The 72,089-nt window shown below is 40.8% G+C and overlaps 5 protein-coding genes across 6 annotated transcripts in view; 3 read left to right on the top strand and 2 right to left on the bottom strand.

Moving 5' to 3' along the window:
* Positions 1–448: 448 nt before the first annotated feature.
* Positions 449–5,420, bottom strand: LOC139916951 (ADP-ribosylation factor-like protein 3). 2 transcript variants are annotated; one of them, XM_071905956.2, is made up of 6 exons: positions 5,264–5,420; positions 3,977–4,120; positions 3,620–3,736; positions 3,439–3,489; positions 2,794–2,979; positions 449–721 (listed from the first exon to the last, which is right to left on the bottom strand). In XM_071905956.2, exons 1-6 carry the CDS (start codon positions 5,264–5,266, stop codon positions 674–676), a joined length of 549 nt encoding a protein of 182 aa, XP_071762057.2. In that variant the 5' UTR covers positions 5,267–5,420; the 3' UTR covers positions 449–673. The 2 variants fall into 2 exon arrangements, with proteins under 2 accessions (XP_071762057.2, XP_071762058.2); XM_071905957.2 differs by lacking the exon at positions 3,977–4,120.
* A 1,022-nt stretch (positions 5,421–6,442) lies between these two features.
* On the top strand, positions 6,443–16,815 carry wbp1 (WW domain binding protein 1). Its single transcript, XM_071905972.2, has 4 exons — positions 6,443–6,770; positions 7,565–7,667; positions 9,508–9,675; positions 13,693–16,815. The coding sequence occupies exons 1-4, from the start codon at positions 6,708–6,710 to the stop codon at positions 14,235–14,237; spliced, it is 879 nt and encodes a 292-aa protein (XP_071762073.1). The 5' UTR covers positions 6,443–6,707; the 3' UTR covers positions 14,238–16,815.
* A 6,685-nt stretch (positions 16,816–23,500) lies between these two features.
* Positions 23,501–29,148, bottom strand: lman2la (lectin, mannose-binding 2-like a). Its single transcript, XM_071905969.2, has 9 exons — positions 28,945–29,148; positions 28,348–28,466; positions 27,804–27,921; positions 27,641–27,723; positions 26,786–26,818; positions 25,639–25,800; positions 25,349–25,463; positions 23,974–24,099; positions 23,501–23,677 (listed from the first exon to the last, which is right to left on the bottom strand). The coding sequence occupies exons 1-9, from the start codon at positions 29,144–29,146 to the stop codon at positions 23,535–23,537; spliced, it is 1,101 nt and encodes a 366-aa protein (XP_071762070.1). The 5' UTR covers positions 29,147–29,148; the 3' UTR covers positions 23,501–23,534.
* A 4,864-nt stretch (positions 29,149–34,012) lies between these two features.
* Positions 34,013–44,635, top strand: mtfp1 (mitochondrial fission process 1). The gene is made up of 4 exons (XM_071905979.1): positions 34,013–34,132; positions 38,934–39,061; positions 42,822–43,054; positions 44,394–44,635. The coding sequence occupies exons 1-4, from the start codon at positions 34,063–34,065 to the stop codon at positions 44,458–44,460; spliced, it is 498 nt and encodes a 165-aa protein (XP_071762080.1). The 5' UTR covers positions 34,013–34,062; the 3' UTR covers positions 44,461–44,635.
* A 20,808-nt stretch (positions 44,636–65,443) lies between these two features.
* The window catches only part of LOC139916950 (mediator of RNA polymerase II transcription subunit 13-like), a 91,053-nt gene continuing 84,407 nt past the window's right edge, over positions 65,444–72,089 (top strand). Inside the window, exon 1 of the mRNA XM_078288498.1 lies at positions 65,444–65,589. Coding sequence (XP_078144624.1) covers positions 65,518–65,589 — 72 coding nt within the window. The 5' untranslated portion in view covers positions 65,444–65,517. The remainder of the gene's footprint in view (positions 65,590–72,089) is intronic.

A 72,089-nucleotide genomic window follows, 5' to 3' on the forward strand; every position in this document is an offset into this window, starting at 1 on the left:
GATGAGGTAAACGAAGGGTCACTGAATGAATTAGTGCCAATTAGTGCCCACCTTGTTTATGGCCTTGAATAGATGCATTAAAGATCCCATGTAAGAAAATAGATTTACTGGTTGGCAATAGAGTTGCATATAGTATAGAGCAAAGGTCAATTTACTGATGATGAAATCAACACATGAAATATAGCAGAGGAAACCACATGCTTCCTAGTGAGTAGGGGATATACTGTATTTGGGGAGGCATCAGGCTGTGAGGGGAGGAGATAATAGAGCAAGGACGCCCTCTAGCTTCCACTGGAGAGAAGCACAGACACCTACCAGTCATGATTCAACCACACAAAATACAGGATCTATTTGGTTGTTTATTCAGACAGTCAGAGTCTCAAGTACCACATTACAAAAATATTTTGTGTAGAAATGGCAGGTGAATAAAACAGCCTAATATATACAGTATATACAATTATGTGTAAAATCACTCTATTCTTTTGCATGTAGCTCGTGACAAATTACGTTAATAAAAACGATGATCATACTACTGCTAAAAATAGTATGATAGTGAGTCACAATTTCATAAAAAATACACAATCTATCATCTCCTTGTCCTGGACATATGATGACTGCTTGGTTAAAGTGTAATGTGCAACTGGAATTCGTCAGCGGTCTTGTGCTTCCTGAATTATTTCTTCCGAATCGTTATATTCTTGCAAACCCATGTCATGCCATCCTGGAAAAAAAGACAATCTGATTGCACTACAACAGCGTTTGCATGTAGGTGCAGTATGAGTATATGGATAGTGTGATTAAAATAAAAGAGTTGCAATCATAATACATTTGATATATCTGTGGGTAGTCGTGTGTATGTGTGTATGTTTGTGTGCTTGTGTGTGTGTGTGTGTCACACACACTAGTGTTTCTGGGATTGTTTGGATGAAGGATGATCAGTGTATGAAAGATATGTATTTCAATGTATATCAAAGTCAAAGCCTTTTTACTTTATATATTTAGCTTTTTTAGACAGAGAAGCTGCCAGATAGAAAGTTATTATATATATGTAAGTTATATTATTGTAGCCTAATCCAATCTGAAAAGTACAGATGGTAAAATACAATTTAAAACATAAATAAACTTTTTCATATTTAAAATATCTATCTATGCAAACACTAATTCAATATTAGTATTTGTTAATGGCGTCACGCTATAATTGGAAATTCCATTTCCATCCACAAGATGCATTTTTCTACCAGTAACAGTGAATGCACAACAACGCTATCTTTGAGGTGGACCGGCCCTTTAAGGCTTCTTGATGAAAACTGCAGTCCGCTTATTGCAAATAAAAGAAAAATAAAAGTGGAGATTGTATGGTAATCACTTTTGTGACTGATTAGCATGTTACGTGAAATTATGGCCTATATTCTAGCCCAAAGTAAGCCTACAGTTAAGTACTGTGAAAATTAGGGAGGTGAAATATTTGTGGGCCTGGGGATAGAAGCATGTTTACAGGCTATAATTTATTGTTGATTTTCCATGCAATATGATACACGCCTTTGGCAGCGTATTGAGAGATGGTTTTTACTGCACACATTTAAGAGAGGCAGGAGGCATTTGTCTCATGACTTATATGGAATGAGTGGCTGGTAAAAGTCTTGTGCCCTCTGATTAAATACTCACTGCTAACCAATGAAAATTAGGCAGGAAAAGAATTAAGGCACATGCTGCTCTATAAATCAGGTTACCACACCAACACATCTCTAAAGTGCTAGTGGGTATACTCTGTGAGATCCTTTTCAGAACAGACATTGTTATCTATAATTATACAAAGCTACATCTAGAATCATATCACACATATTTGATGATGTATAATAATTTGACTGGGATTTGTTGTGTTTAAAACATTTTTTAGCGTGGCGAGTGATGACCTTCCCATCAAGGCCCGCAGCAGTGGAATACATACAGTGGAAACATGGCAGCAAAGCTTCTTTAAGCTTTAGAGGGATGATAACATGCTAATCTGGGCACGCTTATAAATAGTGTGTATAGTTTGAGCAGGGAGACTTAGTGTTAAGAGGCATCAATAGAGCATAATTCTGAAAACTGTTTTTAAAAAAAAAAAAAAAAAAAAAAAACAGCTTTAATTTACAGTCAGAATTAGCTGAACAGAAAGGGAATTGTCTGCAGCGATCCTGTTGTCTTGTTAGTGAACATTAATACAGTTAGCTACCTGGTTTGCTTATCAGTACATATTAGCCTAAAGCTAACCAGTAAGTTAATGTTACATGTACAGAAGCAAAGTTAACAGTGTGTTGTTGGTACAGTTGCCGTGTTGTTGAACATCCTAAGAGTATCTTCCAAAGTGGATTAGTTTGATTAGCTTACCAGTTACTGCTGCCTTTAAAGTTATAAACTGTGTGGCTGCATGTTAGAGGCCTCAGTACACGAAAGGCCTTTTGATGTGAGGCAGTATATAGTAAGTGTTTAGTTAAATTGAATCATGTGTGTTTAGTTAAATTATCATTATTTCCCAAGTGGGTTCGTAGCCCATATGGCAGAAAGGATAAAGGCCTACCCTTCAGCACCCTTATATTCACCATGTCTGTTAAAAAGCGTGCCTTAGGTAAAACAGGAGCATTCGTCCATTTGAGGTGATGTCACTGGGTCAATCTGAGTTAAGCAGCCAATGACGGACAATAAAATTTGGTGAGCTCCCAGGCTTCTCAAATAGATTGCAGGGGTGGCTCCATCCTTCTCCAACCTTGCATGTGCACGCATGATGAGTGTATGCAGGCTGTGCGTATGTACCTGCACTCCCTCAGCAGTGACTGCTGAGCAGGCCTGGATCTGCCACATGCGGTCCCGGATAGTGTGCAGATTGAGACTTTCCGCCAGATCAGAGGCTGGGGCGGCTGTCATTAGGTCCTGCTTGTTGGCAAAGATTAGCAGTGGCACAGCAGCAAGCTTTTCCTCCTCCAGTAACTCAGCCAGCTCCTGGGAAGAACAGACAGACAGGTCTAGTCAGTAACATAATCAATTGGATTGGTCTTAATTTTTGTTACATTTGGCTTTAATTGCCTCCAAAATCCATAGAACATACAGTTAAAAGGAGCATTTATTGTATTTATAGACTGTAATTGGAATGTTGTCATCTTCAGTACCTGTAACATGAGTAACTTATTTTACATTGTGTAACATGTGGCTATAATCTCACAATGAAAATGCTTGTTTAACCTTCAAACATGTTTCCTAGTAATCTGACAAGTAATCACATATAAAAAGTGTTATTTTATTATTATATGTTTTCAAGTATCTGTAACGGATTACACTTAGTCACTGAGTTTTTGCACTGAGTTTTTGAATTACTGTAACGCCATTACATTTTATTACTCTCCAAAAACACAGACTTGCTCACAGATAAGTAGAAGATGAAACAAGTAAATGACATCTTACCAGGCTCGTCTCTTCAAACCGTTTCCTGTCTGAGCTGTCAACCACATAGATCTGCAAACAAGACAGTCATAGATATTAACAACATATGGAAATTATTATATCGCAAAGACTATTAGATATCAGATTCATTTACTAGTGCCAATCGCAACGAGGAGTATAAGTACTCCCCAACAGGACGTACCACCACATCTGTGTTCTCAAAATAATTCCTCCAGTAGGGACGGATCTTGCGTTGGCCTCCGATGTCCCAAACGTTCAACTTGAAGCCAGCGGATTGAACGCTCTTTATATTGAAGCCCTGTGGAGGGAAGAGATGGATGCTCAGTTACATAATAACTGACCTGTAGGTAGGGATGAATTACACTATGCCATACTGTTGCCTCATGCTTTGAAAAGTTGGTGTGAAATGGAAATCACACTTGCTTGTGGAAATAGGTTTGTTTGTTTGGATAATGAGGACAGGTTGATATATTTGTAAAGACTAGGCCTTCACACTGTGTGACCAACCGAGTGTGTGTGTGTGTGTGTGTGTGTGTACTTGTGTGGGGGTGATGTGGCTGACATCCTCGGCGGCCAGCTGTTTCAGCAGGGTGGTCTTGCCAGCATTGTCCAACCCTAGCAGCAGTAACCGCACCTCCTGTTCTGGAGAGTGCTTCAGCCTCCGAAGAATAGCCAGCAAGCCCTGCCAGCGGGACAATGCATGAAGGCAGGCACGCACATGCACACGCACACATACACACACACACACACACACATTAGAGGTAATAGGCCTCAACAGGAAAACAGGTTCCCAGATGACATATCATAGGGCAAATTCTTCCAAGAGTTGCTCTCCAAATTTAGACTACTTTCAAAAATAAAAACCGAGGTCAGATCCACCTCAGAAGACCTGCAAGCATTTAGTCACTATGTTGTAACAGAGCCAAGGCTTAAGCTGTATCAGTTAAGGCTTGAATAACCAGCTGGCCAGGACCGTGGGCAGCCTCCACCAATCATCAGAGGTCAGCCTGGTGCTAGGGATTGGCAGATTGATCTATAGGAGGAACCAGAGGCTAAACACTCACCCCACAGCAAGAATCACTTAGAGCACAGATTTAGCTGTTAGCCTCTTGCAATGGCTTACATATATAGAGGGCCAAAAGCTCTCGGTCAGCCAAGCTCAGGCATGTGCACAGTGAGTGGCTTGTGTCCAGAGTGCTGTGAGGAACGCTTTGGCTCAAGCCATTTAGCCTGCAGGGCTGTCTGCTAAGATGAGAATGCTGTCACTGCACTCTGAGAGCCAACACGCTCCCTGTATCAGTAACATTGTCTTTCTCTGATACTGAATGTCCTTGAGATTCCATTGATTAATGCCCAAAGTAGACAAATCAGTAGATAAAGGTTTTCTGAATTATTGAGAGTGAATCATTTGACTAATCATATAATCATCAATAAGAGCAAAGCTGTTTAAATTAAAACGTGTGACTGCTTGCCAGACCAATCATTCAGGCATCACACTGAAAAATGAAGACAGACAATATGAAGACTCCCAGGCAGAACATTAATTGTTTTCAATGACAGCCATTATATTATGATTGTCAGCCACAGCATTAGCTCATTGTTGCCATTATCAGGCTTAGTTAAAGTTGTTGTGTTTTTTTTGACAGTGACTAGTTAGAAAACATTAACAGCTGGGTAACGTTAGTCTCACTTAACTAAATTTAACGGTTTCTGGTATCACACACATAGACACCCACACCCACAAACAGCAACTACCATTCAGTGTAAAATTCAATGTAAAATGTCCTTATCTAACTCCGAACCTGATACGGTCGTGATCACTCACCATGTTTCCCTTCCTTGGTTGATGTTGTGGTCCCTGCTCAGGCCGCTCAGGCTGAATGGATTAGCATCTTTCTCTACCCATGCTTCTCTGGAGAACAGCTGTCAAGTTCTGTTGCTATGGCAGCCGTGACGTCAACGTAAACAACGTGACCAGCTGGGCGTTTTTTGGCACTAGACCTAAAAAAGGCCAAAAAAAAGAAAAAAAAAGAAATGCATCATGCACTCACAAAAAAAGCATAATGAGCATAATGAAAGCAATACGTTGTCATTTACAGTTTATGAGATTAATTTTTTGTTTCGTCTTAATAATGGTTGTATTTCATCAGGGAGGGAATTTGTGACGTTTAAGTTACCAAAGGTTTTCATTTTCTAACTTCCATCGTTACATTTGTTTGTTGTGGGAATTTTATTGGGTGCTAACTGCAGAAATAAGTATCTTAAAGTAAACAAAAAAGCCTATTCTGTCACCATTATACTTTCTGACTTGTCGACACTTCTACCACCAATTTAGTTTATATGCACGCAAACTGTTCCAAGAGACTTGTGATAAACACCAAATAGCCTACTATGTTGTGTAATTTATGTAACCATAAATTCCTCATTTACTACGAGAAGTCAGCCTTCCATTTCAGTAAAAATATTAGGCCTAACGTACAGTTTCCAATCCAAAAGGTAGACCTAAATTAAATCCTTACTTTTGTTATCATCCCTCTAAATATCCTAAGTCGAATTATCAGAAACAAAATCGTCCTCTCAGTTGACGTGGGGACACACGACAGAGAAATGGCAGAAAACTTTTGTTTTTCCGGGTAGAAGGAGGGTTATATGGAAAAAATATTCCCACTACAGTCATGTTTATCGAGCCAAATGATGACAAGAGCATTCGACATCAACAATACTCGAGTTACACGAGTTATCCCGGTTTTTGGAGAAAAAAAGGACGATGCAATCGGGAGGGCGGTGGAGTAGGGTGTAACCGAAAAGTAATATAATGTAATGTGTAAAGAATTACTGCTCTAAGCGAATGATAAGTGCAGTAGTAACATTACGTTTGAAAGAGCAACGATTAATGAATAATAAATTCGTTTTTTTTCCAGTAACGAACCAAACAATATTTGTTTGTTTGTTTGTAATGAGTAACAATCTTCCGCATTGACTGGAACTAGCGTTACCTGCATTATGCCAAATCCACACTTGTTAGCTTTGAAAGACACAGCAGCGCCCTCTGGAGAGCGGTTCAACAGCTGACTCCGCTTCACATTTAGTGTCTTCAAGACAAGGGACAACAAAACATGTCTGAGTGCGTAACGGTTCGCAAAATGAGGAGGCTACACTGCTAACCCCACAGCCAGCAACCATCACCCGGCCGCAGTCCTCTCGGAAGCCGTCGAGTCGATCAACTGCTATATGATTCCCATCGTGTTAACGGCCATCAACCCAGAAAGATGCCACAGAAAACACTGGGATCCATTGTAGGTCTGCTCTGTACCGGGACCTGTCTGGTGCAGGTAAGGCGGCGCTAGCGCCCATGGGGGCGGCAGGCGTTTTCAGCGGAGGCCGCGGCTCTCAGCTGGAAGTAGGCCTTCAGCTGAGCCTTTTTGTCTCCTCCACAAAGGAAACTGGGCACGGTTGGCTAGCTACACTTCGAGTGACGTCAGGCTCGATAGACAAGCTCTTATTTATATTTCGGCAGTTGTGATATTGATAACTTAAGAGACTAAACGAGTGTTTTTTACTCTTATTTTCAGTTTGAATCAAGGGCGTCAAGATTAGCTGTTGCTAACTGGTACCCGGCAAACTGTCGTGTTTATTCATAGTTGTAGTTATAAGCTAGCCAGGCAGGGCAGTCAACGTTAGTTTACCTAGCTTGACTAGCAGAATCGTTTTTCTAACTTGCCTCCCTGTTTCCAAATAAATTGATAGCAATACAATAGCTACATCCACACGGTGTTATTTAGATTTAGCAGAACATTTATAACACCGTTGTTTTACGCACTGACCTCACGCCAAGTTCAGCAATATGAAGCTTAACGCTAACTCGTATTCGTTGTTACATTGCTCCCGAAGTCCCAGCCAGTTTGAGATGTTGCTTATTATGACGATAGACTTAAAATGCCTTAAAATGTGGAAAAAATAAATGACACTCGAGTGGCACAAGACGGAGGCTAAATTGACCCTGTGTTCTTTCTGAAGTGAACCTCGTCGGTGTGAAGAACTTGCCGCGCCTTTTCTTGTTTACTTGTATGACAGAGTATTTAACTAAACATTACAAAGTTTGTGTACCTTTGTGTGTGTGTTCCAGGGAAAGGAGTTCTGTTTTGGGGTAAACAATGAGCAGTACCGCTGTGAGATGGGGTACTGCTGCGGGGAGACGGAGTGCTGCACCTACTACTATGAGCTGTGGTGTAAGTCACAATTATCTTCTCATTTATAGTTCTTCATTTTCTATTGGCTCTTATTTCATTCTCAATTTCATTAACGTGTACTCTTTAATCCAGTAAAATACTATTTAATCATCAGAAATAAAATGTCACCAGCCAAAACTTATTGAAAAGTTAAGTTTTGGGAGAAAAAACCCCAACTTTTTTCTTGGTTTTAACACAATATTTAGCTTATGGCACCACATTAAAATATAGGAATTGATTACAGTAAGATTTAGCAGCAGACCTCCACTATCAGTCACCTCCACCCTGGACTACTTTCATTTATTAAGCCATTGATTTTTTTTTAACAAGTTAAATGGAATGGTAATGATGTAGCAATAGTAAAAACAGTTAGGCTTACATCACTTGTATAATATGATCTGAATGTGTGATACATTAGATGAACATTGATTGAAGTTATTTTGTTTAACCTAATTGTCAATACATTTTAAAGATATCTTATGTAAAAGCTTAATCTAGCCTACAGTCTTCTCAATAGGTCTGAAGATATGGTGGAAGGACTTCTAATCGTTTAATTACTCATTTGGTTTGTTGTAGTCACCTGTTTTCAGCTCAATGTATGTTTTCTGGGTCATAACAAACCCCCCATCCCCGCCTTCCTTAGCTTGAGCCCCTCCCGCCTTTATAAATGATGGAGGTATAGCCAGTCGTAAAGATAAAAAATCTCTGTATGCCTCTCAAATTACCTAGGAAGGTAAGAAAGCAAACACTATGTAATTATTTACGCACTTATAGGCCTTTATCTCGATGTTCAGTAGTCCACTCTAAACAAAGAAACTTGATGTTGACTATCTGTGTGCGTACTCCTTTTATGATCTGTGCTGCTGCTCACTTACAGCTCAACAGCTGGCCGGTAAGAACACAGGCTACCACTACAGTACATCACTGGAGCCAGATATTTTTGCATTTAGCCTGCTGCTATCTGATGAATAGCCACAGTAGTCGCTATCTACTCAAACTACCTCTTCCTAGGTTGCTTGGGACAGTGGTTCTCAACGTGGGGTCCGGGGACCACCAGGTGTCCTTGAGGGGGTTCCAGGGGGTCCCCAGCAAATTGATGAATTGTTAAACTTCACCATTATTTCATTTACAAGAAGTTAACACAATCAGAGCATGTAGAAGAATGACTGTTCTGATCATAGTTTCACTGTTATCTCTCTACCTACAATACAGATCGTCATGGAATTCTGGACAAAATCATATCTAACAATAAAAATATTCTCAGATTTGGGTTCGAGAGACAAAATCTCATCAAATGGGGGTCTGTGGCTCTAATGTGGACTAAATTAGGGTCCTTGATATGAAAAAGGTTGAGAATCACTGGCTTAGGATATGAACAACATCTACTAACTGTCAACGACACTAGTTTTTACCTTTTGCGCTATGTTACATAAAATGATAGCCTGTTTGCTGGATGAGGGGGCGTGTATGGCGCTGTTTGGAGACAGGTTCTGTCTTTGTTTTGATTTAGATTCCTTATCCGTCTCCTGTATAGGGAAATATTTGGTGACAACAGAAGCCGTCTCTGTTATTATCAAAGTGAAAAAACAAGGAACTGAAAAAAGACTTTTGACGCAATGTGGTGGAGGCTGCACAGTAATATCACAACTCAGTAATTTGCTTGGCTAAAAGTAATTGTTGCCAACGTGGCAACTTTTTACTAGATTTAGTGACTTTTCTGACTGACTATTTCTTATAAGTGACTACCAACAAATCTAGCTACTTTTTAAGCCCATGGGGGAAATGTTAATGTGTGTTGACTCCAAAAGCAACACTGCAATGAACTTATCCCCTCTCACAGGGTTCTGGCTGGTGTGGACCCTGATTATCATGCTGAGCTGCTGCTGTGCCTACCGACACCGGCGGGTTAAGATGCGTCTACAGCAGGAGCAGCGGCAACGTGAGATCAGCCTCATGGCCTACCAGGGAGCCTCCAGCTCCTTCATCTCTCCTCCACCGCTCAATCTAAGTGAGTAGTCTTTGGGTGCCATGGGGTATTTAAAGATGCCATTTAACTATCTAATTTTTGTGGTGATAACATTATTATTATTATTGTTATTATTAACATCAGCAATCACCTCTAACAAATTGAAGATTTTCACTGGTATTGCAGCACTTTAAGCAGGACAGAAATAGCAGAAAGCTTTTGTAATGTAATTTTCTCAAAAGAATACAAATATCCTAAAATCATTTACTGGGCCTGCTGTGTCATAAAGGCCCACTCAGCAAAATTTAGAAACCTTATTGGACACCTATCAAACAAAGTCAAATAACTACTAGAGCTTAAAGAGCATAATAACAGGTTATCAGTTTAATGCAAGATCATAAAACAAGCCTTTCTGTATGTGTTAAGATGCAGAGTTACTCAGGCAGGTTGGTCAAATGTAACTGACCCTTGCAGGTGTTGAACCACTTACTGTTCTTTAATCTAGACTATGGAACAGTCAAAAGGAATCAAGCTCTGTAATATAATCTGGGCCCTAGCCATGTATTGCTATTGAAATAATCAATAAAATCAACTGGAAGCCAACGTAAGGTGGTTGAAATGATGTTATGTGATGTTTTCTCTTAGTTCTAGTTAAAAGCCTCGCCGCATTATTCTGAACTAGTTGAGAAGAGAAAGTGCTTTACAGCTGAGGCAAATCTACAGCATTACATTAGTTAATAAGTACAAGATGATGAGATAAAGGCATAACATCTGTCCTCTCCAGTCAGAATAAGATCCGAAATTACCTAATTTTAGACATATTTCGCAACTGGTAGAAACAAAACCAAACATCTTGATTATTTGGACATAGAACAGCATCACAAATGTCAGATTGTGACATTGCTGGCAACCGGTTTGTTGTTAGTTACCAAGTTTAACAAAGTTGTTTTTTTTTTTTAACATCCAGCATTTCTTTTACACAGTGATTAAGAGTATCAAGTCTACTTGTACACTGGGATTTATAAGCAAGTAAAGCTGCTTATCATCCACATAGTAATAAAAAAGAAATATGTCTACGAATAGTATGACCAAGCAGTAGCATATAGATAGAGAGCATAATAGGACCCAGGATTGAACCTTGAGGTAATTCACAGCTAAATATAGAACTACCCAAGGCAGCAGAGATCTGCCTATCTGAGAGATATAATATGAACTAATTATCACTAATTGTCTGTAGCTCTCACAAAATGATTAAGATGACCAATTAAGGTGTTGCAGTCAGCAGGATCAAAGGCAGCCCCAAGATCTTGTAGAGCATTTGTAACTCTTGAGTCCTCTCTGTCACATGTTTACGACAGATATCAGACTGGAAATTTTCAAATAAGTCATATCAGCCAGGCAATCAGTTTATTTATAAATAACCTTCTCTAATACGTAAGACAGAAAGGAGAGTTAATAAATACTGTATGTCTGTAATTACTTGGAATTGAAGTGTCCAGACAAGCCTTTTCAAGAAGATGATATTGAAATTTGAACAAGGCCAGTAGCCAATGAGCTATTTACGAAAGAAAGATTATTTTGGAAAATGGTTCTAGTCTGTATTCTGTACAGGGAACATAATGAGCATGTCATACAAGATACAGTTTCAAAGTGTTCATGATCTTTGTCCATGACAAAATCACAATCAAGTGGTGTAATCTCATTTCTTATGTTTTTACTTCTCTTGGTAAAGAAGATGAAAAACATCAGGAGAGGGTTCAGTATTACTCAGGACCCATCATCTTTTGTCTTTCATCCAGACTTGGGAAAAGTCAATAGAGCTTTATGACTATGTTTCTGTAAATAGCTAGTTAAAAACTTTTCAAAATAAGATGGGGCCAAGGTATTTATTGCTTTAAAATTAATCAAAATCAAAGACAGAATCAAAAACTTATAGTAAACTTTCAGGATAGTTTCAACCCCACAACGAGAGAAAATTGTGAGATTTTGTTTGGTGAAATTCCTTTACTTCTGTGACGCCATGGATGTCAAAACAACTTGTTGTAGGAACATCTGGCAGGACAGATAGGTTGAGAAACACTGGGTTTGATGAAATATTGTTGAATGCACTAGGATCAAGACTAGGATGCAGTAATGCAGGGGTATAAGGAGGTTAGGTGGTGGGAGCTGTCATCTGTGAGAACAGTGTGCTGGCTGACTCAACAGGAATCATACAAGGGACCTGGCATCATTGGAAGCTCTGGATAGGAATGGGAGGGGAGCACTCTGCAATGAAGGGACCTGGAAACTCTGGACCTGAAGTAGGGATTTAAAAGTTCTGGAAATTTGCTGGTGGAACCTGACAAGTTTGGATATAGGTCAAGGGAGGGACCTGGCATCTCTGGAAAAAAGGGGGGAAGAATGTAGGCACCTCTGGAAATGGGTGGAACTAGATGAGAAGAGGGGGAGATATCTGGCTTCTCTGAAGAAAAGGAGGAGGGAAGCCTTGACATCTCTGTGAGGAGAGGCAAACACAGGCATTTGTTAGTGGGGGATGGGGTTGGAAAAGTGCCCAAATGTCTCTCCGAAGGATATTAAAAATGTTGCTGACTTACAAGGGCTCCTGGCTTGTAAGTCCTGGCATCTCTAGAAGAGGAGGATCATTTCTTCTCAGAGAGGAAAGGGGAGATGTCTTCTGTTTTCTATGAGAAGACGCATGGTGATGCATGATGTTCTTAACCTCCACAACTCCAAATGTTATGTGTTATCTGGCAGCTTTCCTTGTAAGCTGTCGGTCTCTCACTGCCTTTGAAAGGAGTTTAGTGCCCTTGGCATTCAGATGCCCTTCATATGTTGAATACAAATATCAATCTGCAGAGCTACAAACACAGTGGTGAACATGAATGCTGAAATTAATGTCTTGATTAGTGCTGTTATTTGTGATGATCTGAAGAACATCCAGATATGGAGGCAAAATAGAGATGGTGATTCTTGCCTCAGTGTACTTTTCAGCTGCCTTGGACATGCCTTCCAACATTGCAGTCCTATGGCTTTAAACCATTAGCCCTAGTGTGTACGACGACATGTTTAGCTTGTCATTGTACACACAATTATTTAGCATTTTGTCTTCTTAGATAATGTTCAAGGCACTCGAAGTTGTGAGACACAATATTTTCTTACTTTGCCAACTAGGATTCTTATCTTTCATATACTTTACATTGGAATCATTCAATATTGCTCAGTTTTGGGGATCATGTGCATTGATGACATGAGAATGTCTGGTGCTGCTTTGTGAAATAGGAGTGAGGGAGATATACGTGAGGAAATTGACTGGTGCATGGAAGTTTACCTTTTTGGAATTTCTTTCAGTCATAACTCAAAAAACTGGTCTATTTTATCACAATGTTTACAAACATTACTGTCTCCAAATACATGTGATGCTCATGTTTACCTGACACCTGTTTTATAAATGAAAGCTCAATATGCTCATATACTGAATCAGAAATTTAATCAGGAAAAGTTGAGTGCAAAACAAAATGATTTGCGATCGCACCTACACAACTGCCTCACTTTCTTTTTGAATAGTCTTGTCTCAAACTGCAAGCATTTTATAATGGACTCGCCTGAATCAGAACTGTTCTGTATTCTTTCACGGTTCTAGTAAAGATATTGCTTTAGTATTGTTTCTTATGGAAATCAAGGTTTCAGAGATTTGGCTGGAATTTGCCAGTGACCCTGGTATGGCTAGATTAAAATATAACACTATTTGGAAATAAAGTTGCAAAATGTGTCTCTGTTGTTTTAGATAGTATCCCTCCTTTGTACTGGAGAGAAAATAACATAATAATGCAAACAACATTATTATTGAAGCTTTGATTACCCATGCTTTTGAAGACATGAAGTTGGGTGCACTGACAATATTCTGAGTGGGCCATTTATATTTTGGGGGGTCATTAGGGCAATGATGTGGCCTAGATCACACCTTGTTAGAGTAATGAGGAAGGACGTTAGCAGATATACAGCTATCTTTATGGGGATGGTGGTAATGAGGCTAAAGCTTGTGTATTTGCTGACTTCCAGGGTTCTGGAACGACTGCAAGCTTCCTGACTATGAAGAGGTGGTAGGCCATCCCCCGACACCACCTCCACCTTATTCTGAAATCCCTCCTGAGACTACTCCAGTACTCCTTCCACAAGCCAGCCAGTCAGAAGCTGCTTTGGTACTACAAGCGCAGGCGGAGGCAGAGCCGATGGAGGACCCTCAGGCCTCGGGGTCGTCGGCAGACCAGGAACCAGCCTCAGCAGCGTCAGCACCCAGCCAAGCACAGTGTCTGGCAGAGGAGGAAGTGGAGGCTTCGTTGGCGGCAGCAGAAGAGGACGAGGAGCTTGTTACTCGGCGCCGGCACGTGACGGGCGACTCAGGGATTGAGGTGTGCGTATGCCAGCTGGACGTAGACGAAGGCTCGGGGCTTGAAGAGGAGAGCGACGAGGAGCAGCGGGTGTGCCAGGGTGCTGGAGGGGACTGCTGCTCCGGGCACCAGCAGCAGACCTTCAGACATAAAGAGCGCACGCCTGAGCCACCCAGCCAGACCCCCAGCACCAGCACTGGAGATCACATGGTCTGATCCCGAGCCTACCAACCAACTAACCAGCCAACCAGTCTGGCTTTCTGCTTCACACAGGGTGACACAAGAGAGCTATTGTCATCATCATCATCACAGTGACTGTCTGTGTTTTTGTTGTTTCAACTGTCACATAGACATGACTTTAAAATGATGATGATGACGACTACCCCTCAACAGATCATGATTAAGGAAGACGAATAATTCATTGTGTGGATAAACTCATGGTTAAATTTTTTAATATCTTTGGATGGTTCTTCTTGCTTTTGTTTTGTTTTGTTTTTGCTATGTGGGGAAACCAGCAAACATAATGTTGATGCTCCGTTTGGAATGGGTGTGGGCTAGTGTTAGATAAGAGAGCTTCATCGGGCAGCGAGAAGACGGGGCAGTAATTGATTGTGACTGAAAGCAGAATTGACTGTTTCCCTAGCTCCTACTCTCTCCTCCTCGAACACTGCCGTCTTGTTTTCCTCTCTCACTCGCTACTTACCTTGGTCAGAACTTTACCGGCCATCCTTCTGTCTGACATTTTACTTCTGGTGGGACGGCCAGCTAACGGCATACCAACACGGTCAACGACACCCCTCCCCTCTCCCCCCTCCCCACGACCACTAAGCAGAGGTCAAAAACAAACCTCTTCAAACCTAAGACCTAAGGATGATACTGGACAATTCAACAACAGCACACATTTTGTTTTCCTGAGGCTTTATATGTGTGTGGTTGAGTGTATGTATGTGTGTGTGTGTGTGTGTGTAAAATCTAGGGCACAGCTGCATGGTGATGTCAGCTCTGAGGTCATAGCAGCCAGCGTCTAGTATCTTCTCATGTGAAGTCCATGGGACGTTTTGTATCCAGAGTGGGGGAGACCACCCCATAACACAGCAGAGGAGAGGAGCGGGAGAGAGTTGTCTTGTTCTCTTCCTGGCTCTCTCTGGATTTGGTTTCTATACTAATACCCCCCACCTACTCTCCCCCGCCCCCACCCTTCTTCCCATTTCCCTTCTTGATACCTGTAATGCGGTCACCCCAGCTCTGTAGTCAACACTTGGCCTGACTGTGGGATATTAAACGATCGACTCCAACAGGACTATATGATGTATTTGTGTGTGTATGTGATCTCTCCACTTTGACGCGTGACTGCATGAAATTGAAGTCCAGTAGCCAAAAGTGATGTTATTCCATGGCTGTGCCACCAAGTTTTTGTCAGTAAAAAGCCTCCTGGTGGCCGTGTGCTAGTTTGTGTGATTTCATGTGTTAGGCCATAGTGTGTAGTGCCATCAGCACCATTTTGAAGGACTTTCTGCTCCTCATTCTACAGATAACTGTGTAGTTGGGACGTTGAAAACGCAGGGTGAACTTGCTTTTGCTTTTCCTTTCATATCCTTTTCTGCTTTGATGTCACAATAATCACCGTTAATGGCAACAAAGCTCCTGACTGGAGCTGCTACAGTGTAACTAGTGAGTGTTAGAAGTTTTAATGCAGTATGGAAGGGTGGAGTCTTATATAGTGTGTATATCTTCAAAGTGCCCTAGCCTCTGGTGGAAATATCCAGCACCAGGCTTTACACCACTTGATTAACAAGAAAAAGCACTGGTATTTTGCATGAGGCATGATTTTCGGTGTGTTTGTGTTTGAGTAGATTAGCATTCTTTACAAGTTCAAAAATAGTGAAATAGGTTACAATTACTTTAAAGATTTTCATATGCTGACCAGCGATTGTGCTGCTGGCTTGACCCATTTGTGTCCCAAATATGACACTGTGCTACAGTGGATACACGACTCAGTACGCGGGTGTTGGGGTTAGGGAATTGACTGAGGTTTAAGTATAGATGTCCTGGATCTAGTTTCATTGTGTTGTTATGACTCTGCAAGCCATGCTGTGCTGTTATGCAGTGCTGGGTAGCTAGTTAGCTAGTGCAGTCTTGGCTTGCTGTGGCCTCCGTAGCACACGGCAATGTGAGAGATTTGCAATGGTATTTTCCATTGGCAGCAGAGGGAGAGTGCACTGGGGAGTTGAGGTGGACGGGGGCTCTGCTGTGCAGTGCAGCCACTGTTGGCACAGCTGCAAATTCTGTTGTGATAACTGCATGCTCCTCGGTGATGTGTGTCGGTTGCCCAGCATATGTCTCAAAGCATAGTGGTGGAAGTGGGTGTCGTCAGATAGGAGAACCATAGCAAAGCCACAACAGATTTTTGTTTATTTGTTGCAAGATAACAGCTTTTTTGTTTGAAGAGCTGTGCAAGACAAGTGGTAACTGATAAATCAGTAAATAAATTAGTATTCAAATTTTGTTTGGACCATCATCAAAAGTTGTCTTTCCATAATCTGTTCTGATACTGTGTGTCAAAATGAGCACAGTGTAAAGACTCAGGTCAGATAGTCATTCTTTTTCACGGAAGCACACACACACACACTCACAAGATACTGCTCCAAATTGGCCTTTATCGCAGTCATAATGTAAGAATCTATGGTGCGATGTTCTGTGTTCTAGAACAAGCAAATCCTAAACATCCATAAACATCATGGTGCTGGGTCTAGCTTTTGACATTTGATTGGTAAACACATTTATAGTATGGATTAAATTCAGCCTTTCTTTGTCACCCTTCTTTTTTGCGCTAGAATGTCTTTGTGTGTATGGATATAATCTTGCAATCTGAAATGATGAATTTGATGGAGGTAAAAATGTCATAAGGCCAATGTTGGCCTAATTAGCTGGTTAAGCTTCCAGTCACCACCTACTACACTCTGCACTTCTATTCCAAGCATGTGTCATGACTGTTTTTTCTTTTTTTTTCTTTTTAGCTTTAGTAAGTAATTGGGGAGATAATGCTAACAGTTCACCATAGGCTTGCTGGACGGCTTGCATCAGGCATTAAATATGCCTCATTATTCTTAGACCTGAGCAAGCACTGAAAAGGACACTGCTAGTAACTCTAGGCCTCTTGACAAGACATGACACTGGGCCCTGCACCCAAATGTGTCTCACCTCGCCTCTCTGAAGGGTCCCATCTGGTTTGGTGTCCCATCTGGTTTGGTGCCCCATGAAAGTATTGCCCCTTTCCTCCCAACTAGCAGCCCCCCTGAGCACTGCGCTGGCTGTGTGTGTGTGTTTCTTGTTACCGTCTTCTACCATTTGAGCTAAACACATTGTTGTGGCAAGGTCTTGGGAAAACAACACAAAATTCTTAAAGGGCCATTTCACCAAATATACCAATACGTGGTTAATTAAACTGAGTACCTAAAACACGTCAATTGCGAGAGAGAATACTGTCCCTCTCCAAATTATTTATTTTAACATTCAATTATGTGAATTAACTAGGCCTCATCAAACAGGTTGTTTGAAATTGTGCTGTAGTTTTCCAATCAAATCTGTCGTTAGTTCAGAGCTTCACGTGTGAAATATGTTTAAGGCTTCAAAAGTGAAATGCATCCTACCAATTATGACTAGGCTGATGATGACCAAGTAACTGAATTGGTGCTTTTGGAAAAAAAAAATACAATTTTGATTTGGGATTGTTAGCATGACAGTTTTGAGGCAGTTGTGAAAAGTTTGTAGTCCCAGATATGAAAGCCATACTAAACATGGCAATGAAATGTGTTCTGAAGATCTACTACACTGTGAACATGACCACACCCCCATTAGGACACACATAACTTGAGACATTTTTGATGAAGACACCTTAAGCTGCCTTGCTTCATCACTAGAGAGCAGATTTCTTGGTCATGGAGCTGCACAATTAACAAATAGCCTCTGTGAGCGGAAATAGTTAGTTGTGCTACCTGTGTGGAAATGCCTTATTAGAGTAGATATAGTTTAAGTCATTTTGTGATGAATTTATACTGAATGGTAATAGGTGATTGTTTCTGATTTGTGATTTACAAGCAAGTCAAGTTTGTGTGGCATTCCAAGCATGATTGTTTCAGAGCAGAGGAGCGTTTTGTGATCAGTAGATTAGAGCGTGTGAGTTTGTCATGAGAAGGCCTGCTCACTTTGTTAGAAAAGGATGTGGCTTGTAAGCATTGTAAACCCACAAGATCCAAACCATCAGAGATGTTCTATAACTTTAGGGGTTTTTAGTTACAGTGTTTTTTGTGTGCAAAATCTGAAATACTGTGTGTCTGCTAGTTAGTTGTGGCACTGTTGGGATTTATCCAGACCAGGTTTTGAGTTTGTGCTCACTATGTTTTTGTTCCATGGATTTGGTCGAAGATTAGATTGTGATATGAACTGACTCGAAAGCATGAGTAAAATGAGAAAAAAAATACTGCTCATTTTTTGTTTTGTATGTTTTTGTTGTGATCCATACTAGCTGTGTTGTTTTTAGTGTTTGGAGGAAAACAACAAACTCCAATTGCTTTGTAACCTTTTTGCGAAGGTGCATTTAGGCAGATTTGTATGCAGATGTAGACTAATGGAGATAGTAAATAGGAGGGTATGGGGGAGGGGGGGGGGGCTTTTCTGAATGAGTGGACGGGAGGCCCATAGTTTTCCCATTGCCAAACAACTACTATGCCTCCCTGGCTTTCACATGTTTACCTAGATTAAGGGCTATATCAGTCATCAATTGTGGACAAACATCCATCCATCCATTCATTCAATGATTCACCTGCTCTGTACTTTTCATTTTAAGCCACAGTTGCAGAGATCCGCTATCTGAACATGGTCAGAAATCTGCAATCTGAACATGGTCAGTGTTTGGATTTGGATGTCCTTTTATGTTGTGGTCAAGCTAATATTTAATAATAGCTGATTGTATATTATTATATATTTTCATTTTATAGGCTTTACCTTTTGCCTTTTTTCCCCCCCTTTTTCAACCTCAACAGAGGTGCGTGATGCCCCCCCCCCCCCAAAACACTCAACTCACACAGACACACACACACACACAGGCTCTTATGCCCCTCTCAGATCCGCATGAGGAGGAAAAGTCCCCCGAGGAGAACGATGCCTCCGTAGGTAACTAGCTGCAGGTGCGGTCGTGACAGAAGCTTTAGCCTTGCTCCAGTGACTCTCTGTGGACCGTGACTCCACCTCTCCCTTCTTCTGTACCCAAGGCTTGGTTACAGACACTGTAGCAACCCACAGGCCCACAGTGCCACGGTTTGTTTTTCTCAGCTGTGGGGATATGTGCACGGCTCTGCTTGTGGACCCGTGGAAACGGAGGGCGCAGGGCACGACCACCCCTGCAGTAACGTTGTCATGACCTTAAGAATATTCTACCAAATTCACTCCCATCCCCATGCTACACAGATCATTATTGTATTCACTGATGTGCGACTTTCATGTTGGTTTGTTCCCACTCTCAGGGTTATCTTAAACAAGCAGTGCTATAATTTTAAATAAATATATTCAACATTTTGACCCACCAGTCTCATAAAGCCAAAGCAATTTACTCATGATTACTGTCTCCCCGCCCTTATCCATCTTTATTTCTGCATCACGCATCTCTGTAGTGTGTTGTACTTTACTAAACTAGGCTATGCAAAAACATAAACCCACTGTTTATATGCTGCGATCTCTTTCTCACTTTCTCTGTCATTTGTCTGTGGGCACCAGTACAAGCAATATTATTCTCAGTACTTGTCACACTGCACTGTACTGTACTGTACTGTACTTTGGTTGGTTTGTTGTATATGTATTTGTTGAAAACATGTAAAAAAAAAAAAAAAAAAAAAAAAGTCAAAAAATGTTTATTGCTACTACTATGATGTGTTTAGTATGTATGCTTCAGAAGTAAATATGTATTTACTTCTCAGTGGATGGGAGGAGTCAAAGGAGGGGCTTCAGTTAAAAAGCCATTCTAGTTCATATATTCTTTTTTCCCTTGTTAGCTCTTGCCAGCGACATTGTGGGTGGAAATACAGTTTGGCTGCCTCCTCATCCGCTAAGAGTTTATGCTCCTGACTTATTATGGATAAACCACATTGTTATGTTTTGTAAGCCGAAGGAGAGCGTTGAATATATTGCTTTTGTTGGATGAATTCTTATTTAATCTCTTGGTCTGTTTTTTTTTTTGTTTCCTGTGGATATGTTTGCCACTGTTCCATCCCTTGTGTTTGTTGCACTAATTTGGTGTGTTGGGTGTCTCTGTTTAAAGAACAGCTGTCTGTGTTTTTTTCCATCTTGATGAATTTTCACTGACTGAATATTTAACTGTTGCCTTTTAATCCTCAGTTATCATAAACACCATCAATTTCTAAAATTTTTGATATTATACATATGAAAGACCTATATATGGAACACAGTCAGCTTACATTTGAACAGGAATCTTAATATTCTAGGATTTTGTGTCCGCCTCAACAAGCGCAGCCCCGATGTTTGAAGACATGTTGCACTCTGAACTTCTCCAAAGAAACAATATCGCTGTTAACGCAGTGATTGTTTCTGTCAAGCAACCTGTAAAACATACTTCTTTGCTTTTCCTCCTCTCAACCATAGATAATATCAAGCAGATGTTGGTGCCATGGTTGACTTGTGTGAAAAGATTTTTTTCCTTTTTTTTTTTTTTTTCGCCAAAATGAGAAAAACCCAAGCTTGAGAGGGAAGCAGGCATCCACAACAAATGCGGACCAGACTCTTTCTGCATTGTTTTCCTAACACCTAGATCAAGCCAAAAAAAAAAGAGTAGAGTGAAAGATTAAAAAAAAAAAAAAAACCATTCAAGCACTGAATGATAGCTAAAAATGCTTTGGTGTAGTAAGAGGTCTGCTGTGTACTCTTCGGGTCATCATTTGTATTTTATTTTTTTAATAAAACAAACATTGGCACTCAACTGACCGCTTCTTGCCATTTTCCTTTCATTCATTCTTGACTTGAACTCCTTTGATTTCATCCATTTAACCAGCCGCCGCCTTTCAAGGGATCCTGGTGTGTCGTCTGTCTGTTGACGTAACGTTCATCGAGCTGGGAAGACGGATCCTGTAGTGTTGAACGGGAAGTGGACCTCTACCCCACTGACTGGAGTGTTTGTGCTGCCCCACCCAGGCATGTGACGCAGCTGAGATGTTGATCTGGAGGAGCATCACAAGGCCGTGTGAGAGCCGCCTCAGGCATGCAGCACAAATTATTAATGAGATAGGGAGTGCCTAAGGCTATTTTTTCATGTATCCCTTAGAGGATTAGTGTGTGTGTGTGATAGTGCACATACAGATGATACAGACTTGTGAGCATGTGAAGAAGTCACGGCCTTTTGTTTCCCACACACATTGAAAGTTTTAAAAACTTTATACTCATGAACATGGGAGATATTATGTAGTGCACCATTTGTCAGTATACATTTAAAAAGGTGGTTTATTCTGTAACTTGCTGACATATATTTGACATATATATATATATATATATATATATTTATATTCTAGCTGGGCCCTGGCTTTAAACATAAGGAAGTAATCTAGAAAAAACAATACCAATGGCAATTTCCTTGGAATATTATCTGGACGTTATTGCCTTGCACTTCACCCATGTTATCACAAACCAACACCCAAAGGAAACCATATCAGTGTAGGGTTTTGGTCTTTAATGAGGCAAATTGTTCAGGACACAACACGTTTATGGGTCACTGAATGGATACATGAGGCACAGTTTCCATACCAAAAAATACAAATGTGACACTCAGACAAGGCAACAAGCAATAAACAGGATACAAATCAGGTAGGAAGTTGTCAAAGTGGCTACAGCAAATGCAGAAAGCACCGCATCTGATGTCGGGAGGCAGAAGTCCTCACACATTGCACAATGGGAAAGCTCCACGTACAGATATATGATGTTGACAGTGGCTTGGAACCATTTCCAGAACATGTAGTAGAAAATTGGATTGAGTCAACAACAGCTGGCCAGTCTTCAGCCAACTATCCACAGCTCATGCCTGGATTCAAAGAAGACCACTTTAGGCCAAACCAGCATGATTGTACTGACAGGATTCATTGCACTGCAGAAAGTTCTGACACATTCAAGGCAAAAAACAGAGGCGATTTTTTTTACACGTAACGCAAAAGCACACAAAAGCACGACCTGAACATGGTTATTTAAGTTAATGTGTAGATAAACTAGGATGAGTGAAAATAAAGGTGTGATCAGTGGGAGGGAAAACAGACTGCTTGAATAAACGATTGCTCATTTCAGTTCTCCCCTCCAGCCACAATGCAAAGCTGCATTTTCTGACACACACTGAGATATATAAAGTTATTTCGTTCCTATTTGGATTTGTGCTAGAAATTTGATTCTTTTTTTTTTTTTTTTTTTAAATATCACATAAAATTAGAAACAAACAAAACAGTGATAAATACAGATTTTAAACATCTTGTGAGAGCAATAAAAATGTAACAGGCAACTGAAACTGAAATATTTCCCTTTAGCAATTTTCATCAGCACACGCGCCAATGAGACAGAGGTCAGTTTCACTTCCACACAAACACATTTATCAAACAAAAAACAAAAACACAATTAGCCTGTTTTGGACAAAGAACAGTGGTAGCCTACATGATTAGTAGAAAAAATAAATAACCTCAAGGAACTTCATGCATACTACAGCAACTACAGTATAAGAGTATAATACAGAGTCAAAACGATTGAGTACCTAGCACAGAGATGCTTTTTCTAATGCAAAGTAGAGTAGAGGTGCATCGTTCAGTTAACAAAGAGACTACTGATGACATGTCATGGGCGGGTCTTGGTGCCGTACGGCTGGTGCTTCAAGGCACTCTGCATACGGGTAACGAATCACGAGGGAATAAGAACACTTCAGATACCTTGCCCCCACTGACATTTCAAGTGTACAATTTAGATAGAGATGATCTATTTATATATTTCTAGAAGTCTTAAAACCAACATCAATGAAATCCAACATCGGTGAAAAAAACAAAACGTATCGATAAGCCAAAACAGACCGTTCATATTTGTCTAATCCAGCAAAAAAATAAAAAACTAGGCTTCTCACACCGCTCTACGAAGTCATATCACATACTGTACATCTACTGTACATCTACAAGTACAGTGGTGAAAATGGTAAGGCCTAGTTGGTGTGCGGCAGGCAGGGGCCAAGAATCAAAAATCAAAATCCTCTTACTGACTCATGACTACCGATGGCAAAGCTCAAGTATGGCTTTTTGTAGCGTGGTGATGCATCTACTCTATCTCCTCTGTCACGATGGCGTTGTCCTTAGGAAAAACAACCTATTGGGTTACATGGGCCGACAACAGTGTCTCAGTTTCATCTCAGTGCAGTCGGGTCCACAGACCGCAGGACTAGTGGCGATGACGGAGGGAGGGCTCTCCCTCTTTCCCCCCCCCCCCTCTGTCTCAGTAGAAGCGCTTGCGCCGGTTCTCACTCCAGTGGCTGTAGACCACCAGGCCGACCACAACGAGGAGGAAACAGCCCAGCAGGGAGAAGAGCACGGTGAAGAAGACGGCTATCCCGCTCATCCCCTCTTCGCCCTCACCCACTGGGAGAGAGACAGGGAGAGAAAGGCAGAGGCAGAAGGGGAGATGATGATTAGAAAAATAAAGAGGAGGGTAGGGGAGAGAGGATAGCGAAGGTGATGAAAGGTAGGGGGAAAAGTGACAGGCAGAGAAAAATAAAGGGAAAGGGTGAAAGAAGAAAAGAGGAGAGAGAGTACAAAGATATGAGAACGGATGGAAAGGTGATGGAACTCTCAGTCATCTGACAGTAGTTGTTTTGCACACTGGTGTGTGTTTGTGTGTGTGTGTGTGTGTGTGTGTGTGTATGTGCGTGTCTTACTTCTGAGTAACTCTAAGTCATCTACACTGGGTATGGTTATTTCCTCTTCCTCCTCCTCCTCCTCCTCCTTTTGACTCCGCAACACAGTCAGTTGGTAGAGTTTCAGGGAAATTACGTCATGATTATCTGTAATTTGACAATTGGAAAAGACTGTTATAAACACACAACACATGGTAATGACAAAAAGTCACATGGCATTTGAAGTGAAAGTGAATATGGTTAATGACTCTCACACATTCAGTGCAATCAAGGCATACAAGATGCAGTTTATTCACTGCTCATGTTCATAGATCAATATTGTTAGTGAAATGTGAGATGTTTTTGTCTCTATGAATGGACAGTTTTTGTTTGTACACAAACTCTGGTCATTAAATATTAAAATTTCTACTTCCAGCGCAACATTTTTGCAATTATAAGGTATCCAATGCATTTACAAATGCTGTGATTCTACTTTTGGTTTTAAGGTTTTAATATCTCACCTGCTGCAAGAAGCAGTGACAGCATGTGTTCTGTTACAGATGCACTTTAACTTGCAGTTAAATCACTTTTGTCTCTCATTCATCATTAATGTGCCATGCATCAACCAGGCTGAGTGATCTAAGCTCCAGAGCATAATGAAACAACAATCAACTTTCAGACAACCTCTTGTTTTGTTTCATTTTGTGATGAAATGTGCGTTACTTTCATTCTGACACTCATTAGACAGCTTTGCTGGTTCTGTAGTTTAATAAATCTTCTTTTAATTGTTTAATGCTGTAATAGTGCTACTTTGACAGCCATGGATGAAAGAAACTTCACATGGTTTAGTTAAATAAAGTAAACCTGACACAGGATTGGGTAGAACAGGGAAGATAACCAGAGAGAGGTGTGTAATGTTGGCACTGATGTTGCACCAAGACAATTATTTGACGTTGCACAAGTGCTTTGTTCTAACTGGGTACACTGCATTTTTTAATCAAGCCATCATGGGTCATGTTTGTTAATGTTGTTTGGCTGGGCCATTCCCAGTGATGAGTGAAGACACCAGCTGCTGCTGGTTGCATTCAAACGACTTGGCAGCCAGTTACTCATATACTGTAGCTGAATACAGTGGAGCAGAATGATAGAATCCCTCCTTTCTAGACCGCGCTTACTTAGGTTTAGCTTACTGAGCTACATTCTACATTCTGCTTTTATGAAAAAATTTTAAAAAGTAATACCCCTCGACTTCAGTAAGATACACAATCTTCCAGCCTACATTCTGTTGGTTAAATGATGATTAATTTCTTGTTACATGCTTTGGCAATATTGTTTGTTTGTGAACTGTCATGCCAATAAAGCACATTGAATTGAATTGAATTAATGCAACAGCCCCCACTACCATGGGAGCTTTTACCTGAGAGGTCTCCAGTGATGGCTGACGCTCCAAAGTAGTAGCCTTGGGGCAGCCGCACCCCGGGGATGTCCAGGCAGTCCCTCCACTCGTGCTGCCCCTCTATATCTATCATCACCTGGCAAACAGAGAGAGCTGCATTGACTTTTATGACAAATGCTTAGCTGCTTTTTGCACTACAGGCCCCACTGTGTCCGTAACCGGTTGGACAGTTGAACACATGAGGAACTTTGTGTGTGCTATGCAGCTTTGCTAGATAAATGAAGCCAGAGATCAGAGTGTGCGTCTCTTACTGTAAGTCTGCGGCGGACGTATCGGATGAAGAGGAAGGTGTCGTGTTTGAGGTTGCGCACCATGGCGTTGCAGCCGCCCAGCTCGGTGGGCCGACCGTCCCGCTCGTGGTCATAGCTGATGCTGCCGTTCCCCACCATGGCCAGTACAAAGGGGAAGATCCTCTTGTGGTCAAAGGACAAAGAGAGAGATAGAGAAAATGTCTGGATTTAAATTAGGCCCTTGGCATACACCATCACAGCGTTGACAGTTGATGATGCTTTTCACTGGCCAAATAACCTTTTCACTGGCCTGCTCCGCCTCTAAGACACTCAGTTCAACCCCCTCAAACCTGGAATCATGCAGAAACATTTTGAAAAGAAGTTCATAGTTACATTGCAATGCCAACCACAGAGATCTCTTATCTAAAATATTGTTTGGCTTTAGTCAATAATTATGATTAATATATTCCTTAACTATGATGAAAAAAGCATGCAATAGCCCCGGTCTAGACCGTTGACACTCCACCAACATTTAAGCAAAAGTGCAGCCATACATCTTTAGGAGAACTACTGGTTATTTCAAAGCCTACACTTAAAAACTGAAGACAATCATGCTTTTATAATTAGGACCCATAGGCTCTGTAATAAAGCGCATAAAGAAATTAAGCTGGCGGACGCTGCTCATTATTTTGAATCTTAAAAACTATAAACGTGCATTTGATTGTTTCATTGTAAGTAACATTCTATTAACATTTAGTTGCATTATATTTGTTGTATTGTTGTAGTACTGCCAGTATTTGAATACTTGCTCTATTATTTTTTTGGTTTTGTAGTAACCTTTTTAAACTTTGTTAATCTGTAGCTATGTGTAACTTACACAGCAGTCTGTGACACAATAATGGTCCTCTGTGATGGCATTATGGGTAACAAAATGGTTTCCCTGGCTGCTCAGACACCATGATGTAACCAGTCCAGCAGCAACCACTAGTTAGCACACAATGACATGGAAATCGAGTCACAGTCACAGTACAGTGACGTTGCAAAGCTCAGAGTGGAGTGTGGGATTGGTGGGCGGTCAGGATAGCATGCTTTGGGACTGACGGAGGGAGTACAAGGAGGGTAGACACGGGTTGGGGTCAACAATATGTGTGTTCTAAAAATGGGTTACCTGTGTGCGAGGAGTGTATCTCTTCTTCTGCGCCTGTCTCCACAGAGTTGCACAAAAGAACACAAAGACAGGCCCTTTACACAAGTCTGCAAGAGCACTTGCCCACGGGTGCTCAGACAACATCTCATGAACATTAAAATTCTGCTTTGTGCGAGTCAAATCTGTACAAGGTGGAAGGCGGTGGGTTCATTGAACAACCCAGTCTGAGAACAAAGAACTGGTTGAGGTGATGATGACCCCGATTTGACGGGATATAGCAAAAATAAACATACACACAAAAGTGCAAGCCTATGCTAGCTGATACTACAAGATAGCAATCGGGAAGTTGGCAGCCTGTTGTTATTTAGAGGCACATGTGAAAATGATTGATATCTGCTGGAGCAGCACATGCACACTGTTCCCAGAAAGTTGGTTAAAAGGAGCACATACCACAATCTCATGAGTTGTATAATTGAAGCACATATATCAACTTTATGTCTAATGCTATGTAATAACTTAAATTTACACCAAACGTGGCAGTAATTATCAGAAAAAAACATTTTCGATTACATTTTAGCACAATTTTGACATGAAGTATTTATTCACAATTGCCTTTGAATGACAAAAGTAAAATAAAAAAAAATATCTGCTAAGAATAAAGCTCAGTTTTTGTCTTTAGTTGTCCTTTAGTTTTTAGTTTCTTAAAGCATTTTGGCTAATCTTAACCAAGAGCGCTAACAAATTTTGATGGAACTGTCTTAATAGAAGACAATACATAAAATAAATAGAATATTTTGTTTCCCAAATTTTTTGTCCATCATGCCTACATTACTTTCATGAAACAACTGAGATGTGAGGAGTCGTACTGCGGCATACCTCTGACTGCTTCTCCTCGTTGGGATATGTGTCCACAAACACACCCAAGCCGGTGAAGTTGTCCACATTTCCAAATACAGGACCTGTAGTGGCACATGATCAAACACTGTTAATTATATATATAACCACGTTTCTTATTAGGTAGCTTATTAGGTATATTTACCTTTCTGCATGCGCTCTTTAGTGTACCAAATGGCCAACCCATCGCCGTTCAGGTTCTTCTTTCCTTGCCCATGAATCTTAAAGTGCACCTGCATCTCCCAGTCCCTAAGATGGCAAGGCTAGACACACAAACAGTTAAATAAAGCGAGTGTAATAGACCGTTTTCAGTGCAATATATCTTAGTTTCAGAGAGGATAAGAAGGAATTGCTGAAATGCTGCAGTTTAACAAATTTTGGGTGGAACTAGCCTGATGACTGGTAGGTTGCTGTTTTGCATCACCAGTCCAGCTTGGATCTGGGTGTTTAGCAGCAAGTACCATCAAAGAGCCCTTGAGCAAGGCACTTAATCCTGATCTGTTCCACTTGAGCCACGCAACTGCGCCCCCTGGCTGTTACTGTAAATACATGAGCTAACTGCCTTGGTTAAATAACGGTTTAAAAAGGTTCCACAGTTTTTGCCTGTCTTTATAAAGGTGTTACAAATACAGCAGTGGCAGATCACAAGAGTTTTGTTTTCACAGTGGTACCAGCGGATCTATACTCACAATGCGGCTCCATACTGCCCCCTGCCTGCTCTGCATGTCAGGTGTGAGGCGCACCTGATCTGTGGTTACCATGGCATCCCCCATCAGTTCCCAGTGGGAGGAGCCTGCGGATCCAACACCTGAGTACACAAATAGCATCATCACGACAAAAGCTGACACAGGACAATACAGCTGAAGAGTTAAGTGAGTCTGAAATCAAGATGGCCTGATGGCACTTGGGTTGCCACTCATGAAGAAGAGAAATTAGAAAAGCACATTTTAGTTTTTAGTGAAGCACACTGTATGATAATATATAGGCTGTAATAACATGATGCCTTGGTTTGACTGAACTGCACTGTATGATAATATATAGGCTGTGATAATATGATGCCTTGGTTTGATTGAACTGCACAGATACAGCAGCAATCATTTGTAGCTTACATGCATCTGAGGAGTAAAGCGTTGAAAGACACACAAATTAAGACAGTTCAGAGGGAAAGCTCAAGCGAATAAATTACTGAATCGCCAAATGTATTATTCTCGAAACGTCTCCCAGTCCCCACTCTGCTTTTCCCCCTCAATACCAGTGTCACTGCACAGAGGTAACGGGCAGGATACCTTGGTAAGGCTTCGACAGGGAATACTCCCGCTTCAGAAACTCCTCCAGCTCGTGGTGATCGTCGTCGGCGAAACATCGGCCCAAAGTCAAAATAAGAAGAGCTGCCGTCCAGTATGATTTGAAAGGCATTGTCTGCCGTGTGAGGATGAAACTAAACAGTGATTTGGATTCCTCGTAATTATTGCTTGTGGCGGCGGCCATCGTACAGGTCGAAACTCCTCCCACAAAACCTTCAGCGTGCTTCCCGTTGGTTCACTGTGTTGCATGGCCTTTCACCGTTTGTTCATCTGTCTGTCAGTCAGAATGCACGCTTTTGATTGGATGGATATTGCTCTTTTGGGTGGTGTGTGTGTGTGTGTGTGTGCGTGTGTGCGTGGGTGGGGGTGATGCATATAGTGAAAATGAATCGATTAAATTATTGATTTGAACTGTTAGCGCTGCAGTCAACTCATCAAATTTCAGGCTAATCCAGTTATTCTGTGGAGAAATAACAGGTAATCTGTGGATGAAATGTCTTAACATTAGTTTCTGGAACATACTTTTTGGCTTGAAATGGCAATCAGCTTGTAGTACAAAATTGGTCAGTATTATTTTGCTTTTTTGCAGTTTGCATTTTGATTTTTTAAAGCAGAAATCTTCTGATTTTGTAATATTGTGATCTGAACCCTTACTGTAGTGAGTATAAACTGGTTTAACTTGAAATGTAACTTTGTTTGCGAAGCAATCTGTGTATGATATGCTGTAAATAAGTGAGACTCCACACTGCTCAAGGCCAATTCGGTAGCATTATTAACACAACTGTAAATGCTGCATCACTGAAAGGGCTTTTGTACTCAAGATGAAGAACTGCTATTGTGCTCAATTTAGGCCTATTCATACTATTCCCATGATGTCACATGCATTTCCTACCAATATGGCGCTTTACAATACACACAGCTCATTGGCTGTGGCTGTCATTTGATTATAATCACCCGTTAATTTATTACAATCACCTGTTATTTTCCTACCAATATGGCTGTGTGGTGATGTAACAGAATACTATGAATTTATTGCATGGGAAACAGAGCAGAGCACAGTCATTTCTGCTTATTGCCATGCAATAAGTAATTTGAATGCATTAACAGTGCATTTTCACTTTAGTTGAAATAAAACCTTTGTTGATATATGCTTTGACAATGACATACAAATCTCAATAATTTTTGATAAAAATCATGTTTGTGAAATTTCTTTTTATAGATTAATTACAAACTGTGCATTACCGCATATCTGACAGGCCACTTTGCTGTATAAATGAATATGCTTAATATAAATTAGCTGACATTAATTCAATCACATCCATCTCTCAATAGTCAAGTCAAGCTTATTTGCATAGCCCTTAATCACAGTAACAGTCTCAAACGCCCATTTATTATGAAATAATAACTGAAAATGACACCGCCCAACCATAGACTCTCAACTGAGGACAAGGAAAAAACTCATTAGGAAAAGAATGCTGCAATACTGTAATGGTAGCTAAGCTTGTCTCCATTAGTTGTGTAATGTTACACTGAGTCAACAAAATGCCTCGTAGCTTAAATGTGAAATAATTTAGGTGGCTAAAGCTGGCATATTGTGCCAATCTGACTATTATGAATTAAGATGTGCCATTGAAAAAAAATGCAATTTTATGTCATCCTGCTTAATTCCCTCTCATAGTTGTTTGAGCTGACAAAACAGAGGAATACCAGACCTAGGGCCTATAACGTTTTGTCAACTGTAAACTTCAAACACGCAAGATTAACATGCATACGATGTGGCCAGGCTGTGCATAAAAGTAACTGTTTCTTTTACATCTATTTTAAGAAGAGCTCCATGCTGTGCTGGTGTTTCACAGTTAGACCATTTCATCTTTTTGATAGAATTGCTATTTTCAACTGCAGTGTTGTTGCTATTTACTATAAGTCCTGGTTTCATGGACTAATGACAGTGTGTGTCTGACTTGAGTGTCAGGTTGTATGTGTGTGTGTGTGTGTCTGTAGACATGTGCATGCGTTCTTGTCTGTGTGTAACGCTGTGATTAGCTTTAAATGGCTGAGATCATCGCTGCTTTTTTTCCAGGCTGAGCAGAAGCTGCAGAATCAAAGGCGTTCCTGGTTGTGCTTGGAGATCCTCCACAGACTGCTGCAGGAAATCACCCAGGATCATCGTGTCAGGAAGCACCATGTCACCATATCCCCTAATTAAAACATGGTACAGTCTCCTTGCCTCCTGCCCAGTGTATGTTGGGATAGTCCCCAGCCCTCTGCAACCCTACTGTACACCCTCAGCCTCATTGATATAATACACTAGAAGAAAACACATACACATGCACCTTTATGGCAAGTTTGTTGTTAGACTAACGTAACATTTGTTTGAATGAAATTTGTCAGATTAGCTTGTATAGCTGCAGGATGTCCGTGTTTGTTTATTGTATGTCTTCTGGGTTTGATTTTCTGACAGAATAGCACATGGATGCAATGCTGCAGCTGACTTGGAAGTCCCGGATGTGGGAGCTTTCCACCAGCACATGACAGCACAAATATTCTCCTATATGTCACATTACACTTTTATTGTGGTATTATGGAGTGCAGTGAAGACAGTGTACCCTCACTGCTTTCACTGCACACTCTCCCTACTGGAGTCCATCCAGTCTTAGTCTTGGACTAGACCAGTGATTCTCAACCTTTTTCATATCAAGGACCCTAATTTAGTCCACATTAGGGCCACAGACCCCCATTTGATGAGATTTTGTCTCTCGAAACCCAAATCTGAGAATATTTTTATTGTTAGATATGATTTTGTCCAGAATTCCATGACGATCTGTATTGTAGGTAGAGAGATAACAGTGAAACTATGATCAGAACAGTCATTCTTCTACATTCTCTAACTTCTTGTAAATTAAATAATGGTGAAGTTTAATAATTCATCAATTTGCTGGGGACCCCCTGGAACCCCCTCAAGGACCCCTGGTGGTCCCCGGACCCCATGTTGAGAACCACTGCATTAGACCACTTGGTCCTGTCATCACATCTCACAGCTTCTACTGCCATTGCTATGCTGGCAACACTCAACTCTACTTTTTTTTTTTCCCATCCAGTGACACTTGGGTCGAGGCATGCATCTCCGCTCACCTTGCTTACATCTCTAGTTGGCTGTTCGCTCATCATGTCAAACTCAGTCTCAACAAGACTGAGCTGCTCTTTCTCTCTGGAAAATCCTGTCCTCTATGACACCTCTCCGTCATGATCAACAAGACCACAGTTATTCCTGTCAAGACCGTGGTGTGACTCTAGAGGACCAAGTTGTGTGAGGTGCACATTGCAGCCACAACCCAATCCTGCAAGTTTACACAATTCATTGGGGAGAGGGTGAAGGGGGGTACTGCTTGAAAAGATAAGTGACTATAGAGTGGGAAGGTCACTCCACCATCTGGAGTGAGAAGAGATAAGATTAGATAAGATAAGATAAGATATACTTGTATTCTCCCCTTAGGGACATTTGTCTTGGACGCCACGCTGTACAAACACACTGTACAAACACAGTACACAGTACAAACGCAACATAGCATCGCAACAAGAAAGAAAACAAGCACAGATCCTGTACAGACCCACGGCGCGTGTGTTCAATTCTATGCACTGAAGCACTACTACACGGTTAAATTACCTAATTCCACTAACGTTACTTAAATACCACAAGATGACGTCACCTACCATTAAAGTTTGTAGGGCAGCAAGACTAGTTGCTGTCTGCAAATCCCTGTTACTAACTGTGGAATGTTAAGTTTCACTTTTGTTTTCACACCGGGAGACTCTGGATTGAGTTCAATGCTGCTGGTCTGCTGTCTGTGCATCTCCAAATTACAGACATGACGTGATGCGACATCAGGCGCATTAGAGATCGATTTAGATCCATTTCTATACACTGTCCAACTTTTGATTTTGTGCCTCTGTATGGGAAACATTGCATCTCACAGTCAAAGACGCCCTCTAGAGGCCATCTAACGAAGCGCATTATCTCACTAGCGTTACCTGACTGAGTGACTGACTGACTGCCTGACCTGAATTTGCCCGTGATGCCCTCGGCTGTGCCGTGAGGAAAAAAAGAAAACACACACACACACACACACACACACACACACACACACACACACACACACACACACACACACACACACAAGCGACAGAACCAGATTGCATATCTCATATTGCACATCCCCATACTGCACAACCCCTATGGCCAACAACCTGTTCTACCTTTTGGCGTTGAGAGACTTGATGGACATAGGCAGGAAAGAATGCTTGTAATGGTTTAGCCTGCACTGAGGAACGCTGCATCTTTTAGCGGAAGGTAAAAGGTGGTACTCGGGGTGGAGAATGTCAGTTGGCTCGGACAATATTTACTCAGCCTGTCTGATAAGAGACTGCTCATAAATCGACTGAAGGGATGAATGCCTTTTAGTGCCTATTATTTAGATCAGGTGGAGTGATGACCAGGCTGCCTTGGGGAAGGGAGAGCCAAGTGGCTGGTGGTGCCAGAGCGCAGAACACAGGCTGGTGTGTGATCCCAGTGACTTACCTGCTGTCACCTCCCCTTCTTTCTTCTGACATCCAAGCCAGGTTTATACATAGGCACTCACAGTACTATAATAGCAGGATAGTTTCATCAGATCATCTGTATTGGTCAGGTGCTGTCATAATGCCTTAGTAGTTTGTTGCTTTTTTTTTGACTAGGTCCATTGCAGTTTATGAGTTTTATTTCATGGTGTAGTTAGTGGTTGTTGAATTGTTGAGTGCATTGTCAAGCTTTTTGTGCGTGCGTGCGTGCTCAGAATGTTTTTGGTGCTCAGAATGTTTTCAGTGAAGTGATGATAGAAAAGAAAGTAATAATATGTGAAACAACAAGTGACAGCTATGCTGCCACCTTGTGTCGAGTTGCGCAGGTGGGAGGTTTACATGAGACAGATAAGTGGTTGGTTTTAGCAGCAGCTGCAGTTGGATGCTCTAGTCAGAGACACCGCCCCCTTCCTGGTGCCTGCTCTTACACAGCTCAGTGAGCTCACACCGACTTTCTGTGCGGCAACGGGGGATGGAGTAGAGGACATGGATCCCATGGAAGAAAAACCGACCAAAACGGTCGACATTTATCGTGATACATGGGTCCGCTTCCTAGGTACGTACTGTAAAATCTGTCATTCTGTAGGTTCAAACCACGCCTCCCCTGACTGTCAGTACCTACTGTAACAGAAAAGAACAAGAGACACGACACAACCGTCATGACCCTGGGTCTTCGCTTCTTGCTAGCTAGCCAGTTAGCATAACTGGCTAACCAGTTTGTCTCGCCAGTAAAAGATCTATATATAGCAAACTTGACTCTTGAAGGACATTTTGTAATCATTGGACGTTATGGACGAACTCCAGGATTGCGCAACAATATTGTTGTTCATACCCTGTTTCATTTGCGTAGCTATCCAGTTAGTTAACTGTTACCTATGTAGCTCAGCTCTGCCATAGAGGAGGTAAGTTTAGCAAGTTGAGACAGAGTGCAAATGTGATTTGGACAGTGACTCATTCAACCACACAGAAACGCCCGTAGTTAAAGCATGAACAGTATTGAATTGACACACTATGGTAACCGGTTGTCAGATACAACTATCGATATGCCCCTACCTTTTGTCCTAGGTGCCCTTTTGAGATGGAAACACCAAGATAAGAGTTTCTAAAGGGGCATTGCTAACACTTATCATCTGGGGAGCTATAAGCTAAAAGGGGCATATAACCAGTCTGAAGGGCATTTATACCGCAGTAATTCCTCTAGGTTATATTCACCTCTGGCGCACGTATTATTGCATTGGTCAGCAGTGAGCATTTAAAGGCATATGAATGTTTTCTTCTCCTCCATAAATCACAAGACTTGCTTCCATCTCTATCCAATGTTTACAGATAAAATATCTGTACCTCCTTTGGATGAAAAAGAAAAACTGCCAAAATCGTGAGAGATGCCAAACTGTAACAGGATTTCAATCACTGAATGCCAATGTTAAATATTTTGTATAGACTAAACCAAGTGACATAATCCATGAATATTAATACTGTTTGCTTGCTTATCTTTTAGCGGAACATAATTTTAGTTGCTAGAAAATGGAAGTGGAAACTATATCTTGCTAAACAAATAAACTACTTTGGTACGGTCCTATTTTATATTTCAGAGTTGTTACATTTCATTTGCATTTATTTTTATACCTGTAATTTTTTAGATTAGACAGTAACATGGGGCAGGAGGAAGAAAGAGAGCTAGATATTAAAAGCAATTTTGAACAGCTGGGTTTTAATGGATGTTTTGAAAGTGGGGAGTGAAGTAGGGTCATGGATGTGTTTACGGAGGGAGTTCCATAATCTGTGAGAGGTCAGAAATGCACATATGGCATTCTCCCTTGAAAGGATGCCCCTCTACAAAACTCAGCAGAAATTCATTTTTTCCCAGGGGTGCACTGCATGCCCTCAGGCCCCCCTAGCATGTTTCTGGAGAAATGCCGTTTTAAAGATTATTTTTAATGGCATTTCTGCTTTATTAGACAGTTCAACCTAGCCTCAATGTCACAGCTCCATTGTCCAGCTTCCCATGTACTGAGCATGTTTGGAAGCATCTATTTGTGTGAACAAGTCTTCTCTGTGACAAAGACCAACAAATTAACCCACAGATTCCTTCTCTTCTTTCTCTTGCACACCTGGTGCAGTTATGGGCTACACACTTTAATGCTAGCCCTGCTCAGGTAGATCTGTTTCTACTGCTCAACCAATCAGCATTAAGCCCTTAATTGAATCAGGCGTGCAAGAGTAGAGCTGGAACAAAAAGTTGCAGGACAGGGGATAGGCCTAGTTGAGGATTCGATTGGGAAACACTAAGACTTGCATCAAAGCCCATGTGGTGTGAGCAAATATGTCAGAGGACAATCTCTACAGACTTATGGCGAAATACCATGCAATCATAGATGTGTAATATTTTGCTTGAGTAAATGCCATGCAGGCTACACAGCCAGCATCACTCAGTATGAGGTGAGGGAGTGCTGTTTGACTGACTGATAGACTGACTGACCTGAATTTGGCTCCTGATGAACACGTGTTGTGGGATTATAACTCACCTCCTCACACAAGTTTATTCTAATTCCATTATTCAGTTAGTTTGCATTATGATAGTTTCACATCACCTCTTCTGTATACATATTTGTCTTCTCTCTACAGATGGAGGACTCAAAGTGATCAAGTTTCAAATTCTACTGTTACTAGCTTTAAGCAGCCTGTATGTTAGTTAGCTCTATCGGGCATTCAAAAACATGGTCAAAGTTCATTAGTTTGCTTTGTTCAATTAAAAGGTAATATATCAAATGTCCAGCCCTAGATGATATTCTAATTTCTCAGTGTGGCCCTCACTGAGATTGACCTTGACATTTCTGACTACATCTTTCGGTTGTTTGAGGTAGTTTCAATTGAGCAGTAATGGGTTATTTGTCTGTGTAGCAGTCTTGTTCAAAAATATGATCTGCTTTTGTAGGCTCCCGCTACAGCAGCATTTGTGTTGAAGTGCTAATGCTGGACTTCAAAATCTGGTAATCTGACAGAGACTTGCTAAATTAGTTTCGAGAATGAAATTGTGCTTTTTAGTGACTGTTTTCTTTATACACTGTAGTTTTCTATATACTCAGAGAGGAGGGCATTGTATCAGAACCCTTTTTTTTTTTTAATTGTGTTTTTATTTGGGATTTGAAAGCAGATATACATGAACAGATAAATACATAAACATCCCATTTTTGACAAGCTGATTTTTTGTTGCTCCTTGTCAAGATGTCTCTTGGGTTTCAGTTGACAGACTTTAGACCCAACTTGCCTTAGTACATAGAAGTGATTTAACAGTGACATCTTAAACTGTTCAGGCTACTGTACTTGGTGCCAGATGTTTGTCTATCCACAAGCAGCCAGCTAAATGGCCTTGAGAGTGTATGTCAGAGTTTTGGTAGCAGTGTATATGCTAATTGTTCTTTGATAACATTTGAGTAGAGGCATGATTGCCTGCTTGTGTCGTCCTTCTAGGCAGAGTGCTATATGCATTTGTGTGTAGGACTGCATTAACATTTGCAAGGAGATTTGGTAGCTCAGGTCACTTTCAAAATCCATGTTGCTGCTAAATAAAACAGCACAGCTGGCCAGCTGTAGGTCAGAAACTGATAGGACTGTTCAGCAGACAGGTCCTCTCCTACAGTAAATCTTTCTATGTTTCTCTTTCTGGCTGCCTGCCTTTGTTATTGGAGTCATTTTACTCTCTGACACTCTCTCTCTCTCAGTCTCCACCAGTCCTTCACACTTTGCCCTTGCCCTGTTCTCTCTTTATCCCTCCATGTCTCCCTATGTCCTCTCTCTCTCTCTCTCTCTCACATACACACACCTTCATACCTTGCTCAGCATAGTGCAGGATGTGAATCACAGAAGGCGATCAGCCCATGCCTAATTCATGGAATATCATTATGAAGTCACTGCCTTGCTGGAAGATAATCTTATCTAGACTACCTTTGTTATCATGCTTGATTATACCAATACAGCTCTTATCACCCTAGACTCACAAGGGCTTCTGGAGCTACCAGAAGATAACTTTTATGTTATTTTCACCACTAGTCTAAACTCAGCAGCTTAGATCAGAAAGTGGCTCCCTGAAAATTGTGTACTCTGGCAAGCTTGTCAGTCTCAAGGCCATTTAGTGTCTCACTGGGGCTAATCCTGTGCATACATCCTCACAGATGCTCCCACAAACTCCACCACTGACGGACACATAGAGCCCAGCACTACTGAGCACCTAATGACACAGTGGGAGATTTGAATAATGCAGGCCTTTCCAAACTTAAGAAAGAAAAAAAACATGCATATCAAGTTCAAGTTCGTTTATTCATATAGCCCTTTATCACATGCATGTTGTCTCTGACATGCAAAATAGATACATTTGGTCTTTTGATAATGCACTCAGTTGTAATTTCTAGATGAAATTTGAACAGAAATCTATAATCTTAGTCTGCTAAAGTTCCTTACTGAATCTTAATTTGATTGCCTCAACTAGAGAATAAATATAGAAGCCCATAGTTAATAAGCAAAGTTTCTTAGGTAGATAGATTCATCATTCTCAAACCATTGCATTGCTTACATTACCTTGCCTTCCACGCTACTGTTATGAGTTCCAACGATTTCCTAATTACTATATTCAGACGAAGACCATTATTGAGGAGATAAATTGTCACCAAACTATGTGTCACAGGCTGTGACGTATGTAGATTTCTCTGAACATGTAGCACAGTAAAGTGCAGTGTGTCCACAATAGGCATCATTTTGTCCTATCCCAACAATAGAGATTGCTCCATGGCAGTTCTGTCGTCATTGAACTAAAGATAATGTCTCTCATGGGACTGGAGTTAATTTTACAACTGTTCTGTGATTTACATGTGCTGTGTTGTATGGCCACACGGGACACAGCCGACTCTAGAGATGTTGCTAATGACGGACCAAGGGCGTATTAGTCATCCAGACCTTTTAGAGTGGACAGTGCATATTATGTCAAATGTTGCTGGCCATTTTCACTGATAGAATGTGTTTATTAGCCACTCGTATGTATCAGGGTACATGCGCTGGAATTTGGGGAATGTAATGTAAAAAGTACAGAGACACTACAATTTCACATTAAAAAATACAGCTGCCCTGGGAATGTTCTTAGAGGTGGAATCACTTAAAAACAGCTTGTGAATATTTAATGCACTGCCCCATTGCTTGGAATGGTTCCGCAACTCAATTATTATTCCAATATATAATGATTTTCCTTGGGGACCTTAGGCTTAGCTTCTGTCAGGGGGGGAGCTAACCTAGGCTATGATGCATTTAGAGGTCTTTCACAATGGACTAAACAGATAAAAGTCTTTGCATTATGTGTTTGCCTGCAGGCTATGCCAATGAGGTGGGGGAGGCTTTCCGCGCCCTGGTGCCGGTGAGCATGGTATGGACCAGCTATGCTGTGGCCACCGCCTATGTTACTGCTGACGCTGTGGACAAAGGGAAGAAAGCAGCTTTGGTAAGATATTGCCTTTTGTATGCAAGAGCCATGTTATTCTGATTAATTACCATGTTGGTCACGCCTTACATTAAGTTGCACTGGAACAATCAGGTCCATTACAGTTAAAACAAGCACAGATCCTGTACAGGCCCACAGCGCATGTGTTCATTTCAATTCAATGTGATGCATTGAAGCATTGTGACATGGTTATCGGTTAAATTACCTAGTTCAACTAACGTTACTTAAATACCACAAGGTAATAACATTACCTACCGTTTGTAAAAGTTAAAGTGTTAAAGTTTGTAGGGCAGCAGAAGACGTCTACGAAGGCGAGTCTTCTCATAATCGGTATATATTCTTAAGAGTCTTGTTAGGGTAATATATCCTGCAGTGTTTCCCCTAGGATGGAGTTGTAGCAGCGGACATTTTTTTTTTGCACAAATTTTTTTTTTGTGTGCTCGCAAAGCGCACAAAAACAAGCGCGAATTCGCAATAGCTGCGACCACGTACGCGCATGCATACACGCGTGGGGAAATTTTTGTGGACCAACCAACCGACCGACCGACCGAGCGAGCTATAGAGCTGCTGGTCGCAGCTAAAAAATCTGGCAGTTGTCTTTGAGATTGACAGCTTTCGCGCATCACGGTGGCCCTCGCGCATAGTAAGGCCCGCCTCCAGGAGGATCGGTGCATGTGGAATACCTACTATCTTTGTATCAAGATGGATCTTCCAAATGTTGTTTATTTCACAGATATGTGTTTCCTTGCGTATTCCTATCAAATGATTGCGTTTGCTGTAACGTTACTGTGCGATACTCACGTGAAGTTGATCTACCCGGTGCTTGTTGTTATAATCGTTGTGCTGACATTATCAGGTAAGCGCAAAGTTTCTTGTTTATATACTTTACTCACAGGTGTGTTGACCTGGATATGAAGCGTCCGTAGCGCAAAATAATATAACGTTAGTTTCTAAAGAGATAAGACAGAGCCCTCTCCTCTCCTCTCCTCTCCTCTCCTCTCCTCTCCTCTCCTCTCCTCTCGTAAAAAAAAAAAAAATTCATGCAGCGGCGGTCATATTTCAGCAGCGGCGTAACACCGCTGCTAGGTGCATATAGGGGAAACACTGTCCTGCAGGCTGTAGACTTTCTTGTCCAACAGAGGACTGATCTGAGGTTGTGTTGTCAGCCCCGGGAAACACAAGTTATTGTTTACAAATCCTGTTACTAACAAATTGTGGAATTTAAGTTTCACTTTTGTTTTCACAACAGGAGCCTCTGTTGGATTAAGTACAGTGCTCTAAAGAGCCTGATGAGCACATCAGGCTCTTTAGAGATCAATTTAGATCAATTTCTATACATTGACCAACTTTTTAGCCCCGCGACAGCAGGGGCTGTATGGATCGCATTGTCAGTCGGTCAGTCGCTCTGTGCACCACTTTTTGTCACGTGGCTGAAAGTGCCGCAGGGAGTTAGATTGCCCCTGGCTACTGAAAAATGACTTGCTAAATTGGAAAATTTTGGATGTTGAGGCTACATGTTAAACATAGGCTAGGCTCTACCTCATAAAGCAGTCTTTTCATGTTTGTGTCAAGGTACATTGTTTTTTTGTTGTTCATGAGTCAGGTCAGGCAGGTGGAAGTGAGATACTTCACATTTCTGTACCTGGGCACTATCAAACTTCACAGTGTGGTTAAAAAAAAAAACAAATTGTGTCTGTTCTTTATTAATTAGCATATCTAATAAATACAATGAAGTAAAACATGTAAGCTATTACTGTAAACTTCTGTAAATCTTCACATACAGCCAGTATGTGAAGATTTACAGAAGTTTACAGTTATATTTTGTCACCACAAGAGGACTATGGGAGTCCTCTTGTGGTGACAAAATATAACTGTAAACTTCTGGTGCATATAGGGGAAACACTGTCCTGCAGGCTGTAGACTTTCTTGTCCAACAGAGGACTGATCTGAGGTTGTGTTGTCAGCCCCGGGAAACACAAGTTATTGTTTACAAATCCTGTTACTAACAAATTGTGGAATTTAAGTTTCACTTTTGTTTTCACAACAGGAGCCTCTGTTGGATTAAGTACAGTGCTCTAAAGAGCCTGATGAGCACATCAGGCTCTTTAGAGATCAATTTAGATCAATTTCTATACATTGACCAACTTTTTAGCCCCGCGACAGCAGGGGCTGTATGGATCGCATTGTCAGTCGGTCAGTCGCTCTGTGCACCACTTTTTGTCACGTGGCTGAAAGTGCCGCAGGGAGTTAGATTGCCCCTGGCTACTGAAAAATGACTTGCTAAATTGGAAAATTTTGGATGTTGAGGCTACATGTTAAACATAGGCTAGGCTCTACCTCATAAAGCAGTCTTTTCATGTTTGTGTCAAGGTACATTGTTTTTTTGTTGTTCATGAGTCAGGTCAGGCAGGTGGAAGTGAGATACTTCACATTTCTGTACCTGGGCACTATCAAACTTCACAGTGTGGTTAAAAAAAAAAAACAAATTGTGTCTGTTCTTTATTAATTAGCATATCTAATAAATACAATGAAGTAAAACATGTAAGCTATTACTGTAAACTTCTGTAAATCTTCACATACAGCCAGTATGTGAAGATTTACAGAAGTTTACAGTTATATTTTGTCACCACAAGAGGACTCCCATAGTCCTCTTGTGGTGACATTGCACAACAAAAGAACATACTTCTGGGTTCTTCTTTTATTAGTTTGCACAGACTGCTGTGTGTGACTGCAGTCATATATGGCAATATATACAGCTAAATCTTTTTATGATCGTAACATTTTATAATATATTGCATTGTTTGTACAAGCAGTGCTTCTATGCATGTATGGCAAGTTACAGAAAAAAACACCAAGCAATGTCACAGAACAACCACTGTGCTTTATTTTAACCAAAAGCACCATACATTCAACATGAATATTAATAACTTAAATAAGTAAATAAACATTCAACTCTGCAGTGAGAGCAAACAGCAAAATAAATGTCAAGAACTTGGATGAAACTGCAGTGATGTTCTTACAAAAATCACTGAGATTCTGTGCCAAGTTACTTGTGTTACCACACTTGACTTGCACAGCTTTGTAGCAACGTTTGTGCGGGAGTTTTGATACGTCGGTTGGCAGTCCGTCTTTGTTGGCTCAATAAGATAAATAGTTACATATTTTGCTCTCGGCACCAGTTTTGTCAACCAGTTTAGGTGGACTCAGATTCAGTTCAAGACGTCGTGGACTTTTTGACACTGTTCCCAAGTTTTCAGCTGACTGAGCAGATTGTGGTTCCAATCCTCCTCCTTCTTCCTCTTTTAACTTTTCCAGTCCACATGCCATTAGCATGTATACACTCTCTTTGACCCTGAAGTGGAATTTCAGCATGCAGAACAAATTTGGTCAAAGTATCAAATGGTTATGACATTAAATGTCAAATTCAATGTCTCATAATGGTGTCAGTGTAGTCTGAAATTTCAGTTATGATAACATCGCTATTAATTCGGTCTATATGTCATTTCCACAAATGTGCAAGTGTGCAAGACAAGTGGTCATTTGTTCTCAGTGCAATGACACTCTGAAAGAAACTCAATGAAGGGACAGCAGACCCATATGTTTAGTGTGGTGTCCCAGTAGCACAGGATTGTTATTTACTGATATAGTCTGTTAAGGTGAGCAGTATCCCTATTGTACTTTGTCCTGTGTTTTATATCAGGAGACCTATTTGCTGTAACTGTTATTGCCATGTTTTCTCATTTTACATCTCTGCCCCAAGGCCCATGGGGACAACTCAGGGAAGACAACACGGGTAGCGGTAGCAGTCGTGGACACCTTTGTATGGCAGGCCCTGGCCTCTGTGATCATCCCCGGCTTCACCATCAACCGTGTGTGTGCTGCCTCACTCTACCTGCTGGGCAGAACCACCAGATGGCCCCTGCCTGTCCGCAAGTGGACCACCACAGCTATCGGCCTCTCCACCATCCCCTTCATCATCACTCCCATAGACAGGTCAGCATGAGTGTATTTATGTTTGTATGCGTTTCTGTGTGTGTGTTGGATGATTACATGTGTACACGGATGAACAATGCTAAATGTGTGTGTGTGTGTGTGTGTGTGTGTGTGTGTGTGTGTATATAACCAGTTCTTTCTAAAGTTCTGCGTGCTCCTCCAGTGATTCTGGACCAACATAACACTGCCTCATGTCCTGAGCAAACACTAAAGTTGTGCACTACTAATGTATGGATGACATATTTTGTCATATATAGCTTCTGATTTGTAGGCATATAGCCAAATCAAATAGGTTTATATTTTGGGGGGAACCAAGTGGTCAGATGAAATGAGCACCCCCTGCAGGCAACTGGATTTCTGAGTTTCCTGGAGCAAATGTGTTAGTCAAGATAGTATTGGGTTTCTGTTGCTAGAAGATAGATTCTCCTGTTTTCTCGCGAGAGCACAGCTATATACCGGCTCAAATAAATATAGCTCTGAAACATACTGGTCTTCCTCAAAGTCAGAGCCTAAAAGAAATCTGGCCAGGAATATGGAAGTTGATTGGAAGTTGATTTAATCACATTTTCCGTATTATGGAATTAGCAACTTCATAAATACGCAAATTACAATGTATAGATTTGTTAGACCAGCCATCCCTCTTTGGAGAAGTTAAAAGGTCTATTTCCCTGCTTTTGAGAGGAGCTGCTACTTGATCCTTGTCTGAGTCTGGGTAAGTAGGAAAAATAGCCAGATTCCCCAAAAAACAAACTATCCCTTTAAGTACAAGAACCCTGTGGGAATGCCTGTCTTTTTGCCTGTGGTTTCAAGAGTGCAGTTACTTTCACATTTTGTTAATTTAAGGGCAGCTAAGTATTCTGAAATTTTTTTTCTGGAACTCTCACAAAATTTACAATATTGGTATTCGCACGTTTAATCTTCAGGTGGCACAACAGGGTGCTGGTGTTACCACCCCTGACAATGACAGTTGCACAAAAAAACATTCAAATCAGGATGCCCTAAACAAAGACAACAAATGACGCTTGTTTTCATCATAGACAGCATACAAATTTATGCAGCTCTTCTTGCCATTATTTTAACGTATTGTTGTAAAAATATAACTGTAAATCTTCTTGTATGCAAATGATTGTGATGACATTGTACAACAAAAGAACATAGGCTACTTCTGGGTTCTTCATTTAGTAGTTGGCACAGACTGCTGTGTGTGTGACTGCAGTCATATATGGCAATATATGCATATCTTTATATCTTTTATTTTAATATATACATATCTTTTTATGAAAAGGAAATCTTAGTATGTGTCCGCCCTCAGGATGTTTCCCCTCTCTGTACCCTATAGGTCAGTGGATTTCCTGCTGGATTCGAGCCTTCGGAAGGTCTACAATGAGGGAGAGAAGCACAAATAAGGAGGGACCATGCAGGACAGGTTAGCCCTTCCCAGGAAGGACCCCCACTCCGTCTACCCAGACCTGCGCCGATTAACCACCACTGTGAAGCATAAAGCATAACGGAGGATTTCAGGAAGCAAGATTACACAGTTAGTCAAGTGGGAAAAAGAAATCTACAATTATTCCAATATTAGTACAGAAGTTGTGAAATAACTGGGAGTATAGTTTTTTAGAAATTCCTTTCAGTCATACAGGAGAAGTCTGTGGACAAAAATTTAGTAACAACAAGTAACAAATCAAAGTCAACCTGTTAACAGTGAAATCCTGCTTCTTGAAACGTCCCCCCGGGGATACTTAACTTTAACCTCTCAGGGCAATCTGGGTAGCGTTGTTTAAATAGGAATGTAAGGTCATTGCAAATGTAGAAATATTCCACTTGAGTTGGTGGCAGGAGTAATAATTTCAGCTGTAGATTGTCTATGTTGTGCATTCTCAATATGCTGTATATTCTTGCGACCACCTGTAAGGAGAATGCCCCCAAGGTTGCCCTCATTGGCTAGAGTTGTGAGCCACTTCTCTGGCCTGCAGAGCCTCACCTCATGTCCAGATCTCAAGCAGACAGAGAATAAATGTAACTCACACTTGCTGCGTTTATTAGCCATATTCTGCGATACTGTAATGACAGGCCACAAAAGTTTGCCAGTTTTTTTTTTATTTCTGCTTGTAAACAAAAGTATCTGTTACTTAGAATAGATGTTTAAGAGGATCCTCTGATGCACTTTTTCCATTCTTTCATTCTACCTTTGTGTTGGTCATGGGAGCCAGTGAGGTTTGCACTGAGAGCAATTTTACACCATGGTGCTCAAATACTTAAATATATATGATTCTATATATATGAGTCTCTTGCACAACGATTACTTGTTATAACATCAAGGATTATTTTAATGTAATGTACAGTGAGCTCCACAAATATTTGGATGATGATGCACCGTCCATCTGCTTTATTTTGGATGTATTGTACATGGATGTAAGTAACTATACTCTTTTGTACATGGTCCTCCCACTTCAGGGTGCCCTAAGTATTTGGACAGATAAAGACTATATTCAATAAAGTAAAATTCTTTTTTAGTTTGGAGTCAAACATTCATACTGTACAATAACTTCTAGGTGTCTGAAACTGATATACATTACCAGACTCTTAATTTTTTTTTTTAGATGATCTTTCCAGCATCAAGAATCAAGCTGTCTTGACTCCAAATTACTGAGACAGTATGTAGTACATGGTTGAGGTAAATTAGAATTGGAAAATAGTTTTGCCCGTCAGGCTTTGAAGTATCATGCTCCTCCCACAGAGTGTCAAGCTTTGGATGTACAAATTGAACAGTTTTTGTCCTCCTTGCTAATTATTGAGTAGAGAGTCAGTTTCACATCTAAAGTAATAGATTCCAGAGCCGTAAATGTTGTGTGCACTGTCCAAATGCTTGTGGAGGTCACTGTATTGCCTATGCACAAAATGGTTTAATGGATTCATTTAGAAATATACAGATATGCACAGATATGAACCAAGGAGTAGCCTATACTGTATGTTGTACTGAACTATGCAAGGGGAACAAGTCATCTTGTACATACTGTATGTGGGACTTGCAAATTACATGGATTGTTCACCCAATTCAAAATAAGGTATATGGTTACATGATGTTGAAATTTGCCTAAGTAAGAAGAAGGGAAATCTGAAGTGGCATGTAGTTTGAAATTCGGGTGAGTTGCCACTTTAAGACAAGTAGAACATACTGAATTGGGAACTGTTAACATTGCCATTTTTGTGTTGATTACACCAGTATACCATTTAAGCAATAATTGTTGTAGTATGTCTCAGTGTCAAGCCATATTCTCTTGGCTATATTAAATACTGCTGGATACGGTTTACTCTTTCATGAAGGGAGACATGCTAAAAGAAAAGTTTGTGAAAAGTTTATGAAAACCTATCTACCTATTCATAGCATTTTAACATTTCAGATTTGAGACTTATTTCATTGTATTTTCATTGTTGCATGCTGGGAATGAAAGGGAATGGTTTCTTTCTTTTCAACATTTTCTTTTCCCTTTCAGTGTCAGTTTTTAGAAGATGCATTATTCTCATGTGACAGTGTTTTATGCAGTGGGTTCTTGGTGTCACATTTTCAGCCTTAACTTTGAAAAATACTGTCAAACCTGATTCGTTCTTCTGTATCATTTAGTTCCCAGAATGGAAATTATTTTTCAAATGTGAAAGTGATACACTATTGAAAGTTGAAGCTCTGTTGTAATGGGCAGCTATTATTCAGTTGCCCTCCTACTCTGTAACAACTTCTGAAACACTGTAGAAAAAATAACTATCACACAAGTCTATATTGAAATAAATTATGGAATGGTGACAAGCATGTCTGGTTTCCTTTCCACTCCTGTACAATTCACAGTATAAAGTACTGTTCTGGGATGTTTCATTAATGAATGATATTGCAGTTTAGTTAATATCCCTGTATACTTTATATTTTGCCATGCCTTTCAACAGTCCTGCAGCGACTAATGATCAAGACTAATTCTGACTGTTATGACAGTACAAACACTGGCAACAAGTCATGCAGAACCTCTGCAGTAGCATTGGGGAATAATGATTGACAGCCCCATTTGAGAAAACAATATTGAGGCATTATGTAACTGCAGTCTGCAGTAAGACCTTCCTAGTTATACCTTTCTATGATGTGATTTTAAAAGGCGTCAAGCTCACCAAAATAATACCAGCTTGTTTTTGTGCAGGCCCGGCCTCTACTTACTGAGCAATCCACCACCATTCACAGATGGAAGAGGTATAATTCACGGGATGGTTTAACCAATGAAATGCCTGCAGTCAAAGCCTGTCAGATCAGGGCGATTTAAGAGTCCAGTGGCAGTAATTTATCTTGATTGAGTCAGTGGGCTGCAGCTGACACCAATTCTATTGATGAAGTGCAGTAGCTCACATAAAAGACTAAGGAGGCCTGAGCACTGATGGATAGACATAACCATGTTTGTTCGCAGTCTTGTGTTTATGATACTTGTGGCCACATCAATGGGTCAATCAGGTAAGAAAATATCATAATATTTGTCTTTCTTCCTCTGCTTAACGTTTGATCAAATACTGCACCATTAATATAGCAACCCCTATCTCACTTAAAGGGGTTCCTCAGTTCATCCTTGGCCAATGGATCATCACTGATGAGAATCCACAGTATGAAGAGTCTGATAGACAGTCTCTAGAGATAAAGGGGACTGCATGGCCCAACAGTCCACCAGAAATGATTGAACTGGTGACCTTTGAGGACCAGCAGCCGCCAACAGCTCCTTTAGAACCACATCTTATGGAGGAAGGTGGGCTGTTAACAAATCACTTATGTCTAATCGTCACTAGCATCAGTATTATGTCTTTGATGTTGAGCTAAAGTGAAAACCTGCAGCCATACTGGACTACATTCATCAGTGAGTGTTCTGTTTTTGACAAATCCTGTTTCCCGTCAGATTCAGATGGACAAGAATCATCAGTGTGGAAGGGTTTCCTGGTAGCGGCCATCTTGCTGGTGTCTTCAGTGGGATCTCTGAGCTTGGGCTATTACCTGTGTGTCTGGAGAGGAGGCAGGATCCACTACCAGCCTCAGACTGAACTTTCTCCTATGATTTAACATAAACTGATTTTTTTGTGGTTGGGAACTTTCTGCTTTTTGTATAGAAACAAACCTCATTGGGGAGACTTATGTTTGGGGAAAGTGTCCATATAGTAAGACGTAACGATCTGCTTTACCCAAATTATTCAATTTAAAGTGTGCTCAAATATCTCTTAAATCACCATTGTTACTGTCATTGCCCAGAAAGTTGACAAACCATATTTTTGTCAATAAAGCAGTTCTAAAGTCCTTTTAACATAATTGTTAAACAAAACTGAATTGTCTCAAGACTTAACAACTTGAATTCTATTAAGGTGAATATTGCTTTAGTATGACTCACCCAGCTTATTTTAAATTTCAAGTTTCTCCTTAAATTTCAAGCCCTAATGTCTCAGCAGATCCTATATTCAGTTACTAAAAAGGCCACTAGAGGTCCTCGCTACCATTTATTAATGTTCGTGCCATGCTCCACCCGTGGAGCTATACAGGACCACAGCCGTGCCATTTGGTGGGGCCCTTAGCACTATGAGTGAATACATTTTTATCATGGGTATTGAACCCCTGACCTCGGCCCCCAGTGTTGGCTCATTATACCTCTGCTGGGGACTCGGCTTTCCCTACATGAGTTTGTTGATGACTAACTTGGGTCAAGCTTTGGGTCAGTTTTTAGAGGCCGTTCATATCCTTCCTGGAAGGCTGTAGACGCAGTGATCAAGTAGTTGTTACTTTGGATGAATCTATTGGGTATATCGATGGCTTTCTGGTCACCTATCTGACCACTAATGCTACTGCTGTATTGGTGTAGATTTTGAGAAACTGCATGATCTTGTGTTTGCCAACAGGGTTAAAACCGCCAAAACCTTTTGAATAGGGTCCAATGTGATTGCTCATATTTTAAATAGTTTTTGAAGAGGTCATGCTAATTAAAATGATGCTCTGCCTGTTCTAAACTAAAAGTTTAATCCCTACAATGGCGGCTCAAGATTTATTAACTTTTTGTGAGGCAATTGCTTGCTTTTTCCAGGAAACATCTATAGGACCTGTATTTTCCTCTGTAACCACCAGTCCCACTCTATCACTGAACCTCATCTCACTTTGCAAACCATTGTTTATGTTCCTGTTCCTTGCCTTCGGCAGATATTTTCCCCTTCATAAGGATTCATCTTGATCAGAATTATGCTAGAATCGGCAGGCAGGTTGGCAAAACCAGTGTACTGCTACAAGAGTAAAGAGTAATGTTTTAATTCAGTGTCAAACGAGCGTGCCCAGTTCAAATCCACAAACATTTATAAGTCTCCCTTGAGCAATATCAGGTGGCATTAGGGGGCCCAAGGAGACAAAAAGCTGATGAATTGAATTAATCTCCCCTCCCGTGATGGATGGGCCTGTTCACAGGGGGTTGGAAAATGGGAGCATTGTTCATCTGTCACTCCGATTGTCACGTCCCTCTATGATTTGTGTCTGGGCTGTGAAGGCCACAAGTGGCCGAGAGACCTCCCTCTTTCCTTCTCACTCCGCTCACTGCCTCTTTGCCAGGAGTTCCCAGCCTTTCTATAGCTTGCACCCACAACCCACACGGATAGCAATACTCATTTATATGCACTTACTTTATATGCAATTTATGCGACTGCACTGTATGTGTCATTGTATGCATTTCAGACTGAATAGAATATGAGAGTGATATTGAAGTTATAATTAATCTTCATTTTTACGTATCTCTGTAAGGAAGGTCCACCACTAGCTCCTTGAATTTGACTAAAACTGTGCAGTAGGTGTTAGTAGCAGCAATTAACAACCCAAAATGAAGCAGTTCTATGTCTGCACAAGAAATGCAAAAGGAAATTGTACTTACTACAATGTGACGATTATTCTAGTTTGGCATGGAAACTGACTCCTTGCTCCAATATGCATGTTCATAACAAGCTGTCCACAAAATGTCTTTCTGTACACACATGCACATATGGGAGCAACTTATAATTTGCAAAAGGTGCATATTGTAATCAAAAATTAAGAGCGAGTAATACATTTATCATAATGTAATAAAATGTGATTATCTATCTATCTATCTATCTATAAAACTGTATAATGTGACTGTTATATTCATTTTAAATGGGGGCATACTCTATACTGAATGTTTTCATGTCCAAATCCATGTGTTGTATTTAGTTTATTTTTATTTTTAATATAAGTAATTTTTTTATTAAATATATTTTTTATATTTAATATAATAAATAACCCTCCCTGGAATCACAACCTTATCGTGGTGGAGGGGTTTGTGAGCCTCAGTGACCCTGTGAGCAGTGTTGTTGGGAGCCTTGTGCTCCTGGTCGGGACACCCAGGGCAATGTTGTTTTGTTGAGCCCCCATGGCTGGGTCAACAAAAAGGAAGAGAACCTTGCCTGAAAAACACCTGCTTGCAGGCGAGTGCCTGGTGACCCCCGTAGCTCGGCCCAAAAAAGCAGCAGAGCCGTTACTTTGTGGCTCACCACCCGCAAGGTGAAGGGTGGGGGTCAGGTGGCAAAAGTGGAGCAGACCTAGGTGGAAACTGGCTCTCGGAATGTGGAATGTAATGTGAAACAGAAACAGAAAATTAGCAGAAACGCAGGAATGGTGTTAAATAGGTGACATGCTGCACCCGATTTCCACCAAGTGCTTTGCATTATGGCTGAAGTCTGAACCCAATTTTCATTTCATCAGACCACATAATATTTAAAGTCATGCTCTCAGAGCCTTTAACATGCCATGTTCCAAACTCCAGGTGTGTTGTGGCCTCTCTGCCATGCAGCCCAGACTTGTGAAGTGCTGCACTAAGTGCTGTCCTGCTGGCAAGATCTCCCATCGCAGCCAAGGAGTCCTGTAGTTTTGTCAGTGTGGTCCTTGGGTTCTTGGTCACTGCCCTGGTGGTCCCTCTTGCCTACTTGCTCAGTATTACTAGGAAGAGTCTGGGTAGTTGTATATGTTTCTTTTTTTCCCATTTCCTGATGATGGAGCCTACTGTGCTCTTGTGAACTCCCAACACAGAAATTATATCCGTCCCCAGATCTGTGCCTCCTCACAGTCTGTCTCTGAATGCTACGGACAGTTCCTTGGACTTCATGATAGAGTTTGAATTCTGACATGCTCTGTCATCTGTGCTACCTTATATAGACATACAGCATGTGTTTCATTCTAAAGCATATCCAAATCAAATGAATTGGCCACAGGTGTAGATTTATAGATACATCTCAAGGACATTCAAAGGAATTCGGATGCACCTTAACTCAGCTGGAAGTGTTGCTGCACACAAACGTCACATGACCAGGTGTGAGGAGCAAACAAAACCTGGACACCTGAGCAATGGAAAACATTGGTTTACTTTTGGAGAAAGCCTTCAACCCGCCATGTCTGTTGCCAACTGCTAAATATGGTGGTGGATCTGTGATGGTAGGGGCAGCCATGGGAGTCATCAGATCAGATGATTGCTCTGCATGGTCATATAACAGCCAAGGAATATGAGGCCGTTTTACAGGACCAGGTGCAGCCTGTGGTGCAAACACTGTTATCTCATGATGTTCCCATATTCCAATATGATAATGTCCCCATACATACTGCTAATTAAATATGAGTGGTTTCTTGAACACTGGGATGAAGTCAAACACCTTCCATGGCCTCCCCAATCATCTAAACATCACTGAACCTTTATGAGAATTTCTAGAGAACAGAAGAATGCATCCCGCTACACACATTAAGGACTTCTTCTGAGGGCCTGAAGGAAAAGGATGGCTCTACTTCTACTTGATTTTCATATAGCCGACTGTTAGGTGTTTCCAATATTTTGTCCATCCCCTGTATATTCTTCCACAATTTGGGCCCCATGGTGTCCTTGCTTTTCAGCCAGAGCCACTGGCTCTTCTTTTCAGCTGCTGCTGCTGAGGCTGCCTCTCTGCAAGTCAAATTTATTTATAAAGTGATTTATATAAACCTTATTATACAATTTTTTGTCACAAAGTACTTTACAGATAACAAATCAACACTAGGGTGGTCCGTAGGAGCAGAATAAGGGAAGTTAAGGTTGCTTCTAAGCTGTTCTAAATAAATAAACTTTGTATAACCTAGATCTTTGCTTAGGCTAATTGGAAGTACATAAATCAGTAAACTATTGTAATCAGTGATATACACTGCACCAGAAAACCTATAATCAAACTTTAACTTTTTAATCGTTAAGCATGCCTCATAGGGAACCAGTACGGAAGGTAATGGGATCACATTTTATGGTTTGCATGAGTATTTTGGCTGCTGAGGTTTGAATAAGTTTGATATTCCTGAATGTGTAATTGAGACGGCTGGATAGTAGTTCGTTGCAGTAATCAATTCTGGAAGAAATAAAAGCATGGATCAATTTTTATTTCAGTAAAGGAGAGGAAGTGCCTCATCCTGGAGATATTTTGATTGTTGCCTTGATGTGATTGTCAAAGCAGAGGTCTGGATAAAAGATAATGGATACAAGATTTTTGTTTGACAGATTCCTTTTGGGTAACTGTGGAGCCAATGAAATTAAGTGAGAGGTCTGATAAGTGAGTTTTCTGCTGCTTAAGGTTTAAAATGAGCCATTCTGCTTTGACTGCACAAAGGAGGAAAAAGATTGTAATCCATCTTTTGATTTTGAAGACACAGGATTCAAACTGTATTATTTTAGCTGTTATTTCACCAGGTCTTATTACTATGTTATGTGTAATAGCTGCATAAGAGTAAAATAAAATGCTTACCAAAGGGGAGCATGTAAAGTGAAAATAATAGAGGACCTAGAACTGAACCCACAATTCCACAATAGATCTTGGAGCAGGCAGACATGTTATGATCTAGAATGATAAACTGGGATCTATTAAACAGATATCAGTGAAATGTTAAGAGCAGTGCTGCGGGCCAGAGAGATTCTCTAAATGGTCCAGGAAGGTGTTTTGATCAGCAGAATTTAAGGCTGCACTTAAATAATGAATAACAAAAACTGACACAAAGCTTTGGCCAGTGGCCAATAGCAGGTCATTTATTATTTTAATTGTGGCCATCTCAGTACTGTGGTCTGAAGCCAGATTGGTGGCTGCCATACATATTGTTTGAATTAAGAAAGTGAACTTCTCTGCTGCCACTGCTGTGCTATTAGTTTATCTACTATTTTTATATTAGCAATTCAAGTACTTTCACTGTTGTTGAATAAAAAGAGGATTTTGTTCCAAGAATTTAATTTCCTTATTGGTTGGGCCTGTGTCATCACCAATATTTTGCACAAAACTTGAACACCTGTCTCTTTCAGCAGAGTGTAACAAGTCATTTTCACTGCTCTCATCATTCCCTGCCCCTCTCCATTCCTCCCCATGGAGAATGAATAGAATGCGGTCACTTCACTGCTGCTGTTGGCCTCTGTGAATATTCAGTGTAACTCTCTGAGTAAACTGGTGGTGTGTGTACAAATCCACGGCACCCAGCTTCCCTCGTTTTTCAGCTTCGGCTGCAATTTCATTGTATCTGAGCTTCTTCCTTTCACATGCCTCATCTGTTGCATCTGCCCATGGCACAGTGAAACTATAAAGTAAACTGCTAACTGTCTCTGGCAGGACTGTAAATTGGCCTGCATGTGCTTGCATGCATGTGCTTTCCTAATCCTTAGCCTCCCCTAGTCGCCCTCTCTTCTGCCTGTTCAGGAATGATTCTTTCCTGACTTGTTCCCTTTTATGTAACCATAAAGCATATGGCTCTTTCTCATAATGGTTTAAGAACTGGACTCTGTTTGTTAATTTCAATTTCTACTGTAGCACTAAATAGCTCGTAGTTTGGTTTATATCATCAGCAGAATGATGTGGCATTGAATACACACAATGTAAACGTCCAATACACAATGTCTTATGAGCTCATTAAAACTTTTATTTTAGTGAATCCCATTTGCACAGTGGGGTCCATGATTTATTGTAAGCATATCAAATCATGAAGAATACTGATGTGAACCAAAGCAGTGTTGGTGAATATGACCAATGCACTTGCATTAGGAGAAACTGGGTCATGGTGAGTACATAAATCTAAAATGTCATATTCATAGTGTATTTGTGGATGTGTTTGGATTTCTTAGGAACGGTCAGTTAATGTAACTTTTTACCCAATAAGCTTACAAAAATTGTGTCATAATAGATTTATTATCAAATATTTGTACTTTGGCACTGTAATTTACACATGAAAGCAATAATTGTAACTTACAGGGATCCATATCGGCTAGATATCTGTCCAGCAAAGCTGCAAAGGAAATGTATTGCTTATGATGTACTATATCTTCAGAAATACGTCATGTAAAGAAAGGTACTCAGCTGAAAATAATTAGCAATCTGGTCTATAAATGATCACATATATTAAAATAAAATTGACCTTGCAAATGTGTATTGCAGGAATGTACTATCATGGTACCAGAGGCGGGGGTTTTCTAGAATTTAGGACTGTTTATCATTACAATTAGAATTACATCTGTTATTTTATATTATATGTTATAAATATATTTAGAATGTATTGTAATATATTTAGAAATATTATGTAATATAAAATACTAAGGTCAGTTAGATTTCTAATTTACATCCACACAGCAGTCCATCAGCCCTGAACAGTTGATCAAAACTTTTAATGAAATATAGTAATAAAGATTTTGGTATCTTATTACAATATAATGTTGGAAGTTATCATTATTAACAAAACATTGCTGCTCAACTTGCAATATTCTAAACAACATAAAACACAATTATCTAAATACATTATGCTCATTAAGTTTATTACTTTACGGCTCAGCCATTTTATTACATTATCGACACCATTACATCATGGTTTTTTAAAACTTAACATGCAATTAGGTAGTGGTGGTTCATATGGTGAGTTATTACATTATGAGTTGCTACAGTGTTCTCTCTCTCTTTCTCTCTGTCTCTCTCTCTGTCTCTCTCTCTCTCTCACACACACACACACACACCTACACACACACACACACACACACACACACTCGAATATACACTTGATTTTATCCCCCCACTTGATGTCTTAAACCTGCACTTAAGGAACACACACGCACGCACACACACACACACACACACACATGCACACCAACACACACACATGTACACAGCACACAGTGCCCCCCTTTAGAAAGGAACTAAGTTTGTGGAAGGGCCACTTTAGGGGCAGTAACTGAGGTGTTTTACGCTTGCCGGTCGATTTATTGAGGTCAGCAGAAGGCTACGTTTTGAGAAACAGAAGAGAAAGCTACGTTTAGATTGATTTTCATGAATGATTTTTGCTGGGAGCAAAAGAGAAACAAAAGAGAAACACAGCACATCAAATCATACCACAAAAGGAATAAGGGAAGGCAACGTAAAAAATGAAGGGCAAGGCCAGAGCTGTGTCACTGAGCATTCAACTAATAAATTTCAATTTCTGTCTGTGAAACAGAGACCTGAGGAGAAAGAGCATGGAAAATTCTGCTGGATTAGGCTGCTTTGATGCTACATTGATTTGATCAGTAGACTAGCCCTGTAATCTTTGAGAGGGGGCTAAAAAAGACATGAAATTATTCTTATTCTTGTATAGTTTATAATAACTCAATTCTAAAACAGTTTAAAAAGTGCTTTAACAATCAAATAAAAGCAAACATCATACTCATAAAACAAGTAAAAACAAGAGGACAGCAGTTTTCCAACCTGAAGATCTGAGCCTGCGTATGGACTCACTGGGGGTTAACAGGTCTGTGATCTGGCTTGGGGGCCATACATAACGACACTTTAAAAGTGAACACCAAAGTCTTAAATCAATTCTAAACTTCTAACAAGTAAAGAAATGCTAGAATGCTGGAATGATGTGATTTTGTCTGTTTGTGCCAGTTAAAATTGTAGCTGCTGCATTTCAAACAAGCTGGAGATATGAAAGACTTTTGAATGATGCCAGAATAAAATATCAAATATTACTCCCAAATCTCAACTGGCAGCTGGCCCCCCAAAAAAGGAAATATTGTGTTTACAGGTGAAGTGGAAGCATCTAAATGGAAAACAGGACGGGGCCTAAAATTGAACCTTGAGGAACTCCACAGGTAATATGTGTCAAAGAAGAGGAGTTTCAGTGACAAATAATGTTTTTGTGAGAGGGATAAGTTACCATCCAGGCTATAAAACACTCTAATACTGTGATTGGGAAAGATTGTGGAAAGATTCAGTGCTTTTTGGCTAAGAATGGATTACATCATTAACTATTCTGAAACATAAGCGATACACTGGAAAGCAGGACCTATATATAGACAGAGTGCTACTAGTAATAATTCAGATGCATATGGTTCAATATATGTTAGCTTAATAAATGTCCCTAAATGTTCAAACAAAACAGCAAAACAAGTCAATTTACGGTTTTCTGTTGATGGTTTACCACGCTGAACTACATTTGTTCCCCTAGAGAAACTGTAACCTAGTGACTTTCAATGGTGCAGTGGTGATTCTTGATTTGACAGTGTATAGTGTGATACAAGCTGTGTGCTATGTATGTTGGCAGTGCTCTCTCTTTGTGAAATGAGTTAGGAGAACATGAAAACTGAGCAGACCATCAGCAATACATTATGTATGAGGAGCTTGAAGGCTCCTAGTGAATTCTGTTCAGGTGGCATCAGAGGGTGCAGCCAAGTGGAAATGCTGGCTGGTCACTTAAGGCACACTATCTGTGGTAATCTTTCTACATGAAAGTGCTGCACGGGGCTTGGGCTATATTCTTGTACCAGCAGGTTGAAATATACAACCAGTCTTCTATATTGGCCACGGAGCAGCTTTACTTGGGCAACAGGGGATTAAAGGCCTTGCTCTAATGTTCAGGCTATCTCTGCCCTCTACATACCTTTAAGCTACTATTTACAATGCAAATCAAAATCTGTATTTAGCAACAAGTTACCCTGCACTTGATTTACTAGTTATATCTGTGGTAATCATCCTTGTCTGCAACATTAGATGAAACTCACTGCACACAGTGCCGTATCATCTGTGGATCAGTGATTTTGACAGCTTGACATAATTCCAAAATCAGATAACATATGATTCCTCCTCGTTTCTTGTTATGAGATAACATCTAATTTCTCGTCTCTTGTCTCTTGAGTCATCTTACAAAGACATCTTCTGCTCATCGTGAAATCAATATGCTGTGGAATTCTCAGTGAAACACCATTATGACAGAGTCTTCACAGTGAATCACATGAGATCACAGATGAACACAGATGCACACACAGGCTGACACACACACACACACAGCCACAGGTACACAAACACACTTTCACCTCCAGTGCGTCCTTTGATATAACGAGACTGGCCAAACACAAAGGTTGACTACAAAATCAATAATACTAAAACAAGTCCAAAACCCTCTCTAAAGCACCGAATGAGTAATTCTACTCAGTGTAATTAAATTGTGTCTCGGTGCCCAGAGACAAATCTTTGGAGCATTGGGAAACGTGTGGAAAGCATATAAAATCACGTAAGCACCATATGCCGGAAAGTAATACCAGATCAGGATGAATTATTTTGGGCATAGTGGATTCACACAGAGGGGAGAGAGGACCTTGGCCTGTGGAGTACATTCTTTTCCAACACAGACATGCATCACACTAATTAGTAGCAGTGCCACAGTACAACAGGCAACAACTAGCCTCACAAAGCAGGACAGGCAAAACAAATGGACAAACTATTGGGCATGTGATACTGTAGAGTGAGCGTGAGATCGAAAGAAAGCAGTAAGACGTACGAGTAGATAGACCAACCGACAGCAAGACAGACACAGAAACTTATGGACAAATAGAGGCAAGCAATCACACAGAGATAGACAGTGAGACAGACAGTGAGTCAAATTGACAGAGATAAATAGACAAGCGTATAACAGGAGAGACAGACAGACAAGCATAAGGCAAACGTACAAATAGAGAGTTAGGCATGCAGCAAACATATAGACAGGCAGGCAAAATATCCCAAACAACCACATAAAGACAGACAGACCAGCAAACCAACAGAGAGACAAACAGACAGGTAGACAGTCACCCCTCTAAGTGCAAACCCAAAACTGGACAAGGCAGGTCCTTGTATGTAACATACAAAAAACAAAGCAAAACAATGAGCTGATGACAGTCTGTAAGAAGAGCTAGAGACCTGTAGACAGTCTGGTGCTTTGGAGTAGTGATTTAAAGTCTCTCTCCCTCTCTTCTCTTTCTCACTGGCACTGCTATAATTTTCCTGGGTGGAATGATGGATGAGGCGGTGTCAGCCCATGTTCATTATAATGCAGACCATCTATTCTTCTCAGCTAGACTCTCCGCGCTCCAGGAAATGCCAGAGAGGTATTGGAGCCGCGAGGAGAGGAGAAACTCTCATCTGATTTTATGGAGAGAATTTGCTGCTAGGTGTGTGTTAACTTACCACATGGTGATCCATCAATCACTAATGAAGATACTGCAAGGCCACTGTTCTCTCCTAAAAGAAACACACTCCTCTGGGTATGAATGATAAACACTCATCGGTGTCCATGAACTGGCAACTGTAATCTTTTCAAATATGCTTAACGTAAAAATATTGTTATCCAACATTCAGATGTATGCAAAACATTTATAAAACATTTAAAAGCAGTCATCTGCATTATTTATCATAACCTCTAAAGCCCATATCACTACAATTCAGGAATATTTTAATAAAAATCTGGTTTCCTTTTGACATATTGTGGACAGTTACTGACAGTTATTATTATTTATTTTTTTTATAGTATATATAGTTATTCCCCACCCCCCATTTCAGTTCTGACTCACTCCATTGTAGGCCTATCACCTTCAAAAACTTATATATGTGTGTTTTTGACGGAAATGTAGCCTACATTTTTCCATGAATCACACAAACACACACACAGACACAGACACACACACACACACACACACACACACACACACACACACACACACATACATGCACAAATGCATATGCACTCCAGCCCTAACGAGCCTAAACAGGTAGTCTAGACAAAGGCATTAGCTTTAATCGTTACAGTAATGCATCTTTCCCTTCACATATGGATGAAGTCAGCTGGAGTCCAACAATGTGTGGCATATTGAAATAGATTTATTCAAATACATAGCACCTCAGCGTATCTGGTCTGCTGCTTTGCACCACAGAAGTGTGCCACAGTACTTGCGAGAGTCTTTTGAAGGCCTTAAGGATGTATTTGAACAAGGAGAGAAAAAAAGTCTCCAAATGAGTTCTGGATCATTCCTGGAGCTAAGGGATCAATAACCGCCAGACTAAGCCCTCGCTCATCCATCTGATTCATATCTTTGTTTTTCTCCTCTTCTCAGCTATAAGAGGAGCTACTGGACCAAAGACTCACTCTTTCTGGCAATATGTACCAGCTGCAGGGTGTTTCCTCAAATACATAAAGCTGTATGAAGTGATTAATGTGAGAATTGTGGTTTTATCATGATGGATTTGACACATGTTAGTATGTGCTGATCTTCTGTAGAGATAAATGCTAGCAAAAGAAATATATAATCTATATATGGCTCAGTGTTACATTTACACTTCAAAGATAGAAAGATGTAACATCCCTTATAAACCAATAAGTAAAACCAACCTTGGGTTCAATCTAGAACAATCTATGTAATAAGAAATATAAAATAGAAATCAAAGGATTGCCACTGTGCATGCTATATTTTTGCCATTAATATACTTCACCTTGAAACACCCTTGAATCTTTTGCATCATATCTATTCATGTTTAGATATTGTTTTGTATGTCATACAATTATATTAAATCAGATTGCTCAGAATCTTAGCAATGATGGTGGAAAATGACTTAATTATTTCATGACATAGGTAATTATATTTGGTAAATATAGATAGTTAGAATGTGCGTTCTTTCATTGACTGAAGCTGTAAACATAATATAAATAATAGCTACTGTAAATGTACATAATAAAATATTAACAAAAAGCCAATATGTTTTTGGTCTATGGGAATAATGCAAAATATCTACTTGAATATACAGACATAGACATGCAGCCTTGTTTTTCATTTGATTAAAAATATATCTTTAATTTGGGAATTTTTACTCAGTAAATTGCCACACTATTCCACTGCTGTGTCACAACAAGAATGATCTGTGTAAGGGCATCAGATGATGTATCTATACATCATCCCAACCTGGCTAGGCCAGTGACATTCGGGAATAGGCTAGATGGAGAATGATCCCACGGTCCCTGGACGCTCCATGTGCTTCAGCCCCAAGCGGAGTATCGGAGCATTGACGGGCCAAGGACCGTCCAGCCAGCAAGGGGACAGAGCGTCTCCAGCTTGGTGAGGATGTAGATGGACTCCTTGGGACAACAGCAAAGGACAGACAGAAGATTCCAGACCATGACAGTCACTAAACAGCCACGGTGCCAAACCGTTTGGTACTGAGGAGAAGCAAGTAACCAGATCCTCTTGTGTAATGAACCATAGGGCAGCCAAGATCAGCCAGTTAGGGAAAGTGCTGAAGTACCCCAAAGTACCAATACGTACCACAAACTACCATAAAGTATACTGCAATGTATCCCAAAATACCACTAAGCACCAATAAATACCACAAAGAACCCCAAAGTGCTCCAAAGTATCACAATTTACTCCAAAGTATCCTAGTGTACCACAAACTACCTCAAAGTACCCCAAAGTTTACCCCAAAACACACTAAAGTACAACAAATTGCCAACAAGGATGCAAAAAGTACAACAAACTATAAGGTGTACCACAGACTTCCAAATAATAGCACAAAAAACCTCATAGTGTAACACAAACAACTCTTAAGTACCACACTGAGTGCCACACAGTGTAACAAAGTAGCACAGTGTACCATAAAGACTGTTTAAATGTTCTGATGAGTAATTAGGGTTTGGGGTAGGGGAAAAAAACAGATCCAGCTGGAATTTTGTTTGAAGTGATCCATGATATCCCAGTCATATTTATATTCCATCAAAATTTCGATTTGTCATGTGTGTAAGGTGACAGAGCATTGGGATGACAAGGTGGGAGCGTGTTTGTAACAGGGTGTAGGGGTATGAATTATTGGGTAGTGGTGCATTGGAATTATTGCTGGTATAGTTCATTCAAAGTGAACACTACTATCTTATTGTGACTGTGGTTACTATGGTTACCAAACCCACTACTTTTCCAAAGATTTTTGAAAAGTACATTTATTTGTTCAGGGGGAACATTGTTGCATATGACTTGCAAATTCTCATGTGAGAGAGAAATAGGGGATGGGTTAAAATACAAGTCAGTGAAATAAACCAAAACCAAAACAACTGTTTTGGTTCAAATGTTTGATATTCCAAACTTGTTAGAACAAAAATATGGAATAGTTTATAATGTTCGGCATTTGTGAGTTGAAAATTGCTTGTTCTGAACTACAGCAACCAAAAGTTTGGCAAATAACTCATATCTTCAGTAATGTTTTATCCTCTTTGGAATGTGCCACAACTTGCTGCTAAGTCTGTAGAATTACTTACTTTTGATAAATATTTAGGTTACATCCTCAGATCATGCAGGAGCTCTGATGCACCGATGGCACATCTTGATGTTGCTGCTGGAAGGCTAAAGTCCACATCACCTACAATACTTAAACTGAGCACTGGTGCTCCTTTAAAGTATTGTAGATGATATGACTGATATTAATATTATTCAAGGTTTCACACAAACCTTGAATCCTTGTCGCAGGCGCATGATGATTTGAAGCTGGATAGATAACTCAGACCCTTGTTTACTTGTCACTGTCTGAGAGTGATTTAGAGTTAAGCATAGCTGAGTCCTCATGCACAGACACTGGCATGCAAAATGTCTGGAAAGAGAACCTGATTATAAGATATAAAGAGTTAAGTAATTTTTATAGATTGCAGGCTTTTATAAGACATTGGAATGAAAATAATTCAACTACACTTGGAGAACAATTTGACAAAGTTTTAGTATTAAAACCAACAAGTTTCGGCTGCAACTCATACGAAGACCACCACATGTGTTCGTCATACATTAAGATCATGAGTGGTGAGTGGAAGACTAAATTGTACACATTTCTACTATGAAACGCATCATGTGTTAAGTCATTTTCAACTGTATTCTATGACATCACCTGTTGTGAGAACAGAGTTGGTCCATTATATAACCATGCACCAGAGAGTTGTGACACTATGTAGCAATCAATGTTATCAATGTTGTTTGGGCTGCAGTAGCCTACTCTGATGAGGGCTATTGCAGCCAAAACGTGTTGGTTTTAATATTAAGGCTTTGTCAAATTGTTCCCAAGAGCAGCTGAATTCTTTTCATTTCTTTTTGATTCATGCACCTTGGTGGAGCTGCAAGGTTGTGACAGATTGCACATTAAGAATTTCATGGCTACAAATGAAAAATCACTTTTGAACATGAGTAATCTTAATATTTCTGATGATTTTGGCACCCAGGACTGGGGGATCCATGTAAAAAAAATGGTTGTAGCTCTTGACTGTTCATTCATGGCTAAAAATATATTTGAGATAAAGCAGTCTGCAATTTAACCTCATAGTTATTGTGCCTTTATTTACAAAATGAATCCAAAACAGAGGTAAGCATTCCGTGGGTGGTTTTCTGTCTTGCACAAGAGTAGAGAATCAAATTAACAAAAATTACAATATGCTATAGAAATGTATTTTGCTCCACAGCTATGACCAAAAAGAGCTAATTCAAAGTTACTCAGTTAATCAAAAATCAAACAAAATGCACAAGCATGGAATCTCTCTCTTACAGTGACAGAAGTGAATGTCTGAACACATGATTACAATGTAAACAAGTAGGCTATAAATTGTTCAAAATGCATTAATATTAAATGAATCAATGTAATTCTATGAAATACAATAAAACATTATAATGAGTACTTTCAATAAATTATTAATAACAGAAAGAATGGATGGACTAACTCCTAGATGTCCCCTTCTGTCTGCCTCAGGAAGCTGTGGATATTCATAACCTTTTGTTCTCCAGCCTCAAACGGCTCCACCTGGATTCTTAGACAATACACAGAACGATTGAAGCACACTTTTATACAGTGTAAACAAAACCTCATACAGTCTGCCTAATGCAAATACTGCATAGCTGATGTGCATAATACTTAAAAAAACGTATTAATACTGGATAGTAGACAGAATATAATAATGTATTTATATAATTAACATAGTGGCCTAATTCTAAATGAAGTTATGATATCACTTGAATGGCATTGATTGAACAAGATGTTACTTATAAATTTTTGTCTATGATTAATAGAATCAGTCATTGCTTGTCTCTCATCTCTGGAAATAAGGAAAAAGATAATGGTGATGTGTTTACATTACACACTAATAGGCTACACACAGTATCCATACTGTCATACAAACACCACATCATGCATTTATGTCATAAATGAAGATCATGATTGGTGAGTAGAAGGCTAAATTACATATATTTCTATTATGAAATGCATTATGTGTTAAGTAATTTCGACCTCTATTCTATGACATCACCTGTTGTGAGAACAGAGTTGTTCCATTATATAACCATGCATCAGAATTGTGACACTATGCAGCAATGGAAAAAAATAAACAGTACGTAATATGAAAATAATGTCTTTCCTCAAGCACTTTAATCGATAGATTGTAACAATACAACAGAATATATTTTCAACAATGTGTAAAAATAAGGGAATCCACAGCAGTTCTATGACAGCTGATTGTCAATGCGCGCGACTGGCGCGGCGTCTCGAGCGTCGCATCAAGGCTTGTATCAAAAGATTCTAAACAGTACTGTAATCCCTGACTTTGATCACGTGAGCACTAACTTGGCCAAATGGGAAGGCGAGTACACTGCCGACCGCCATTACAATGCGTGGTGGGTTGGCAGATAGTGCGCGAAATTGCTACAGCGGCTGTTCGCGTAAGCACCAAGTACACATATAGACAGAGTGAGAATGCCACACTCAGGCTGCAGACAGACATACGCTCATTTACGAATGTAACATGCTCTGACAGATAAACAATGCCTGGAGAGGGACTCGCTGCCGCTGAATTCCTAGTTGTGAAATCATGTGCATGTTCGAGGTTTTAGTTCGATGATCACATCACCAGCCGTGGCCAAAAAGGAGGATACGTTTTTAAATGTCATGGTGGTTTTTAAAGACAAATAGTGACGCTCTGCGATCCAGCGTGCAACATCTATTTTAATAATCGGCGCCAGACAAGGACTGTCACTATTGCTCGGATTGTGCAGACGTTTCTTTGCGTTTCTATCTATGAGATGTTTTTGTTGTCCGATAAGCAAGATTCGGGCTATAACTGCGGCGAGAGGACATTTCGTAATGATATAAAACAGAAAGGAAGGAAGGATTTTTTCAAACCTCGGTCTACAGAAGCCTGCTGCCGTTTTCCTGGTGGTGGAGTAAGAATAGTTTTTCTTGTCTGAAGAAACAAGAAATCGTTTGACTCATGATTTGGCTACTCGGAACCCCGTCGACTTTGTCTGCCCTGCCAAAGACCAAGGATTTCTTTTTCAGCGACCCTTGTCTGCGGCCCGTTTAATTCAAAAGCAACAAGGATTAAACATTCCAGCTCGCAGTGCCTGTTATGTGAGGCAGACTCGGCTACATTGTGAGAGGAACCGTTGTGGTAAGAAAGAAGGCTATAAATAGCTCATGCAATTCTCGAAAACTATCACAAGTGGTGCATCAGCTTGTGGAGCAGACTGAATCTGATGTCTTGCATGCAATTTCTCATCTGAAAGTTTATATCTTATTTATCGTTCTATTGTAGCCTAATGGACGTCTAACTACAATATTTTTTTTAGAAGTTCTCAGGCGGATTGCACATTTCGGTGTATTCCTGGCGTGGAAGAAAAGAACAGATCGATTTCCCATGGATTATGCTCATTTAATCATTAAAGTATCAACGGAAAGACCGATCGGGAAACGGGCTGATATTCCCCTCCGCATGGATTGAAATGGATACATTTCTGTGTTCTCCGCCTTTGACAATGATCAGATTTGGAGTCGCCTGACCTGGATTGTAACAATGTTCTGATCCCCGTACACGCTTGGATTTACAACATTACATTAGTGAGATCAAGAGCTACTGGGGGTTTATGGATGCATTCTGCACTTATTTCTGAAAACGCCCATTCCTCTCCCCGAACATCCCATTTCTATTATCTGGACCTCTTGTGAGGTTAGCGCCGTGTCGCCAGCTTGTTTTGGCTGTGGCGTGGCAGACTTGTGAGGGAACCGATTTGCCAGCCCTGCTCGGTGTTGGTACCGATGTAGGATTTCGACATGCCCAGCACTGACGACCCTAACGGCGGACGATTATGACTACAGCAGCGAATTGGGTGGCTAACGGGGCAAGCCTTGAAGACTGCCACTCCAACCTCTTCTCTCTGGTACAGTATACAAATAATCCGTGCTCGTAATAGACACGCGAGCCAGTTGTGATCGACAGGTCATAAGACCGTGTGAGGCACGCTTAAATGTGTGCCCGCTGTACAAAGGTGAACCAATTGCCGGTAACGTTATTAGGCAATCATTAACACGAGCCAGTGGTCCGGGAAAAGCACCGTATTTTACCACTAAACCTGTTATAACAACACATCACACCCCACAGGCTTAATTAAAACACTAAACTCCACACTATTATCTGTTTGTTGTCTATAATAGATATCTTAAGGCATGTAAATATTATTACAAATGCTACCAAAACATCCAATTGGCCACATACTTTGGCATTTATTTGCAATGTTGTCAATAATCTATCCTAATAAACAATAGAGGCAACACTATTTCTTTTCTCATCAAGACCACAGTTTGCCGTGGCAATTATCCTCCTCCCCCTTTAAATAATATTTCACCAGTCTGGAACTCTGTTGCATTGCCAAGCAACTAACTTGGAAAGAGGGCTTGCTGCCTCTGTCAAATATTTCTGTACTCAGAGAAAAAAAAAGAGAGGCATTTTCTGATCTTCAGCAAATAATCTTTTAATTGTATCAAGCAATGGGCAAGGTTCGTACATAACAGGAGTATCAGGTTATGACTTGAAAGGTTAGAAAGCAATAAAAGCTGTTTTAATGTGAACTGAGAGGCATCCAAAAGCAATTTATCCAACACCTTGGCAGACATAAGTAGATAAAATAATAATGCCTAACTGGGAAAGGAAGGATGAGAATATTTTGACAGACAGTGGCATGTATCAAGCACACAGCGGAAGTGCTACTTTCAAACGCAGTATTGGAGGTTTATCTGGTATCTGCTCTGATTCCTGAGCAAACTTCACAGCCAATAGTCTGCAAAACTCACAGGTTTGGGCAAGGAGGGCTTGAGCAGTCTGTTTTCACTGAGGATAACCTTGCAATGAGCAAGTTAACTGCCCTACTACAACAGTCAGCCGAGTGGAAAGGCATGTGGTGGATTGAGCCCAGGCATAAGCTGAGAACCACAACAACACAGGGCTCCTGGGGGCTTTTTAGGTGAGCATGCCGGTTGTCCACCGGCAACAGCAGCCGGCCTCTGCTACGCTGCACTATTTACACTAAAGATAAATCTACTCATCTCAGGAGGTGAGGATTTCATGTTTTTTGGTGGACAGAAGGATGGTGAGCTGGTAAGAGAGGAGAAACAAACTTTGCTGCTATATTTATCACATGGCTTGTTGTATGCATCTCCAAAAATCAGATTTTTAAAGAAACAGTTTTTGTGGCAGTAAATGGAGTAGGGTGCGATGTGACAGCAAAGAATAAGATGGGATTTAAACCCATGCAAGTAGTATACGCTTTAGCTGGTTTAACACCTTTGGAATTGGTTCTTGATTGAATTTATACACACTGATGGTGTGATAAATGCAACAGCCTTCCCGGTTCAGATCAATTCTGTCAGTCCAACACACAACAGTCCACATAGACAACAGTGATTATGGCTTTGTCAACTTTCTGCTGAGAGCGTTCCCTCCTGCAGGAGCTTTCATTCAGTCGCTGTGGTGTTGGCCGTCATGCTGGCCCCGCGAACATCCCTTTAAAACCGAGGGAGAGGAAGAACATCCGTCAGCTTGCTTGTTGAGAATATTTATGACTGGCCAGTGCCACGGTGGTTACTCACTCGGAGGGTTGTTAGGGAAGTCAAAGACAGAACAAAACTCTAATGTCAAACCGGCGTCCTGGTTAGAGGGTACGAGACACGGAGAGGGAGACAAGGAGGGAGACACAAAGAGAGAGAAGGAGAGAAAGGGAGAGACTGAGAGATGTACTTTGCATCTTGACGTTGAGGACGAGACAGATATGCGCACTGTAAGCTTCAACTGTTACATTAGATGTGATTGAATCAAATCGGCTTTGCTTTATGGATCCAACAAAAGACGTTCAGAAAGAAAATGTAATTCCTCAGAATAACAGCACAATTATTATCTCATACCTAATTTTTTTTTTCTCACTTGTCCTCTGTGTAATTACAGTTCCAAAAAAATGACACTTTCTCCCGCCTGAGAATAGAGTCTCTGAGGAGGGACGGTGTTTTACCTTTTCTTCGAGGGTCATATTGACTGTGTTCTTACGTAACTGGCTTGTAGCAAACCAGTGAAATCTCTGTCCTGACAGCCTGTTTAACAACATTCCAACATGCACTAACCTTGTCTCTCCGCCTGATTTACTGGCTGTTACTACAACCTGCATCAATAAAGAAACCCTAAAAAGCATAAGTGCCCATACTGTGGGGCTTTATTGGGCACATATCACTGTCATGCACGCACCTCTGCGCCGCGGGGACGGCGTCAGACACTTGAGATCGCCGTGGTCGCACGACTCACAAACGACTGTCCCGACAAGAAGAAAACAAGATCACAGCAAACGAGGGGAAAGATCTGAGGCGGTGGATGAAGTTGAAGTGGCGGCGACGGAGGAGGAGAAGGGGGTGGGGGAGGAGAAAACAGTCGTACTTGAGAGAGAAGAATGTTTTCAACTGAAGGAGTGAGAGAGAGAGAGAGAGCGGCTGAAAAGGAGTGAAGCGGAATCTGTTTTCATTTTAGGAAAGTATTATGACTGATGTGCATTTCCTGACTGCTAGTCTCGGCCTTTTTGAGAGAGAGAGAGAGAGAAACAGAGTGAAAGAGAGAGAGAGAGAGGAAGAGAGAGAGAGAGACTGAGGGAGAGAAAATTGAAGAGGGGGGAACGTAATGAGAGAGAGAGCGAGAGAGAGAGAGAGAAAACAGTCATCTTCCTGTGGACTGGGCAGGTTCTTAACACTGACTTGAGCCAGAGTCACTGTTTGAATATGAAATGCAAGGAGTACACAGTTACAGCCTCATGACACAGGAGGCTTCAGTATGTGTGTGCAGAGCATACTGCACACTGTATACTCTACCATTCATCATTCATTTACACACGGGAGACAAACTCCAAACACATATTTACACCTATCCTATTATCACATAGATAAACACAGACACAAATGCATGCACAAACACAGACACATACAGATAAAAAAACATCCATATGTCCACACAAACATATGCAGCGCAAATAGAAGCACACATGGACACGCTTACATGCATGCACTCACCGATCCAGGCATGTGCACACACACACACACACACCACATATTTTATCGCCCTCATCTGGGCCCTGAATGTATCCTCACACACACACACACACACACACCCAGGGACACAGTCTTGTACAAACACAGGTAGAATTCAGAGGCCTTAATTAAGGGACTTCTTCTGTCCCCTCGACAGAGCAGCTTGGAGTGCAACACTGGTAATTAAGTGTCCTCAAGTGGAGGTCTAATGTGATCAACTAAGAGGTGCTCATTAGCCAAACTGTATTCCAATAGAGATCTCACACGTGTAATAATGACACTGCTGCCTGGCACAGAAATAAAGCGCCAAGAGATGGGACTGGGGGAATACCATCAAACAGGAGCCCTCTTGATTTACCTTATTACTTATGGCAGTGGATATTGTTAGGGGGTTAAGGAATGAGAAAGAGAATGAGGGGATGATGGGATGCAGTGTGTGTACAAGGCGTGTGTGTGACAGTCTACCGAGCCAGAGAATTGATCCAGTTGGAATTGATGTCGAGATATCCGAGGATAAACAGCGAGGCCAGGGCACTGTCCTCTTAGGCAGGGAGAGGATCAATCCAGTTTTCACCCACAGTCTCCTGCTCTGTTCCCTATGGTGCCGCTCCATCTGGTTGCTTCTCTGCCTGGGTGACAGTAAACAGTCCGTCCCCTACCCCCAGCCTCTTCTCTTGGCTATGCTAGCTAGCAGTTTGAGAGCCTAGTGCTGGCTTCACCTTGAGTCAGTGTGTGGTGCGTACCGCTAATCTGCCCCTGTCACTGCCATGGGAATCCCTTGTCGTCGCTGCAGGACTCGTCCCAGCAGCGTCCCACCTGCCTTAACGAGGCATTCTTTCGGGGGGGACAAACACACAGACGTACACGGTTCTTAGTCAAATTGTTTGCTCCATGACAAAATGATTTGCTAACGGGCGTTGTTGCCTCCATGGGACGGGTTAGCCTCGGGTTTGAAGGGGGACGGGGTAGAACTCTCCTTTCTCTCGCCTCTCTCTTTACTATACAGATCTCCTTTCTAGTAAATTCCGCCTAGCGTAGCCATGGATCTAAGCGGAGCAGTGGGCTTGTCAGGGCCCTGCCACGGAGGTGAAGAACGGTTCAAAGACGGACGGGGAGGGAGGGAACCACCGCTGGTCCTGGAGCTGGAAATGGGACGGGATGGGGAGGAGTATTTTGGAGCACGATGGCTTGAGTGTGAAATATGTAAGCCCTGCAGTGCCAGCTGTGTTCTATTCTTAGCCCCCGCTGGTGTTCCTGCCTGTGTGCAGGGCGACAGAAGGCAGAGTGGGGAAGGAGGATTGGCAGGAATGGGCAGTAGCTAGCCAAGTGCTTCTGATAGCTGGAAAGTTAGCCAGTTAGCTGACAGACAGACAGACAGACAGATACATAGAAACAGATAATCACAGTAAATCGCAATATGAACTTATACACTTTCCAAATCAGAGAGGCTGCAATTATTTGCTTAAGAGATAGAGGCGTCCAAAACAGATTTCTAAACAAGGTATTTCAGTGCTCCGAGTGATCTTTGGTCCATGATATATTGGTGAAACCTTTCATCATACTCCAACTCAGTAAATCCTGCACACTGACATCTATTTTTTTTTTTTTAAACAAAATCACAATTTACAATTTTAAAGTTCTAAAAAATGTAAGACAAGAAAAACTTGTGATGACATGATTTGCGGTTTATATCGCAATTGCAATATTCTGTCAAATAATGACAATTCGATTTTTTGTCAATATCTTTCAGCCCTAATAGATAGATACTGTAGATAGATAGATAGATAGATAGATAGATAGATAGATAGACAGAGAAATAGAAATATATACAGACATGTTTCAGTAGAGGCTGCTTGGAGTCTTGTCATAAGCCCATCAAAACATAACCCTTATTATCATATGTAACAGAAAATCAAGTAATACAAAACAAACATCAACCTACATTAATGAGATGAATGCTATAGTATGAATATTGCCAATATTATCCACATCACTTTCATCATTGTCACGATGCTGCTGCTTTGTTGCTGCTGAAGTTGGTTTGTCTCTCAGAGTGACTCGGCCAGGTTTGCCCTTGTTATCTTCAGCAGAAGAGACACTCCACCTGGCTCAGTGACATTTTCCCCAAAACGCTGCTGTTTTTTCCCTATAGTGTAACATCACTTTCCTGTATATCACCACTTTTCTCCAAATCATTATATTTTGGATGCGTGTTGCTATCACGGCTCCTATACTGGAGCCCAAATTTTGAGGCCTGCTGCCTATTTGTAGCTAAACTCCAGAAACAGATTTAAGTGGCGTTTAGTGATGCGGCAGGTTGCTGTGCTATCATACAGGGGTTATGGGCTTTGTCTCTGGGAGATCTATTTGCAATCTCTTTAATTGACTGGAGCCATCTTGACAAAGAGAATTTCTTTTAAGGGAGATATCACCCTGCTTGTAACTGGACTAATATTTTCTGCCAGCCAGACAGCTTTGCCAATATCATGGTTGGCTGGGATTCAATTGCAGTTATAGCGCACTCAGGTTAAAGGGTGTTTTTGGGGAGGGGGGTGGGGGGTAGAAAACATTAATGTTGTCTGCTGTGCTGTTGCAAATTCTAATTATCATGTGGTCATGTTCCATTGAGAGATTATCTCTGACCAATCAGGCGGGTACTTGATGAGAACAAACACATTATGTCCAGACTGTTGATTCACAGCCGTTTGCGGTGCATTGATTCTCCCCACACCGCCAAATAGTGCTCTCTCTCATCTTGAATTAGGTAGACACCCAGGCTTTTTCAGATGCTAATGAAAATTTGTACAGCTCAATTTCAGTCCTGGCGTGCTTCATAGAATGGATGGACTTCCCAGTGTAATACTGAGACACATCAGTGTCGATAGGGTGTTTAGGGAGGATGGATTTAGAAAAGATGTCACTGTAGGAACATGACATGGTACCACTGTGTCAGGAGGAGGACTTGATTGGGATCGTATTAGGCTGTGTGTGTGTGTGTGTGTGTGTGTGTGTGTGTATGTGTGTGTGCTGAAGTTGTTAGCAGTGCAGAGGGCTTCTAGTGTTGTAGCTCTGATTCCCTGCCACTCCTGCTTAGTAAGCAAACAACAGATTAGAGGCAGCAGCCAGGTGAGTTGCGGGTTGAAACCTGTTCAGGTGTTGCCTAGGGTAAAGTTACTGCGCTGGTCCTGCCTGGGCAGTGCACACACACACACAGACGGGGGCATGACCGCTTTCTAGTTATTCTCCTTTTACATTTTGTTTATCTAGAGTGTAATGAAGCAAGGAAAAGTCATGCTGACTTAAGCTTTTTTATCAGAAATAG

The sequence above is a fragment of the Centroberyx gerrardi genome, chromosome 2 (assembly GCF_048128805.1).
Source record: "Centroberyx gerrardi isolate f3 chromosome 2, fCenGer3.hap1.cur.20231027, whole genome shotgun sequence".
Taxonomy (NCBI): Eukaryota; Metazoa; Chordata; class Actinopteri; order Beryciformes; family Berycidae; genus Centroberyx; species Centroberyx gerrardi.

Coding starts and splice junctions, on each gene's coding strand:
- lman2la (XM_071905969.2), bottom strand. CDS start 29,146: ATGGCCGCCGCCACAAGCAATAATTACGAGGAATCCAAATCACTGTTT. Junction 25,801..26,785: donor GATACACTCCTCGCACACAG/GTAACCCATTTT, acceptor TTTGACCACAAG/AGGATCTTCCCCTTTGTACT. Junction 24,100..25,348: donor CATCACTGGAGACCTCTCAG/GTAAAAGCTCCC, acceptor GTCAAATTACAG/ATAATCATGACGTAATTTCC.
- wbp1 (XM_071905972.2), top strand. CDS start 6,708: ATGCCACAGAAAACACTGGGATCCATTGTAGGTCTGCTCTGTACCGGG. Junction 7,668..9,507: donor CTACTACTATGAGCTGTGGT/GTAAGTCACAAT, acceptor CCCCTCTCACAG/GGTTCTGGCTGGTGTGGACC. Junction 9,676..13,692: donor TCCTCCACCGCTCAATCTAA/GTGAGTAGTCTT, acceptor GCTGACTTCCAG/GGTTCTGGAACGACTGCAAG.
- LOC139916951 (XM_071905956.2), bottom strand. Junction 3,737..3,976: donor GCCACATCACCCCCACACAA/GTACACACACAC, acceptor TTCCCTCCACAG/GGCTTCAATATAAAGAGCGT. Junction 2,980..3,438: donor GGTTTGAAGAGACGAGCCTG/GTAAGATGTCAT, acceptor TGTTCTTCCCAG/GAGCTGGCTGAGTTACTGGA.
- mtfp1 (XM_071905979.1), top strand. CDS start 34,063: ATGGATCCCATGGAAGAAAAACCGACCAAAACGGTCGACATTTATCGT. Junction 34,133..38,933: donor TACATGGGTCCGCTTCCTAG/GTACGTACTGTA, acceptor GTTTGCCTGCAG/GCTATGCCAATGAGGTGGGG. Junction 39,062..42,821: donor AAGGGAAGAAAGCAGCTTTG/GTAAGATATTGC, acceptor CTCTGCCCCAAG/GCCCATGGGGACAACTCAGG.